This window comes from Musca vetustissima, unplaced genomic scaffold (assembly GCF_032173495.1).
Source record: "Musca vetustissima isolate MV318-11 ecotype Yass unplaced genomic scaffold, APGP_CSIRO_Mvet_v1 utg19679, whole genome shotgun sequence".
In the NCBI taxonomy this organism is placed as follows: Eukaryota; Metazoa; Arthropoda; class Insecta; order Diptera; family Muscidae; genus Musca; species Musca vetustissima.
The window spans coordinates 37,012-109,100 of record NW_026876606.1 but is presented as its reverse complement, the minus strand read 5'-3'; the positions used below and the strand labels follow the sequence as shown (position 1 = coordinate 109,100).

At 34.8% G+C, this 72,089-nt stretch overlaps 1 protein-coding gene and 1 long non-coding RNA gene across 2 annotated transcripts; both read left to right on the top strand.

The window, feature by feature from the left end:
- The first annotated feature begins 7,735 nt into the window (after window positions 1-7,735).
- On the top strand, window positions 7,736-16,818 carry LOC133321162 (uncharacterized). Its single transcript, XR_009754003.1, has 2 exons — window positions 7,736-7,870; window positions 16,780-16,818. It is a non-coding gene; the product is annotated as an uncharacterized LOC133321162 (long non-coding RNA).
- Window positions 16,819-27,297: 10,479 nt separating this feature from the next.
- Window positions 27,298-51,688, top strand: LOC133321153 (uncharacterized). The gene is made up of 7 exons (XM_061530245.1): window positions 27,298-27,904; window positions 46,477-46,589; window positions 47,133-47,281; window positions 47,364-47,818; window positions 47,897-47,996; window positions 48,075-48,267; window positions 50,288-51,688. Exons 1-7 carry the CDS (start codon window positions 27,298-27,300, stop codon window positions 51,686-51,688), a joined length of 3,018 nt encoding a protein of 1,005 aa, XP_061386229.1.
- The last annotated feature ends 20,401 nt before the right edge of the window (window positions 51,689-72,089 follow it).

The window sequence follows — 72,089 nt, the reverse complement described above, 5'->3', positions numbered from 1 at the left end:
ATTTCCATGATTTAGTCTTTGGCCGGGGATTTATGTCCTTCAATTTTCTATAAGAAGGCAAGATTTGAAGCCACTCCATAGAAAAAATTGATTGTAATCCACAATATAAACAACATCAGGAGGAGCTAAGGGCTAATTGTGGGAAACTTAAAATTAATCGCGACCAGGCCTTAAACTTTATTTTTCACTGACCTAAAACCGGCAATAACCCAAGAATACACAAATTCATTAATTAGTCCTCAAAGAATAGTTATTGACAAAAATAAATTAATAATTGTTTTTGTTTATTTTTGTCAAAAACTTATTGTCAGCATGACAATTTAATTTCTATAAAAACAATGTTGTTTTTGTAAAATATTTGTTGTTGTATCTGATGCATACACCTTATTAAATACATCTTGGACCCATCTATACATAATTGGTCTGTTCCCGTACTGCAAGAATCTACTAGATTTTACTATTTTCTTCGATATCATAAAGGATTCGTTATCGTAGTAAAAAGTAGTAGATTCTGGTAGAATGGGTCATTTCGGTAGTAAAAAATATACTTTGAGTAAAACCACATCATTTATTTCCTAACTGACACAATTTCGCGTCATTTACCATACAAAAATAAATGACGATTCCAGCGTGATTATTCAAATTAAAATTTGAGTTAAAATCTTATTTTTTATTTTAAAATTCGGGGTAACAATTTTTTGTTTTTATAAACAAATACGTCCTCTTTTTTAAAGAACAATTATTTGTGTTTTGCAACCAAATTGGCTGTAATTTCGTATTTTGAATTCTTAAACTATCAATATTGACATAGGTTTCGGCTAGGCCCCTCATAAACGGACCCCCATTATTTAAGATGTTGAGCACGTTTTTCAAACATCTGATTTCACATTTACAATTAGTGGTCAAAACTCTACAAAATTCGTTCAAAAATAATTTAATCAAATAAATAAAAAAACTGACAGCCGTATTCGATCCACCCTATTAAATTTTTACGTTTTTCCCTTATTATTATTTCATAAAAACACTGATCTAATTATGACCAAAAAATGGGATCTCTGGCCCATAGTGTGGCCTAACGGATCCATTCCACTTATGCCGTTAGTAATACAATGTTAATTGTCGGTGCACATTTTTTGAGCACCACTGTATTCATATGCATTAATTGATCGTTGATGTGAGCAATAACAATTTGCATGAGAAAAGATCAACAAATGCGATGACATATTCAGTTGATCTCGTCATAAGTTTGGCAAAGCTCTCGCCAATTGAACACTCAAACAGAATGAGCTGAAAGCGATGGCAGATCAATATTTTCGAGATTTCAACTCGTTCCTCGTTTTGTGACCACGCGTTTAATGACTAGTTCTTATTTAGATGTGTTTACATCCGTATGAAAGACGTTAGCCAGTAAATACTAAAAGATCGGATAATTCTGTGTATAACGCTGGCGTAAACAGAACATCTACAACACTTTCAAAAAGTTTAAATTATTGAACTTGCATTTATTTGCAATGTCAGCCAGCGACGTTTATGTCAATTTAGATTGTGATTTACAATAAAAAGCTACCGTCTTTATATTTCTTAATATACAGTTTACAAAATGCCGATAGACCGGTGATTCTTGAACGGACGAGAATACAAAAGGAAAAGAACAATCACATGTTTGAACGCCACCCACTGCTAGTCTTGAGAGGGCACAAAGGAGGTGATAAGAACACTGTTATGAGTTATCTGTTCTGGGAAAATAGGATGAGAGACGTGTTCGTGGGTGATATTCCGTATTAAGAAAACAGAATATAAAACTTACATACACATATCATCAAGGCTGAATTGAAAATTATTCCACGATGGCATCATACAATGAATTGCAGTTCGATTGGAATATTCTGTTTCAACAGCAAGATTTCGACCAATGGTCAAAAACAGGTCAGTATTGAATTTATTTAAAACAACATGACACATTATTTAAAAGTAGACACTTGCATACAAAATATATGTTTATCATTTTAAGAGAGCCATCATCTATTTTACCTATAAAATGTATGTCCTTTTTTGTCAACTATTTCTATAATCTTTCATCTTTAGTCATACATTTTTAAACCATCATAATTTAAAAACCAGTAAGGAAAGCAGTAAAGTCGGACGGGGCCGACTATATGATACCCTTCACCACTTTGAGCATATTCAACAGATGAAATAGAAGCTATATCTAAATCTGAACCGATTTCAACGATTTCAGGAAACTTAACACACATCATTCCAGACCTCATCCATAACGCAGTGCCAAATTTCGTGCAAATCGAAAGATATATAGGGACTTTGGTAGACCATTTACATTAAATCGGACGAAAATATATATAGGAGCTATATCTAAATCTGAACCGATTTTCAGGAAACTTAACACACACCATTCTATAACTAATTCATTACGCTGTGCCAACTTTGGTGCAAATCAAAAGATATATAGGGACATTGGTGCACCATTCAGATTAAATCGGATGAAAATATATATGGGAGCTATATCTAAATCTGGACCGATTTTCAGGAAACTTAACACACACCATTATATTCCTAATTGATTACGATGTGCCAACTTTCGTGCAAATCGAAAGATATATAGGGACTTTGGTGCACCATTTAAATTAAATCGGACGAAAATATATATGGGAGCTATATCTAAATCTGAACCGATTTTCAGGAAACTTAACACACATCATTCTATACCTAATTCAGTACGCTATGCCAAATTTCGTGGAAATCGAAAGATATATAGGTACTTTGGTGCCACGTTTACCTTAAATCGGACGAAAATATATATGGGAGCTATATCTAAATCTGAACCGATTTTCACGAAACTCAGCACACACCATTATGGACCTAATTCAGTACACTATGCCAAATTTCGTGCAAATCGAATGATATATAGGTACTTTGGTGCCTATATCGGGCGAAAATATATATGGGAGCTATATCTAAATCTGACCCGATTTTCACGAAACTCAGCACACATCATTTTGGACCTCATTCAGTACGCTATGCCAAATTTCGTGCAAATCGAATGATATATAGGTACTTTGGTGCCTATATCGGGTGAAAATATATATGGGAGCTATATCTAAATCTGAACCGATTTTTCCCAATTTCAATAGGGTTCGTCCTTGGGCCAAATAAGTGACCTATGCCAAATTTCATCCAAATCGGATCAAAAATGCGACCTGTACTTTGTTCACAAAAATACATGGACGGACAGACGGACGGACGGACGGACAGACGGACGGACAGATGGACATGCGTAAATCGACTCAGAAAGTGATTCTATGCATATTCTCAAAAGGAACCATGTGCCTATCTCGTTTCCTTTTGCCTGTTACAAACATATGCACAAAGACATAATACCCTGTACCACAGTGTGGTGAAGGGTATAAAAAAATAATATTTTTTTTCCTGTCAAATCATATAAAAAAATGTCTGCGTGTGCTTGTATTGTTCAATATCTTAATAAACTCTTAGTATGTTTTAACAAATCAAATAGAATTAATTTTTTTTTATCAGTGGTAAACAAATTTTATTTTTTGAGATAAAAGTCACAAAGTGGCACTTACTCACGTGACTTCAAAGATACTTGACTTTAGACATTGTCCTGTCCTTTTCTTGCTAAGGATTTTTCTGGGTCACTCAAACGACAGTTTTGATTTTACAGCTTTTATTTCTGTAGCAATTATTTCTGTATGGCAATAATAAGAAGCAAAAAATGGCAAATGTTGTATTTCTCTGTACTTTTTGTTGTAACTTCACGAATCTAAGTACAATTAATTAAAAAATTCTTCTACTTTGGTTTACTTTTTCCCGGAAATGCCCATATATGTTATAGGTTATGATTATAGTAATCTATATAAAACTCTTATGGTTACTATAAGTTTATAATACATTTTTATTAGGTATATATAGTTTTGTCAATATGGGTCATTCAAAGCTAGTAACAGCTCATGTCATAATTGTAAAAAACGTGTACAAGATCATAATAGAGTAACTTCGGGTAATGTGGTCTATGCGTCTAATGTGGACCACCCCACATATCTAATAATGTTTGACATGACCAACCAAATCCACTATGTTGTGAAAACAATTGGTTTTTATTTTTTACCGTTATTACGCCACAATATCAAAAAAAGAAAATGGTGGTCCACATTACCCGAAGTTACTCTACATTTCAAATTATAATAAAATATTTGTAATTTTACAAAATGTTTCATGCCGCCTTTAGGAACAAACAAAATCGGCGGTTTTTTATGGTTGTTGTTGTAGCCCTATTGCTTTTACATAATGGGCTGAGGTGACAGACGTTGGCCGAGTAAAACTCGGGTCGTTTCGGATCGTAGACCCCTCTGTCGTAGAAACGGTTTTTTATGGTCGGCATATGTGGTGGAAAAGTCATTTTTCAAAAATTAAAAAAAAAAAATTGTGAAATATGTTTACAAAAGTCAGATTCATTTGTAAATCTATAAAATGTGCGTATTAGACATGCCGAATATTGTATAACTGCTTCCTAAAGTCGGCAGCAAAATATACAATTGTAATATTTTCATAAAAAAATCAATTAATTTCGCTCATATTTTACTACGATTCATTAAACAATAAAAGATCGATCAAATATATAATTTTTCTTCAATAAAAATGGGATATGCCGACGTTTGGTAACTGGTGCCGACTACTGGCAAAAAATCACTATTTTATTAAACGGTTAAATTAAATTAAAATTATTTAACAACTTGTTTGTTGCATCGATAAGCAAACTAGATTTCGAAATAGATGAACCATACTAAAAATGTAATACTACGTTTACATTGTACTAGATTTCGTTCACCCTGTGGTTTTAAATTGCCAATAACTTTGCATAAATGCCAAATAAATCCTCACAAAGTAGGTTAACCCGCTAAAAAGTTCTAATGTATATGTCATTTAAAATGCAAATAAAATTATTTATTATTATTGGAGCTAAATTTCGAACAAACCCACAACAGATTTATTATGGTATTTATGTAGCTATAATTAAAGCTTCCGCCTTATTATTTTATCGAATTCTGCCGTGGACCTTTTTAATGACGACATGAGAGGATACACTATCAAAAAAACAAAATTTGGGCAAGAGTGTCATTCAAAAGGGCTAGTGTGCGCACCACTATTTTTTGCTACGATAACGAATTTTCCTTTATGATATCGAAGAAAATAGTAATATCTAGTAGATTCTTGTAGTACGGGAACAGACCAATGGTTAAGAACTCAATAGGAGATGTAGTTAAAAATATGGGGTTTTTCTGTTCTAATTGGTTGCTCCCCATACAAAATCTAGACAGCAAAGTAATTTCGACGTGGGAGGACAAATTCCTTCCAAAAAGTTACGGCAACATTTTTATGACACGTTAATGTTAAAGAAATTTACTTAACTATGTAAATATGTAAACACCTGCCCTTGCCCCCTTGTTGGGATCATTGAACCCCACATAATTCATTCAAGGCTAACAATATCTCTTTTTTTGATATTTTTGTTAGATTTCAAGTGAATTAAAATTGAACATTCCCCCACATTTGTTGGTTTTGGGCAACATTCATAGTTTGGCAATATCAACAAAAGTGGCACAACTACTTCTTTAACTTTTCTCAAATTTATAGTTGGTTTGGCGAGATCAATGGCTTTTGTCTGGTCGGTCACAGAAAAGCGAGATTTCCAGTGAACTTTCCATTTCTAAAAAACAACAACTTCATGCTTGCCGCAGTCGACAGAAAATGCCAATCAACCATAGGAGGATAGGATTCGAAGCCCGTTTGTACTGTGGTGGTGGTGGTTGAAAACGAAAGGAATTCCTATCCGGTGACCGGTGAATGCAGCTCCTGCTTGTGGAGGTATATCGATAGATCATTTGCATTGTCATTGTGTGTGTTTATGATGGAGGAACATCATACACACGTACCGTCGCTATTGTCGAATGGCCCAGCTGGTTATACTAATTACAACGGAATCGTACGAACCAGACCAGGGGTGCACATATTACTCGCATAGGTATTGGTAAAATGCTTTCCCGCCTATGCTAAACAACGGCAGACCGAAATTAAGAGAGAGTACATGAGGTTTGTTTTCTCGAAAACGTAAAGGGCTGAGCCTCAATGATCCAGACACAAAAAATCAACAATGTTGTCTGTCAAAATACAGCGATCGTGTGGCTCGAAACAATCCATTGCCGTTTTTTTAACGTGACTTGGATGAAGTTGAGTAGTCAGGTGGGGGTGTCACATTGAATTTGATGTGAGATTAGTGGTTGGACATCAGGTTATGTCTGCGGCAAGCTTCGATTGTCGTAATCATCGGTCCTCTCTTCTATTATCCGGTTGTTTTGAAGGTGTCATTTTTGTGTGGGTGGTCTTATGTTGCTCAATGGCCGGTAATGTACTTTTACTTAGTACACCGATTCACATTAGACGACATTGCCCGTCAGACTGTGCCCCTTTTGACGACTAGTGTAATGAATTAAGTCGATTGATGAAAAGTGAATGTCGTTATGGTTGTCGTGGAAAATTCATAATAAAGATCGAAACGTTATGTCACATTTAATAGATTAACCTTTTACAGCTCTTCTTTTACAATGCAATGTAGTTTTTTTTAATTGACAATAAATCGTTGCAGATAATATAACTTTATCAGACCCAAGGACCAACCATTTTTGAAAATTGGTTCAGATTTATATATTTTCTAAATATTTTATTTTTTTTTTTAATTTCGCTTGTATGAGTTTTAAGTCAGTTTTTTCTCCTTCGAGTCAATCTTATGGATCGAAGTTTTGCAATGAAAGAGTTCATAAGGCATATTGAGCTCTGTGGCTTCACAAATTTTCCAAACAAATGGTGCACCCGTGGTACAATAACAGGGGGTAGGTTAGTCCTAATTGTTGATTACAATATTTTGATGTGGTGCCCCTTTTTGTCAAAACAATAACTAAATATGTATATGTGTATAGAATGTCTTGAAAATTCAAAAATACAGTATTCGACATTACAGTATTCGAAAGTAAGATTTTTTTATAATCATTATTGCAACCCAATATTGCGAATTTGAAAATTTATATTTTTATCATAGGAATTTTCACCGCATTTCTCGACTTTTTGTTTTATGGAGCTAATCGATGTACCACTGGGCGGCGTATATTATTCGTCCTACATCATCAGAAAAACAAGCTTTGTCATCATATTAGGCCTATATAACCAGATGTATTATCTAAACACGATATCAGACGTTGAGTAGGGCATCCATCATAAAGTGGGCTCGAAGGACAAAATATTGATATATTGTTCAGAATGATGAGATTATAAGATAATTCAGACCCTTCTAAGTATGACAGTATTTTGTTCTAAATTGGACCACAATTCATCAATACAATTGATGCCAACGAAAACCCAATAGTAATTTTTTACACAGGTATGTAATCCAATTATTCTCTAATTCCCAAATATACTGTTAACAAGCAGCATCCAGTACTGGTGGCTAGGGAGTGAACCGACAGACCTAATGTCATGTAAACAGACAGACTTAGTATACACATTTTAATATTTGTGGTTGGCAACACTATGGTGCAAATGCAAACCTACCCTTATTTTCAAGAGTGGATTGTATGTGGATGTGACCTGCGCACTTTTGGTATTCCTTCTTGGGGCTGCAAAACAAACTGCACGACGAACATTGAAACTAAGGGTGGCAAAGGCCAACGAATATAAACAGGTTTACCGTCTAGTACACATCGCCAATGAGAAACGCACTGAAGAGCTCAAAGTTGCAGTTGGATTTTAAAACTTTAACAAGACTGTCACATCCGCGTACGAAGTGAGTCCTCTAGCTGTTTTATTACTTATTTGTGAAATCCGCAAAAACATGGTGCAGTGTATTTGCTATTCCTTGAAGGAAAACTAAATATAGATAGTGTCAATATTAATGAAAAATGTGTTTCATATATCTATCGGAGAAGATAATTGGCTTACCAAACTAGTTTTTGGAGTATCTACGTGATTAATCAATAATAAATTGATATGTACTTCACCCAGGTGAACTGAATATCGCGTGTCTTTTTGTGTATCGAAAAAAATCCTAATATAAACAATAAGAGCACTAGTGAAGGCATCTAAATCCTTTTTCAACTTACGGATTAATAAAGGAAAAAACTCACCGTCAAATAACGAACCAAAAAAAAACAAATTTTTAGGCATATTTTTCACTTCGCAATTCGTCATATTTTGTGTATTTGTCGCCATATTGAACCCGAACGAAAGCTTCCCCAAACAAAACAAAAACAACCCCTTGGGTGATGTTGTAATCGGTCGCCAAGTACCGGCCAAGATAGTGCAACGCCACATGACTGGTGTGCACTTTTATAGAACCGTTTTCGAAAACCAATAAGATTTTTTCCAATTTCTCATATGTACATACATATATACATACTAACAAAGATGGAGGGGTCCAATAAGATTTTATATTAGGTGACTCTTAACGAATATAAAATTTTGAAATTTTAGGGAACGTTTGGACTGTATATAAAATTTATCGTGATTCAAAACTATTATCTCGATTTGCGCGAAATACTAGTTGTGTCTGGTTACTTTACCAGTAACATTTACCCAGTAAATTCTATTTCAGAGAGTAAGCCGTATTATTCTCTTTTGCAATAATACTGAGAAAAGTAAACAGCCAATATCCAGTATGATTTGGAAAAATATCACGTAATTTCACTTAAAATGCTTGAAATTTACTTTTTTGACTTATTAAGGAATACACTTCATAAAATAAAAATGCTTTTTGACTTGGGTCAACATTTAAATTCAACGGCTGATTGAAATATATTGAATATAGTGCTGGATAAATCTTATTAGAAGCTGTTTATGTATACGTAAACAAAGGCCTCCAGCTCGTCTATAAGAAGACCTCCATCTCCGATTTTTACAATTTTAATACTAGCCTAAAAAGCTAGGTGTTTGCACCATATTCTACACACACATTTCATATCAATATTTGCCAGGTACAAGTAAGTAGATACTCATGAGGAACTATATATGTACATATCGTACATGTGTAAATGTCTAAACCCGTAAAATTGTATTATTTTATAATAATAACAAAACAGTGGCTCAAATCGTTGTCGTTATTTAATACGCACTTTACTTCTAATGTGTAATAGCGACTTGTTTTTTTTTTAACTTTCTTGCTGGAGTTTTGCGAATTGTTTTGGGCTATTGTTCAAGATGATATGCACATAACGACGTATTAAACAATACAGTCATCATTCCCATAGCTCTTATGTGTAGGATAATGTACACCTAAGTCTGTTTTTACACGGTAGATTGGTTCCAGAAGAAGCCGTGTAAAAAAGACATTGATCTTATACATAAATGGAATTCCCCTAAATTAGTGCTACTCACATTTGCTTTGGCCAGTAAAAATTGTTTGTACGCGCTAAAAGGGAATTCACTTAAATCTTTAAGCTAGTGTATGCAAACTATCGATGGTTTCAGACTTTTTTCTTTCATAAATACTTTTTGTGATATGAACATACTTCGCAAAAATTAAATTTGACAAAAAAATTTAAGTACATAAAATTTCAAATCGTGCTAAATGGAATAAAATCGTCTAAAAAAAATTAAAATATTAAAATTTCAAACCGTGTTATATCAAAACCGTGTACAAAAAGACCGTGTAAAAACAGACTTAGGTGTAATTAGAAATGCAATATTTGAAATGTTCATTTTGAATCTTGTATGCCATGAAATACCACGGTTTTGGGCATCATTTCTAATAATGGGACAATTCTGAGAATTTTATGAATATTTTGAACCTTAAATATTCTTTACATAAATAAGAAATACTAAACATTAGTATTACACTTCAAAATTTGCGGCAATTTATATCCGCCAATTTGACTGCCGTACCAAATTTTGAAATTCTTTAAGTGACTTTACGGAGGCACATGTCCGATGATATGTAAATACTAATTATCGAAAAATACATATGTATGCTTGTACATATACAATTAGCGTGTATGTGGCCGATTAGATTACGGCTGTGCTGGGCTTAGCACTTATTTCGGAATGTCTGCAACTGCGATGCACTTCCAAAAGAAATAAGAAGTCTCAACTGTGTTAATGGAAAAATGATACGGGCGAACTGTAAACATGAGGAGGGAGAAGGCAAAGGCATTTGGGCCGGGGTGTCATGCAAGACGGCTGTGGCGATTGTTTGCTTTATGGCAAACATCTTATATGGGTAACAGTGGTGGTGGTTAAACGAGCGTAACATCGCTCGCCCATCGACCCAAAAGCGAGCCCCTCAACATGTCGGTATAGTTGAAACCGCTGTCTGCTGAGCGGATAGAGAGAATCATATGACAAATGCGATAATGAGTATCTATAAAATGCACACTGCTTATAGGGTTGTATGGCTGTGTGTTCACATCCATACATACATACACATGTCGTTCATACACTTGCTAAGCTAATCGTTTCGCCTCATGGAAATATTGTCGCGAGCACTGAGAAATAGAGCAGCAGTTAACAGATTGCAGGAGAGTGAGTGAGGCCCGTAAACATCGGAACGTGAAATTCTAGATGTTGAGATCGTGGTTCCAAAGTTCCCTCTTCGTAATACACTGCTTTAGTTTTTCGCTGTGTATTGTCCGGTTGACAGGCCAAGTGCTGGCTTTATTTGTGCGTGTGTTGTCGACTCGTTTTGATTTGACGTAAAATTGTAAATAATTATTAAAAGCAATTCTTATACAAATATTGCCAAAAATATAATTAGCAATTTCTTATAATGATAATTAGGTTTCCGATCTGTAGTTTTTGTGAAACGTATCTCAACAATCAATTAATTACAAATCGATTGCCAAAGTGAACAAATACAAGACAAACAATGAAACCAATTTTAAATCTAACTGTATTAGAAATAAAACAAAAACAAATTTGAAATCGTGACAAACATTTTTTATGCACATAATTGAAGTAGACGATATTTTCATGTTATTGGAGTTCCATCTCGAAATATCAAGATTGTATCCGAAACAAAATTGACCGAAAATAAGTTTCAGTAACTTGCTATGTAGCTTGAAGTCACCATTTTCCTGCTGACTTGGTCTATATTGAATTACTTTTTTACACAAATACTCTAAATACAATTCAAGGTTGATGATTATCTGCTACTCTACATATTTTCATTTTGTTGGCTTTATTTTCATAACAAATTAATAAACAGTCTATAATTCTACTTCTGCGGTTTCATCTCTTTCTGCGAGTGAGTCATTGTTTTTGGAATAATATTTTCCAAGCTGAGAACTCATATCAACAAATCTTGTTTTACTACTTTAGCAGTCTATGCTATATATATATATACTTCTTTTTTCTTCTTCTGTTTCAGAGCAGATTGTTTGTTCCATATATATTTTATTGTTTAAGAAGAGTTTTGCCACATTCCTAGGAGATATTCAAATACGCAAGCTTTTGAAATAATAAATAATATGATTTGAATTTCCAGTCTAAAAATAAACCAACAAATTAACTAGTTCTCTATCAACACTTGTATGAGAGCGAAAACTAATCCATTGAATTTGTGTGTGCTCTATCACCAACTTTGCTATAATGTTTGTTTTAGCAATAAATAAATGTTAATATTGAGAGTTTGTAGAAGACATTACCACCACCCATTTTGTCATCGTGTCTGGCCAGTTTTCAGAACTGCGGAAACGTTCACACAACAGAAACTGGATTATCTTCACGTTATTGTTAGACCTCAGCAAAACGCCTTCAGTCGTTATTATCAATTATTATCATATATAAATGTCGGATTGTTTTGGAGTTGACACTCTCGATTCCGATAGATCAAGGGACCCATAAAAGTCCATGGCATATATGACCATTTTTATATGTCTGCAGAATGTCTATAATTGGTTGGCACTTGTGGCAAGACTTCGATACGACGAAACTGCAGTTTCACATTCATTCACATTCTTGCCCATGTTACAATTACAGAAGGTAACAGCAAAACCCCGCTCATTTGATTCCAACGTATTACTCGTGTCAATATAAATATGACAAATTATGTTTTTAAAAATTACCCAACAGCAAAATTAAAATAAATAAAATTCTAAATTATTCCTTATTAAATTTATTCACTTTACTCAATCTGCCCGCTGGGAATGCTTGAAGCCGTAGATCTTTCTTCACAGAATAATTCACAATTTCCAGCATTTTAATATGTGTTACACATATAGCGGTCAATGACTCAATTAGAGGAAAGATATGGAAGCGATATAATTTGAAAATTAATAGATTTTCATTCACGTTTTTAAATTTTATTTTGAGGATTCGAAAATAATATATTATTAATTTGTTCATAATTTGATTTTTTTAACACTTTTCAATCAAATGGTTTTGACACTTGTATTACAACAACAAATTTCTATGCGGTTGTATCGTTTTCTGTACATTTGCTGTTACCTTACATTAGTTGTGTCTGTTTTCTCGATATTCGGTAATAATTGTTACCAAATGTTACTGGATGTTGTCTGTTTACTCCAAAATCCAGTAAAACAGAGCGAAAAGAGAGTGCTGAACTGAACTACAACGCTGAGAACTTACTGAATGTTGCTGGGTAAATTTCTTCTAGTAAGATTTATCCAGGACAATTCTGTGCATTTCAATCAACCGTTAATTATTTTTTTTTCATATTTTTTGTATCTTCTATGGATATGGATTATTTTTCGTTTAATTTTTGAGTTAGTGATCTCCAACATTTATGGGGAAATTGAATATACAGTCGAGTACGGTTTCAGCGAACAAATAGGAAATTAGTTCGTTGTGGAGGAAGTGGATTTCGTAAATATAAACGCACTTTTAGCGTAAAAATTATCTTTATTGAGGATTGTTTTAAGCAAACTAAGATATATGAAAACCCAAAGTTGGGACCGAATGAAAGGTATTTTCTAAAGAAGTTCGCTATAGGAGTAAAAATGTGTATGAAAAATATGTCTTAAAACTTCGGGCACATGATATGTGTTCGCTATAAAAAAGCTCGTTATAATCGGTGTTCGTTATACAATTTTTTGTAGTATTTAGCATGGTACAATTTTTGCTGTAGTATTTAGCATGGTACAATAATACAAGGTAGGGCAGCTTGAGCTGAATAACAACAAGTGAAAAAGCGTTAAGTTCGGCCGGGCCGAACTTTGGATACCCTCCACCATAGTTATACTGACAGATACATGCAATGAAAATATAGGGAACATACCAAAAAGTGGGTATATACCTAAAGGGGGGCCAATATTGATTACATAGTGTAGGAAATAGTGAATATTTTAGGGGATATCATTATATATTAGGGGATAGGATTATCATATATTAGGGGATATCATTATATGGGGATATCATTATATTAGGGCTATGCCTAATTAATGACTGGTATATGCCAATACTGAACCCAATATTTTAATTGTTTATCTCAATTCTTTCCTTCAGGAGGTATCACTATATTGAGGAGATGCCTAAATGTCTGCCGATATATTTCATTATCATCATGTTTGAGTTTTTTATCACAATATCTTTAGAAGGCGGAATGCTTACAACAGATGGCTAAATAGTCTTTGTAGGCTAAAAATTGACTATCCCCCCTAACTACTACCCAACCGCAACACACGGAACAAATCAGATAACTATTTTAATATAAAAAATGGGGTTATATGGGGACTACCCCAAAAATGCGGTGAATATTAATAATTTTTGGTGGGGAGATTTGTAACCATATACGACTACAAAATACCAAATTTCAGCGAATTCCGTTGAAAACCGCGCTCAAGAACCCTAAAATACCGAAAATTGGGGGGCACCCTTATATGGGGGCTAAACGAAATAATTGACCTATATTTATAATTTTTTGTGGGGACATTTGGTACCCAATAAGAACCCAATGTACCAAATTTCAGCGAATTCGGTTGAAAAACACGCTCAAGAACTTCAAAGTACCGAAAATTGGGAGGTACCCTTATATGGGAGCTATGCCTAAACGTGGACCGATATAGCCCATCTTCGAACTTGACCTGCCTGCAGACAATGCAAAATTTTGGGGCTCTATCTCAATTCGTTTAGACGCTAGAGTGATTACAACAGACAGATAGACGGACATGCTTAGATCGTCTTAGAATTTTACGCTGATCAAGAATATTTATACTTTATAGGGTCGGAAATGATTATTTCGATGCGTTACAAACGGAAAAACAAAACTAACTAATACTATGGTGGAGGGTATAAAAATGGGGTTATATGGGGACTACCCCAAAAAGGGGGGCGAATATTAAAAATTTTTGGTAGAGAGATTTGTTACCATATACGACTACAAATTACCTAATTGCAGCAAATTCGGTGGAAAAACGCGCTCAAGAACCCCAAAATACCGAAACTTGGGGGGTACCCTTATATGGGGGATATCCGAAAAAATTCACCTATATTTATATTTTTTGTGGAGAGATTTGGTACCTATTAAGAACTCAAAATACCAAATTGCAGCCAATTCGGTGGAACAATACGTTTAAAACCCCCAAAATACTGAAAATTAGGAGGTACCGTTATATGGGGGCTACCAGAAAAAGTCGACCTATATTTATAATTTTTTGTGGGGACATTAAGTACCTAATAAGAACCCAATGTACTAAATTTCAGCGTATTCGGTTGAAAAACGCGCCCTAGAACCTCAAAATACCGAAAATTGGGGGTACTGTTATATGGGAGCTATGTCTAAATGTGGACCGATATATCCCATCTTCGAACTTGACTGCCTGCAGATAAAAGACATCCCTATGCAAAATTTCAGCATCCTATCTCAATTCCTTCAGAAGATAGCGTGATTACAACAGACGGACGGACGGACATGGCTAGATCGTCTTAGAATTTTACCCTGATCAAGAATATATATACTTTATAGGGTCGGAAATGAATATTTCGATGAGTTACAAACGGAATGACAAAATTAATATACCCTCCATACTATGGTGGAGGGTATAAAAAAGCAACTATGTAGCTGGTGGCGTCTTCTGCCAAATATAAAATAAATATACGCAACAAGTGGTTGTGTTTATTTGACATTTTTCAACACATAACTAAAAACGGGAAAAATTAATGAAAGGTTATTATTTCTTTCCAAAATCCAGTAGGGAATACCATGAAATATTTATTATGGATGAACAAAGTAATTACTTCCAATACTAATTGCAATGTACGGCTACAAACAACCAGAAGTTCAATATAACAAATAGTAAATAGGTACAGTAGATATCGGATATAAGAAACTCACAAAAGCCAGAGATTTCTTTCTTATATGCGTTTTTTTTCTTGTATGGAATTATGGGATATAAGAAAGTTGTTTCTTATAAGCGTACATACGCATATAAGGAATCTTATATAAATATATTCTCATTCGTAATTACAGTTTGTTGTTTTATAAAAACAACTATTTATTTGTGGGGAAAGTATGGTATTGTCTACCAAGGGGTAAGGCAGGGAAGACTTAGTTTCGGATCCACATCACTAAATTTGCCAGCAAAGTACCAAGCAATTTTGTAAAAAAATATAATTACAGTTTCAATTAAACCTGAGACATAGAAAGAATATACAAATATAAATTCAATTTTTATGGGGAACATATAACTGCGCCAATCTTTATTAGGCAGGAAAGATATTACAAATTTAAGATTCTTCAAAAAGTTAAGATAGCCGAAGTGTGATTTATTTGTTAAACTATTTATTTTATTTTCCATCGCACTGTGACTTTAAAATAAGTACTCCTTAACCGATGAAAAGTCAATAGAACCATATTACAACAAAGTTCAAACCATCGTACTGGATGCCATGCAAAATACGAACAAATTCCTATCCATGCATGTACATACATACATTGATGCATTTATTTTCTATTTAAAATTCCCTACAAATTTGTTTGCGGTGAATAATTTATGTGACGGTTCTTTGATTCGTTTTACGGCTGGCGATTTAGCATTGCAAGCGCTTTTTATTGAAGTAACTGTCATTGAGTATTGTGCCAAGTTGAGGAATGTTTAACCGAAATTGTGCGTCCAAGAATAATTCAAAGCACAAGGTTTGCGCGCATGTAAATATGTGATAGAATGATGTATGTTTGTATGTACCAACAGTATGGGTGTGCTTGAATAATAGGCTGTATCGAAACACTTGTTCCAATGTGGAACCAAATCGACAGGCGTTTACTGACAGATAGACATGTATGCTTTAAGGTTTCCATAGAGCTGCTGATTGTTGCTTCCCCCACATTAGGGAATTTCATGACATCGTACTTAGCTTTTGTATACGCTAGCTACAAACATTTTTAATTTGTTGTTGGTTGATCAGCGGGGTACTTTCGAAAAGTTGGTAAGCCAAGAAGTCATCCCGAATTGCCTTTGAGGCTTTGCTTGTTCTGGCGTTTTGATTGGATGACGTTTGTGTGCGGGGTTTTTATTTGTTCTCTTCTTTTATCTTTTATTCTTCTACGGAATTCGATTGTTTGTTTGTTGATTTTATTCTTGTTCGGTTATTTTCGCGGCAATCGACTAAATATTTGCATAAATTCCGTTTTGTTTTAAAAATTATCACTCAACCGTTGTCGATACGTTCGAAATGCGAATACGGGTGTGTGCGTGTGTTCGTGTCTATGAGTTATTGTCGCTATTCTTATGTCGTCTATCTCCCAAGGTGCTCAAGGTGACCAACGACAAGTGTTGAAGAAAGAAAACAACTCAAAAAAACAGAAAAAAAGAAGAAAAAACCTTCTGTAAATGCAAAACTAAACTACAAAAAAGAAACACCAACAACAGCAGCGCAATTGACTAACAGACTTGTCGATTGTTGCCCGTCCATTTGACGAAGAACCAGACAACTTTAAAGCGAGGAAAGAAAGACACAATACAATAGAAAGGCACAATACAACACCAAAAAATCAAAAAACCATTTGGCAATATTCAGTAAACCAAAGAAACAATCAAACCAAAGCATTTGCTAACCGTGAAATTCGGGCGATGAAATACGAGCATTGAACGTAATTGAGATACACATTTCCCCCTTGCTATGTCCGGGTGGGGACTAAATTGAAAGAATCACACTGTTCTGACTATTGTGCAGTTTATGGCTGGTGGCATTACGTATTGCATTCGGATTTGCTGCGCCCTCACCAATGATTAAGTGTTGGCGCTCTTGACCACTGTACCGGTAAAGTACGAGCAAACCTATTAATCTCTACCTACAGACACAACAACTATTCAATGACCGAATTGTGCTGGTGATGCACCTCAAAGCTCGTGTTTGAGTGGAAAGTTCAAAAAGGTGTTTGTGCCAAAAGCAGCGGTTAATAACAATAAACACACACGCTTACTACAACAACAACAATCAAGACAACAAACAATTAATTTAACAAGTGTGGAATTGTGGTGACGACTGCCCCGTAAACGTAAACAAGTCCCCATAACGACGGCCGCAAGTGGAAATATTGTAAACATGGAAGTCTTTGCCGAGGAGCCACAACAAAAACCCGAAGAAGATCTTTCGCAGTACATGTTGGACGGTAAGTCCAGTTCAAATTTGTTAAATACGTATTTTTTAAATATTTTAAGTTTAAACCAATTGACTTTGTTTAAACTTTCCTCCCGAATAGTTATATTTTGCAGATCTTTGCAAAGTTACAGGGAATGATTGCAAATTGTTATGAATCGGAAAATGCAACAAACCCCTCTGGTTGACTACTTTTTTTATTTCTTAACAATTGGGATTATTTCATCTAATATATCACCGTAATATAGACGATGTTCCAAGTTAATATTTAACAGTCCACTCATCTCTCACAAGTCTTAAAAATGTTCAGAATTCCTAATAGATCAATCGATGTATTTCAAACACTATAAAATGCAACGAATTGAAATGCAACGAATAAAGGAACAATATTGGTACAATTGTTAAAGATGCGACGTCACAAACATATTCAATTCCGATCCAACAGCGGATCAAAGGAGTTTAGAATATTGACATTACATCCGATTTTTTCGATTTTACATATACAGTAAAATCTCGCTAATCTAACTTTAGTGATTATTTAAATAGTTTTATGCTTTTATTCAAAAATACAATTAATCATTGACAAAATATGAACTTTAAATATAAAAGGACAATTTTCAATAAAATAGGTAAAGTTATGTGTGCCCGTTTTACCAAAAATACTACACTGAGGCAAACAATTCAATTATAGAAAGTGCACTGAGTAGTGAAAGCAGTCCGATTACCGAATAATCCAAATTAGCCAGGGTCGGATTATCGAAATTTTTCTATTTTAATGTATGAATATTACTTTGGCATTACTATTATGTACACAAAATTATCTTGTTCGCCGTTCGAAATATTGAAATCAAAGTCACAAAAAACGAATGTGGTCATAAATGTATCGTTTTGCAAATTCACATTCCATACTGTTTCGAGTTGCAGATATTTTGGAGCACGAACCGAGCATTAAGCATTGATATTGATATTTTGTTGTGGGAACGGGAGGCGTGAGAATAATTGCATTGTGTCACATTGATGCCCACGCATTCAAGCAGTGTATGTTTGAGATTGTTTTTGTTTGTTTCTCTGGCTGTGAACTACTCGGTCCACCTGACAGATTTGTTAGCTGGTTCTATTTGCAAATGAAAAACGATTTTGCGGCTGTTTACCAAACTTGTCTTGAGCTTTTTGCCTCTCGCTTTGTATGTGTATGCGAGTATGTTAGGGTGTTTAGCCCTATATTGGTCGGATATTATTTTTCCGTTCATGCTGTTGTGGTCAGACAACAACACTAAATAAGCTATTTTATCATATTTATATATAGTACCATTTGTAAATACATATTTTATTATTATGTTAGGCACACACTTTGCATACACAATTAACAAATAAAAAAAAATAATTATTAGCTCAAACAAACGAATGTATGTAGTATTATTTGATATTTTGATTTCGCAGAATAAATCAATGCTTGCCACAGGGATGGAAAGTAAAAAATGTGAAAAGGTACTAAAAGAGTACTATTTTTAATAAAATAAAAAACAAAACAAACATTTTATTCAGTTTCTTATAGATATTGTCACCTAGTCAATCTTTCTGATGGTAATAATATGTGAATTCTTGCATCTTCCGATTGCATTGGTACTGAACTGGTCGCGGGAATACTACAGCACTTTTTTGAATGCTATAATACAATAGGTACTGAAAAAATACTATTGTACTGAATTTTCCATTCCCTACATGCCATACATCCCATTTCTTAATATTTGTCCGACTTGCCATGCTCGCGTTTTAATTAGCAGAATTTCATAAAGCTACCTTTGAACATTTCTCTGTATAACGGAGGATTCTTGTATTTCCAATAAAAACATCGTTTACTCTTTCAGTAACACATACTCAATAAGAATTTACTGACAGTAAAAACGATAAATGGAGAAAGAAAGGAGAAAATTGCAAAAAGTAAATGAACAACATCCAGTAAAATGTTGTATCGATACACCTTATTACAACAACAAAAAGGGTGGCACGAATACCAATGCATCATTAGGTGTGTCTGGTTACTTTTCCAGTAACATCTATTCAGTAAGTTCTAGTTCAGAGAGTAAGCCTTTTTTACTCTCTTTTGCGATAAAACTGAGTAAAGTAAACAGACAACATTTAGTAAGGTTTAGCAAATTAACAGCTGATTCAAGAAAATATTTGATTTGCGCCTAAATAAACAAACAAACGATGTACAAACACAATTATTTGTATTGCATTTAATATTAAAAATAAAATGAACAATAAAAGAAAAATTGATTTGGTATGTTCCGCGGGAACATTTAAGCTTCCTGCATCAATACATTGCCCTCTATCTGGAACTTGCCTAAAAATATATAAGGAATTAGTTTCTAATTTAATGAAACTTTGCATTACTTACGAATTTTCTTCCATTTTTTGTAATTTTTATACAACTTCAAATTGAACTTTGCAAATTAAAAAAAAAAATGTTTTGAATAATTTTTATGTTTGGTCATAAAACAGCTGATCTCAAAATGGCTGAGTTTGCAAAATCTTACTGAATAAAATTCTTTCAGTAAACTCCAGTAAGTTTGTTGTTGTTGAACTGTCAAATTTGCTCTCTCATTTGACTCTCTTTTACTGGAGTTTTGGGTAAACAGACAACATTTAGTAACATTTGGTAACAATTGTAAACAGACAGATCTATTTTTATTAGGAAAATGAATAGGAAGAGAAAATCTGTTATTTATATTATTTATTTTTATTTCATCATACGTTTACTTTGTCCATTTAATGTTTAAGGATACAAAATTATAACATCGCTTTGCTAATTTTGGGATAAGAGCTATGCTTACTTTTGATGACAAGGTGTAGGGCAGGCGGTGTATGGGGATAAATAATTGCAATACATTTGCTTATGTAACACTTGAACGGCCCTAATGAACAAATGTCTATGTATTGATACATCACCTTATAATATCATCATGCATCACATTTTCAACTGATCTTCTTGGCTGACCTTATTATTAGGCCTTACACAGACACAAATACAGAACTTCGTGAACACAGAACTATTAAATGTCACAAGTTCATATTTGGGCACGGAGCGAAAATCAATACATTTGTATACATGCAGGCGTCCACAAATGGTGGGCAGGAGCTTTTTCCAGTTATGAACTAATAAACGGTGAAAGGTGGCTGTACTTGCAACAATTTGTTTGCAAACAAACAGATAAATAATAGAAAAGTTGCACGAATTAGATGTTTTTCACAGTTATATATACAGTCACCGGTCACCTAATTAGCACACACCTAAAGGGAAAAGTGTGTTTTTTTTATTTTGTTTGTTTGTTTATTTTTATAAATGTTTGTTAATCTCTAGCTATTCTAGGAATTTCTGGACAAGTCGTTCAACATGGTTCAACAGACTTAATTTGTTAATACGAAACATTCTAAATGAATCGAGGGTTTATCAAAATACTTTTCCCTTCAGGTGTGTGCTAATTAGGTGACCAACACTATATATATATATATATATATACATATATTTGTCTATCATATATAATTGTCTATAAATATAAAACAATTAAATGCAATTACAATTATTCGCATACGACCTAGGAAATAGATAAACCAATTTTTTGCTAGAACTTGATAGTGTCTTTTGTATGGTTTTATTTCCTAAATCAGGATATATTGCACGGAAATGTGTTATCATTACAGTTATAACGGACTTTTTTGTAGTGAACATATTTCCTGGAAGCGAAATTTTATAACAATTGTAGCGTCCTACGGATACATCGTACTTTTTATAACGAACTATAAGTTTCATTTATTTCAATTCGGTTAAAGGGACTTTCTACATCTATACACTTAATACTCAGCCATGACAATCCTCACAAAACTTAATTTTTAAGGGCCAAGCTATCACTGGCAACCTTTACAAACAACTGTCAACGGTAATGTCAGGTTCATTTAAAAAAGGAAGCAGTTTAACAAATTCACGAACGTGAATACTATAGCATCCATTTTTATGCTGAAGCTTAATCATGGGAATGCATTTGCGTCCGTCTATGTGTTAAGTATTGTCAGAAAGGATACAAAACCTACCAATTTATTACTGAACATATTTTGTTTTTATTATTTGAATTTTTGTGATCATTTTGAAAGTGATTTTAAGTGATTATTGTATCCTGTTCTTCAAGCTAAAACTAAATTTTGTACAAAAATATACCCACCATTATATTTGTTTTTAAATAAAATATTTAAATTATAGAATGAAATGTAAGTTTTGGAAAAAAATCTGGCGTTATTGAATAGTTGTTATCATAATAGTTCCACAACTAATCAATAGTTTTATTTTATAAAGAAGTAGGATTAAGTCTGACAATTTTATTCCAGCTTGGTTTTTGGCACTAATATGCGAGTAAAGAAAAAATAAATTCGTACTCCTCGACCAAGACTAACTTGAGCACCTAACTGCACGGGTTGTAATTATTTTCTTACAATAAAAGTATTTGTGAAACAGAATTGAACTGTTAACGATTTACTGGTTTTAATACGGTTTTGGTTTTAATACGCGACACAATGTTTGAATTTTAGGGCTATATTTTCTAGCGGCGGACGTTGACATCTAAAGTCGCACACACCATCAGAATTAGTTTTTTCTATCTATCGCATTTTCGTCAATACAAGCACGTTTGGTCTTATATATGTAATTTCGAACCATATTAAAGGATTATTTTTAAAGACAAACTCAAAAACATTTTATGGAAATAATATTGCACTATCTGTATATGACCGAATGTGCCCCACTTTAAAATGCCGAATGTACTCCGAAGGCAGTTTTTATAGTTTTTTTTTTATTTTTTGTCTATCAATCTTCTAAAAACATTATACTTTTAATTAAGTTTATAATAATGCACATTGTAATCAACTACTGTTTAATAATACTGCCTTAAAAATTTAAATTTTATTTAAATTTATACACGAAATACTTACGAAGTGGAATGGAAATTTTACTAAAACATCTGTAAAAATATAAAAAACCGTCCATCTAAATAAGTTTATTAGCTAGAGATTTCAAACTTTGGGACTGCGATTGCCGAATGTGCCCCAGTCTCCCCTACGTCTAATGCAATTTAGCATATGTCTTACATTCGCCCTTAATTTATCGAAAAGGAGAATTCAAATTATCGTTCAATAATTCTTTTCGTCTTTCAACTGTTTGGGCTGTTTGTCTGATAGATACTCGCATTACATTTGTTCCATTGGATGCCTCGCATTGCATTGTTACCTTGCTTCGTTGGTTCCAAATGGATGGCATATGAATTGTTGTTGTCGTTGTGCTTTTGCAACAACAGCAACGTGATCTTATTATTATAGTCATCATAGGGCCGTATGCAGTGAGCAAAAAGCGACTGTAGTGTTTGTTTTTATGTGAGAACGTCTTCGATGAAAGTTGTCTCATTACATTTGAGTCGGGAGTCTTCCGATGCTGTGTGTAAAAGAGATGAGCGTCATCGTCGCAAACTTGGTTAATGAAAGCGAGCGTTTAAAGCGTACATAAAACTTCCGGTCAATTAAATGTTGAAAAAAAAAGAAAGGGCCAACATGTTCATTTTGCAGAAATGCAAATTTATCAAAGGCATTAGGCGCTCAGACAGAATTGCCGAACACAATTATGGGTTGGGGCGGAGTGTGTTGCCCATGGTCGTTGGTTTAGCTAAGTCATTGAAATTTATAGCTAGTCTCAGATTGGAATGTCGGCCTGCTAGTATCTACCAAGACTGGATTATTCATTTTGCGAGCAGTGAGGGTGCTGTCGGCACCAGATGATTGTGTGGTGTCTTTGTTGTAGTTTTGCATAATACCGTTACAAGTTTAGAAAGGTAGTCACTTGTCAGACACCCGCCAGGTTATCACGCGGACAATAGTACAATAACAAAAAATCCATGACTTTTAGTAGCATTGTTGTGGTGGGGCTATCAAATGTACACATAACATATTACCAGCCACAGTCGTAGGAATCAGGTCTCAGAAATTTTCGATCAAGACAGAAATAAAATATATTTTTCGGAATACCTACAATTTGTTGCATATTGTTGGAAACGTTGTAATTTGAATGAAATTATAATTATTAGGTGTATAATTATTACTAATCCAAAAATATTTCGAGACGTGACAGACGTATTGTCAATGTTAATATGCCCACTACGTTATGGATTAAGATTAAAGAAAAAAACTTTAATTGGTAATTTGCGCAGATATTACACTGTGGTGGTTTTTATACATACGCCAATAAAATTATGGATGTTTTTTTTTTCAAATTTGTACACATTTTTTGGTATTTTGACAGCCTTTTTAATTGTAATTTTATGCTAATTTGTGAATTTTGTTTCAAACGTTAGACTCCTTTTGTTTGGCGTCTTCAAGTTTGTTAACGCCTTGTGATGCAATTGCATTCCCATGCCGTTATAAGCGACTAAACATCATTTTGTGGAATATGTGTTGTGATGAGGTTCAGTGCTTTCTGAATATAAGATTTCAACTGATTGTCGTCAGTGATTGTGTAGAAGAATAAGACGCTATGATTTTCTCTGTAGAATGGGACGCCCCAACGCAACTGTAATAATCTGAGAAAACAAAACAAAAATATATATTAATTACACAGCACAAACAATGTGCTCGAGGTGGCATATGGTATGTGTGTACTTCTAAAACTGAAGTCCGCAACATATTTGCTTACTGTGTGACAAACAAATAGAAATAGGACGAAAATAATTTAAAATAGCTACTCAATTAAGAAATAAATAAACCATATATACAAATTTAAAGGATACATTGGCTTCAAGTTTTCATTTGATGGTAAAAAATTAACTGACATTCGAATAGAATTTTCTATTCAAGAATTGGTCGTTTCAATTTTGTGTTGTATTAATACTTCATTATAGCCGCCATGGGAACATTGTACCTTTAAACATTTAGTTGATATCTAATGGCCAACATTTCTTTTCAAATAATAATAATAATAAGGGCAACGGAAACAACAACTATTGTAAATTCGATTTGAATTATTTTTGCAAAAACTAACTGGATATGCCACCTTAGCTAGGTTTATGTCAAATACAGAATTAACTTCAAAAAACCAAAAAAATTGATGAAAATCCATGGATGTTGGCATGCATTCCTAAATACTGAAACATTTTCCTAACTGCTGAATATTGGCATTTACAAATTGACGATACCACCAACACACAGATACTCTCACAATTGGAGTTTGGAATTCTCTCAGTGCCAGTAAAAGTAGTAAGTTTTGTACATATGTACAAACCCCTCCCCCACAGTCTGCCGTTGGTTGTTGTGGCTACAGTTTGAGAAATACCTTATTTTGGATCAACATTAAAGTTATCGTTACCAAAACAATGCAACCGGAATGCAAATATATGAGCAAACAATGCAGTGCAACCAGTCGAAACCACTCTCCGCTGTTATGCTCGTACAACATTTCTGAAAAGGCGAACCTTTTGTGGATACATACACACGGCCGGGGCATTTCATCTGAACACAGGTGTACACTATATACCGATAACACGAAACTAGATTTAATACAAGAGTAGCAGTGAGATATTCTCCGAGAGAACAAACAACACAAAACAGTTCAAGTATTTCAGCAAATACAATATCATCGGTGCCAGATTTTTCCCTTGATGTCAAAAGTAAATATTTGCAAGCGATAAAAAGTTATTAATCATGTCTATATATGAGTAGTTCATTTTCAAAGTGATTTAAGTACACTTTTCATATTGGAATATTTAATGGTTTGGATTGGATTTGCAATCAAAAATATTGTTAAGTGGAATTAATTATGTTTGTAGCTTTGTGTCCTAATATGTTTTGTTAATTTTTTTTTGGAAAACCAAGATTCGTATCAGAACCTAAAATGGACTTAACCACTTTCAAAATAAAGGACTAATATTTAAATGATGGTTAAATGCTTTTTTATTTTCCCAGAAATATCGCGTAGTAATCCCTACTTAAATATAGACATGGAATGCAAGAAAATTTAGTCAATGATTTAAGAACATACTAACAATTGAAGGGATGTGAAAAATTGAATAACGTTTTGCATTTAAGGGTTATTAAACAACAGCTGAAATGCACTTCTGAAAAATATATACATATATTAGTTTTTTTCTCTATATTTTTATTCATCTGCCTCCGCGCCAGATATTGGCAAAATAGAGGCTAATGACAACTATACAATTCATGATATTCTACTTCTTATTACATATAATTAATATTAAATTAAGTGTACAAAAGATTTTCAATTTTCTGCAACAGATAGGCAATATTTTTTTTAAATGGATATTTTTATAACGTTTTTCAAATCGTTTGATAACTGATTATATTCCATTAGTCCACGAAAAACTTAATTGAACGTGATGTTATATGAATTTGTCATTTTTTTACAATTTTTTTTCAACACACGTTTTTATTATCGTACATTTTGTGCTTCACAGACAGATTTTCGTTCCCCAGACAAAACATAATTTCAATATCACATCTGGCAGCACTGGTCATACTACCAGTTAAGAGTTAACTCTCAGTTACAACGGGTTGTTGGAGTTGTTGCTTGGCTCATTCACTGGCTGAGTAACAAACGTGGCAGTCGTTAGATGCTTTAGCTAGTCGTCGATGGATACCAGAGCTCCCCATTGATCATGCTGACCGTGGGGTACACTCGCCAGTCGTTGTTTGGATGTGCCACTGAACGCAACGTATTTGCTGTTCATTGCCGTGCGAGGGCTTAATTTCGAGCGTATTCGTGTGGTTCTACGTTTCTGTTTTGTTGTTGTTTGCCTAATTGGCGGTTCCCAAAAAAAAAAAAAACAAGTGTGACTCTCAACGCGTGAGATTGTGTGTGCGCGCTAGTGTGTTCTGCATTGAAACATTTAATGGCACACAAAACCGGGAGAGTAGCGATCGCAGTGACTCAGCCCACAACTGCTTTTTTAGCATTCCAAAGCACTTGCGCAGCATCTTGAGATATTTTTGTGTGTTTTACAAGAAAAGCGAAGACCAGTTCTACTTCTGTGTGCGCTTCTTTTGAATTTATACTGCGTAGCAGTGTCAAGCCGGACCAGCGATCGGGAATACCTAAAGCGATTGACGATAATACACATTCATAGAAAACATAATCGGTATCGATGCTGTCTTTCGTCTTTGTCTAGTGGCCGACTCCAAGTGTCTATTGTAAGCCATTGCCGGTCGTAATCGCCGCAGTTCTCTCGTACGTTGTGGTGTTTTTTTCAAGGCAAATCCAGTGCATTGACTCCAAGAAAATTGTTCAATTCAGGTTCTGCAGCTAGTGGTAGAGTTTCTGGCTGCAGCCGCCGTTGCAACCTGGTTGCATTGGGGAACAGGTCGTGTATTCCTCGCGCTTGATTTCGTTCGTGTTTGCAATCATTTTCACACAAAATATAGAAAAACGAACCGGTGCAAAATAGTGCAGAAAATTCTTACCGCAACCCAAAAACACTTTTTTGTTGCTGTATTTATATAAGCAAACACCTTGTCCACAACAACTGGATTTGAAGCAAAGTGGAATTTAGGCTATAATGCCATTTCGACCAGTGTGAATAATTTCCAATTTTCTTCTGTACGTTAATCAGTGGTAAAAGCATGAGCGGTGACTCAAGTAAATATTCGAACGGATCACGCACTGTGAAGCCCAGCAAGTCATTCTGTTCATTGGCGTACTTGGCTAAGAGTACGATTGCCGTCCACGGCACAAATGACATCATTGGACGAGGCACTTTAAATGGACATGCACACAAGAACGCCATCAAAGGAGGCGATAGCCGTCAGATCCAGTCTACTTCCAGCAACAGTGTACCTAATGTGGCTGTTACAGCGAAAGTGAATGATCGTGCTTCACCATCGCTGCCGACTGGCACCAACACTGGCCACCATCAACCTCACAATGCGCGTCCACAGTCCCCAACCTGCACAAACAGTATGTACAAGGATGATCGAGTTGCGGATGTCTTTGGAGTTATTAACGAGGAAGACCGAACGCCAAACGGTGGCGATCAAGTCGATAGTGTGTTACATCGACCTTGGGAACTGTCGAATGGCCCGACCAGTGCGCACCATACGTCATCCATTCAGCCAAGTGTCAGCCACCAGCATTACAATGGCGGTGCTTGTTTGCCGTCACTTTCCAAATTCAACAGTATAGATTGTTGGGATTACACGATCGAGCTGGAATGCCTAAAAGGTCCACAAGGTAATTTCTAATTCCCAAAACGCTTTTTAAAATTCCGGGCATGTCTTATCGGAAACACATTGCTGTTGCCGAAAACTTTCACGTTCACGCTCCAATCTTTTTCTCCAATTCGATTTGTTTACGACTACGATTTGCCATCAATGGATTGGTTGGTCAGCCAGAAAGCAGCGAACACTACTTCCTTCACCAAGAAGTCGTAAACATGTGTCTATTCTTGCCAAAGTCAAACAGACCACAAGCTCTTGCTAATGACTCGCCAAATTTGGAAAACGAAGTATGTGAGATGCTTAAATAGTTAAATTGTTGGTGGTCGATATTAGACGACTGCTTAACTTATAACTTCCTGCACGCGTCGAATAGGTTCTGCTCACTTCGCTTCTTGGGCCACACCGAAATGTCGAATTGTGTGGTGGTTTCGTCTGTGTCATTACTGGCATAATAGCTGCATGTTGGAGTTCATTTACCCAAAGTGCCTGAATTTCTTTGATTTTCGTTAACTTTGTTTGGCTGTACGAACAGCCAATGGTACTCTTTGACCTAGTTACTCCAACATGCCACGACGGATCGCTGCGTGAGTGTCTATTATGACTACTCGAACATTGCAGGTCAGCGTATTTCAATAAAATGATTTTATTTGAGTGAATGCTTGTCTTTGACGTCCCACACGCAGCGTTCATTATTGATGATTGTCAACAGTTTGTTGTTTTGTTGTCTGGAGTACTGTTATCATTGCTTCCAATCAAGTGTAACGAATAGGAAAACAAAAATACACATTAGAGATGAGTTACAACAAACGTTCCTAATGAACCGAAATGGTTTCATCGACTTTGGCAGACTTTGTTGCATCAACGAAAATAAAAAAAAATCACTTGCATTCGGCAAAGAAGTCTTTGAGGTTTTATTCCGATCAATTGTTACGCGAACAAAACGAATTAACAACTTGAATAGATATTTTTCTATATTTTAAATTATATAAAGAAAAAGTTTGTGAAATTTTTATTAAGACGAAAATAGGAAAAAATTTTCATAGTTTAAATCAATTTTTGAATCGGACTGAAATTGATTTGCGTCAATATTTATTTTATTTTGGGCAAATTTGCAAAAACCTGATTTAGGTTGAATCGGCGACTTTGTCATTGACAAATATAGGCAAATTTATTAATTAGTGGTTGTTAAGTGCTTCGAACAAAGTACGTCGATGTCATATTTAATAAATAGAAACTTGTACCTCGGTACCCGAGCCTGTTTGAGTTAAGCTGTTCATTATTGCCGGCAGTGAAGACAATAAACGAATTTATTTATTTGCCCGCTTCATTGGTAAAGAAATCGGTTGGAATGCCACGCCTTTACAGTTGGGACCATTATAAAATGTATAAATCAAACCCAGAGTTCGTTGTTACTTCGGCTTTTGTGCCATGCTCTTCCGAACTCGGCTATCGGTGCGATGTGTCATTGTTAACAAGCAACAAATCGCTTGCCTTCTTCTCTGTGGCAGTGGGGCTTAATATTTTATTCTCAACGCGTTTGGCCAAACAATATTTTAATTCCGCATTTTGTGAGTCATAATTCTGAATTGGTGTCATGCCAACGGAATAATTCACTAGAATGGAAACGTCCAACCGTAGTATCGTCATTTTCTGTGGATTTGAATGTGGCCAAAGAAATATTGAGAATATCACTGTGAAGTTATGAATTAATGTCTATTCGAATGGGCTGTTATTTCAGTTTTCAAATCTATAGAAAGGCGCGATGATGATAAGACATTTTGCTACCATTATTATTTTAAATTAGGAATGAAGGTCGCAATCGTTATATGACCGTTAGAAACACTTTCTCTGATTTCGTGTTTGAACTATTCCCATAAAGATAACCGTTGGCTCTATATTTGCCTTAAGTCCGCTGCCCGATGATTGATGAACTTGTGCGATAAGTTGTTATTAAAATGTTCTATCGGCGTGAATTTGCCATTTAGTAGCCCCCAGTAGACCAATAATAAAAACGAAATGAATTTTGATTAGATTTAAGTGGGTCCTAACATATCGGAGTTCTTTAAATAGCACCCATTCGATTGTTTTGTTGCCGTCTTCTATGCAAGTAGTATTTATGAATTGCTTTGACAAAAATAAAAATATATTCGAAGACAAGATTTCTTAGATATGAATTCGACGGAATCAGTCTTGGTCAACTATTTTGAATAAAAAGGATTTAAAGTCGACAAGTCTAAGATAGAGGTTATGCTACGGGAAATGATAAACTTAGTGTCTCTCCATACGATTCGAAAATAACTTGTACATGTTTAAGTTCAATTTGAGACTGCAAAACAATGTAAATGATATGTTAATATGCTCAATTTAGGAATGGATTTTGTTTGTGGCTTATGAAAACTATGTATCGGAAGTGTTTTTGGATAGAATATAGGGGCGTTGCAATGCAGATGTAAGAGTTAATAAATTACCTGAAACATTTATATCGAAAATAAATATTTTTTTTTTGCGAAAATAGAATAATACTTTATGTTTTTATGTCGATACAAATATGCCGTTGCATATTTAGCTTGACTAATATCGAACATTTTGTGAACTCGACGGACAATATTATTGCAAGATTTATAGAAAAATGATCAGACATCCAGTAAAATTATAAAGTGGCTGAAAGTGTCGACACAATGTTTTGCATCTTGAATTCGATTGCAAGATAAGACTTTTATTGTTATTATTAAGCCATTATAGTTCGAACATCGATTCCATTGTCTGATTTATTTTTATTTTGATTTGTTTCCGTTGATCGACTGACTTAATAAACGCTGGTATGGACGTTAACGAAAGCTCTTATCGCTTAGCAGTGACCTTGAATTTCAGTGCTTCGCTTTGCCAACACAAACTGAAGCAGATGAGCAACACTAGTTTCTTGGCCATGCACACTTTGCATCGCGGTGGCTGCTTCGATTAAACCGAGACACATAAACAAACATTAATTCAAGTCATCTATCTAAGCTCGCTTGCACCTTAGCTCTACTTGGCACAATCGACGCTAATGTCTTATTTTTGTTTTTGTTCGCAGCAACTGAGGAATAAAATCGTCCATTCAGCAAATCAGGCAAACGGTCATGTTATAGCCCACGGCAATACATTTTGCGATCAGCGAATGAGTGGCTGAATGAGCGAATGAGGTAGCCGGTAAGCGTTTGATAATGATGATGAGATGTTGGCGCTTCTGCCGGCGATCAATTATGTCCAATGCTTTGTTTTATTGTATGACAAACAAGCCAACCGATTTGATATGGCCCTCGTTTTGTCTGTCAGAACGATTTGGTATTTTTCAACGAATAATAGCTACTATTGATTCGGTATTAGTTTGTAATTTAGAGGGAGAAGGGCGCAATACCATAACAACATGACATTGGGAATGAACCTCATCCACACGGAAAATATACGAAGACTCACGAAGTTTATTACGCTACGTCGTTTGGAGTGAATGTTGCCTAGTGTGTGATCGTTAAATGTATTTCTGTTTGGTTTCACATAGAACGTCGTTTGCCTTTTTCTTTTCTTCGATGGAATAAAGTGTTCAGAGAAAAACTTGAACCATCGTTGAGTCTTGTTTTTCTCAACTCAAGTGTGTGTATGTGTGTGCGTTTGTTGCTGTGATTGTTGTTCCATGTCCGGCGATGTTAATGGAGTCCGTGGGAGGTCATCGACCGATCGCTCATTTGTACCGCTTGTTGTGTGATAACTTCGCATTTTCCCAATGTGTAATTTAAACTCGCTTAGATAATGAACGCACACACACACACACATACAATTATTATTTTATTCTTACTCCATGTTAATAATTGTCGATGATCAACGCCGTGGAGTTATGATGCATGAATGTATATACATGTGCATGCGTGCACGAGTATGTACAGTGATCATCTGTGAAGGTCTTGCTGCCAAAGGCAAAAATACCAACGCGGTAGTTAATCGTGGTATTCATAAAGGCAAACCCTTTATTATGTCCGTCTCTCTTGGAAAGCGAAATCTTACTTTTACATGGGTTGCAATTTTGTATATAAACTATGCTACGAAATAGGAGAAGTGCCTAGTTCTAAACCTTGCTTCAATTTATTTTGGATAGTTAACTTTAATTATGATATTGTTATTCAACTACAGTCGAAATCGATTATAACGACAAAATCCAAAAGTCCCTAATTTCTACCCTTTATTGCCCACACAAAGGAATATCGTTTGTAACGACATCGCTTATAAGGTCATATCGGTTGTAAAGACCTGGTTTTGTAAAATGTTCAAATTTTCTCATAAATTTTAACGACATAACCTATGATCAACTATATTTCTCACATAATACCGAAAACACAGCATGTGTCGTATACGACACGTAAAGATACAAATATTTAACTTATTTCATTATTTATATATCAAAACAACAAAATATATGTCTAAAAATTACTGCATACTTTGTATATATCACCTACATTTTATTAACATCGCTTATTATGACCAAATTCACCGGTCGTTGAGTGGCGTTATAAGCGATTTCGACTGTATACCGAAATGACGTTACTCTATTATATAGAGGAACAGGAACTAGATTTCGTTCTGACAAGGTTTCAGTTCCGATAAAACAGTACTGGGTAGCTACCGTCATGGTGTGATTCTGTATTTTTTTAATTAATTATCATCTGACATTCATTGCTTAGTTTCCCATTCCGAACGAACTTCATTCGTCTAATCAAGTAATAACTAATATCAGAACTGAGATTTTCTCATTTAACTGAGATTCTCATTTAACTGAGATTTTCTCATCATCTTAATGTTTTATGAATGAACAAATAAATAAATACGTTTCCTTATAGTCAGTCTGTCCCACAGATTTGGTATTAATTCATAGATACTGTCAGACAGTTGCACAAACCTTAAATGTATGCAATTAAGTGGGTATTCAAGTCATTGCATGCCGTGTCATCTAAACCTTCCAAGCAACTTGAAATAATAACAATAATAGGAATATTTAAACAATACGTCTGAAATGTATAAATATTACACAACACTGGAACACTGAAGATGAGCTGCAGCCTTGCCGCTGGCTAGCTGAATCTCTGCACGGCATTCGGTGCAAGAAGCTAATGACTCATTAAAAATCATGTATTCACACACTGCACCGAAATTGTGTGAAGTTTTAATGTCAGACTTCCCCCGCCAAATTCACAAAAGGCAAAGGTAAATTTGCAGATCGGAAATCATCATCCGAAAGATTGTGTCGTGTCCCAAAGCACATGTGTATGTATCTGCATTTACATATTTATAAGTCTATTGGGTAGATGAAGATAGCATTGCATGAGACAAAAAAGAAAAATAATAATAATAGTAATAATAATAATTATAAAATTTAAGGTTGGATGTTTGACGGAACTATATATATATATATATACACTTGTGCTCATACAATTAAGGCACTTCAAAATGCCATCTCAAAAGATGCAACAAAATTATAACGGTTTATTTTTACATATTTTCTTTTAGTTGGTAGTTTTGTTGTAGTGAGTTCTAATATTCCTGATTATTGCTTACAAAAATATTGAGTGTTTTGCTGCAAAGTTAAATTTTTTGTTGTACATCCTCAAATTTCTGTGCTCATATAATTAAGTCATTGTTTTTGTAAGTCGTTGCTTTTGTAGAAATACATATTTTTATAACGGGTTTCAATCGCTGAGTCTTTTTAATCACCATTTCGTGAAAAAAAAAAACATTTTTAAGTTCAGTTTCATCAAGCTACTTAGTGAAATGGGTAAGAAACAAAGCTCAACTCCTTGCGAAAGGAAAATAATATGGGAATGCTTCGAAAAACACGGAAATATCGCTAAGGTCACCCGAATTTTGAACTTTTCCCGTGGAAAAGTAAATAATGCATTTAATTATTTCAAAAAAAACATGGAACTTTTGAGGATTTGCCTCGTAAAAAGCCGAAAAAAAACAACTCCAGCTGATGATAGGCGATGTGTTAATTTGTGTAAAGCCGATCCATTTCTCACATTTACAGAAATTAGAGCACAAATGGAAGAGTATTATGGAGTAAATATCTCGGCGCAAACAGTCCGTCAGAAAATTCGTTGAATGGAAGAATTGGACGACGTAAACCCAATGTGTCAAAAAGAAATATTGCAAAAAGATTGGCCTTTGCTAAGCAACACCTCCATAAGCGACCCGAATTCTGGAATTTAATTGTTTGGAGCGATGAATATAAGTTCAATGTGTTCGGAAATGATGGTAGACCTTATGTGAGACGTTCTCCTTTACAGGAATTAAATCCACGTTACAGAAAGAAAACAGTTAAACACGGGGGTTCTTCTGTGATGGTATGGGGATGCTTCACGGCATCAGGCGTGGGTCTAATTGTCCAAATAGAGGGACAGGTGACAGGTGTTATGTTCAGAGATATCTTAGAAGAACACATTTTAAATGATTATGCTGATGATTTACCGTTGGCCTGGATATTTCAGCAGGACAACGACCCCAAACACTGCTCAAAAGTAGTGAAGGACTGGATTGCGGCCAATCATATTAAAATGCTAGAGTGGTCAGCCCAAAGCCCGGACCTAAACCCCATTGAAAACCTTTGGGGTATCATAAAAAGAGCTGTCTCAGTTAAAAAGCCAGCAAACAAAGCATCCTTGTGGGAAATTATAAAGGACGAATGGTATAAAATAACCCCAGAGCAATGTTCCAAACTCGTCAGCTCTATGAGCAAGGGATGTGCAGAAGTCATCCTACAAAAAAGATTTCCAACTAAATATTAAATTAATTTTAGTTCATAATGTGAAAATTTTAAAAATATTAACAATTAACCTATTTACGTCCTAGCGACTTATATGACTTATATGAGCAGCTTAAAATGAAGTTAATGCTGTTTTTTTTTGTAGAATTATGTTTATTTTATGTTATAAAACGATGAAATTGAGTTATTTTAGTTAATTTGTGTCCTTTTTATATTTTCGTACTAAAGATACTTTTATTTCATCCATAATCTATAAAATTGTCATTTGTACTCATTGTTTTGTTTGAATGACTTAATTGTATGAGCACAAGTGTATATATATATATATATATATATATATGACACCAAATAACCGCGTAAGAATATAACTAGTACATCATATTTTTCAATTCTTCGTAGATTAAAACAATCTGTTCGGTTACTCGATAAGTTTCATATTTGTTGTTTTACGGTAGATCCTCAGCCATTTCACAAACAACAAGTCTAGTTTCAGTTTTGAGAAGCTTTGCATTTCAATCTTAAATACAGCGATTCAAAATCCATTCCGCCACGTTCGGAACATCATTTCTACTAAGCTCCAAAAACAGTATAGAATACATTTGTATTTCTAAAATGTCTCTTTAAAATACCAAATTATTTCATTTGACATTTGTTTTGAGATTATTGCGTTAGTAATTAGTTATAGTATTACATTTTAATCACGGTATAATTATTACAAGGGCATAGCTACCAACAGATTGAATTTTTTCTCAGTTGCCTTGTTCTATTGAATACCATGTTAAAAATTCAAATTAAATTGAAATACAGCAGACCACGCATATAAGAACATCTTATGTAAGAAAAACACGGACATTAGAAAAAGTTTCACCTATACAAGAAAACAGTTAATTATATAAAAATAATTCATGTAAGAAAAACCCGCTTAGAAGAACAAATTTCTCGATTTTTTGGATGTTCTTATATCCGTGGTCTACTATCCGTGGTATATTCAAATAAAAGTGATATTTGAATGCGTTCGTCTGGAAGTAATTACTTATTATGGATGAAACAAACATTTCATGGTATTCCCTACTGGATTTTGGAAAGAAAACATAACATTTCGTTCACTTTTGGCATTTTTAGTTATATGTAGACCTCGGATTTTTGCATATTTTTTATGCTTTATCCGATTGGACTCAAATTTTGTATTTAGGCGTTTCATGCTTTAATTGATCGATATTTGGGGTCATGTCAAAAATATGCAAAAAATATGCAAAAAAATATGCAAAATATATGCAAAAAATATGCAAAATATATGCAAAAAATATGCAAAATATGCAAAAAATATGCAAAATATGCAAAAAATATGCAAAATATGCAAAAAATATGCAAAATATGCAAAAAATATGCAAAATATGCAAAAAATATGCAAAATATGCAAAATATGCAAAAAATATGCACGGTATGCTAGGTCGATATGCGATAAATATATGCAAAAAATATACAAAATATGCATTGTCGATATGCAAAATATGCAAAAATATGCAAAATATGCAAAATATGCAAAAATATGCAAAATATGCAAAAATATGCAAAAATATGCAAAAATATGCAAAATATATGCAAAATATGCAAAATATGCAAAAATATGCAAAATATGCAAAATATGCAAAATATATGCAAAATATGCAAAAATATGCAAAAAAATGCAAAATATGCAAAATATGCAAATATATGCAAATATATGCAATATATGCAAAATATGCAAAATATGCAAAAAATGCAAAAATATTCAAAATATATGCAAAATATGCAAACATATGCAAAAATATGCAAAATATGCAATCATATGCAAAATATGCAAACATATGCAAAATATGCAAAAATATGCAAAATATGCAAAAATATGCAAAATATGCAAAAATATGCAAAATATGCAAAATATATGCAAAATATATGCAAAATATGCAAAAATATGCAAAATATGCAAAAAATATGAAAAATATGCAAACATATGCAAAATATATGCACGGTATGCTAGATCGCAATATTAAAGATAGAACTTTGAAATTTTGCACATATATTATTATTACTCCTAGGATGTTTGGTATTGGAAATGGGATATATCGGTCCACGTTTTAGTATATCGCCATATAACGGTTATATATGTTTGCATGTTTTATACATATATTTAGCAAATTTTTCATAATGCCCCAAAAATCTAACAGTTAACCATGAAACGCATACATACACAATTAGATTTCTATAGGTTAAAAATAAAGAAAGCACACAAATTCGAAAACTACCATGATTTTTTTTTTTTTTTTGTTGATTAAAATGATTGCATATGTGAAATATGTTGCTCATATTTGCACATATTTTGCATATATTTTTCATATTTTTTGCATATTTCTCGCATATCGACCTAGCATACCGTGCATATTTTTTGCATATTTTGCATATATTTTGCATATTTTGCATATTTTTGCATATTTTTGAATATTTTGCATATTTTGCATATGTTTACATATTTTGCATATATTTTGCATATTTTTGCATATGTTTGCATATATTTTGCATATTTTTGCATATTTTTGCATATTTTGCATATTTTTGCATATTTTGCATATTTTTGCATATTTTGCATATGTTTGCATATGTTTGCATATTTTGCATATATTTTGCATATATTTTGCATATATTTTGCATATTTTTGCATATTTTGCATATGTTTGCATATTTTGCATATATTTTGCATATTTTTGCATATTTTGCATATGTTTGCATATTTTGCATATTTTGCATATTTTGCATATGTTTGCATATGTTTGCATATGTTTGCATATTTTGCATATATTTTGCATATATTTTGCATATTTTTGCATATTTTGCATATGTTTGCATATTTTGCATATATTTTGCATATTTTTGCATATTTTGCATATGTTTGCATATTTTGCATATATTTTGCATATTTTTGCATATTTTGCATATGTTTGCATATTTTGCATAAATTTTGCATATTTTGCATATATTTTGCATATTTTGCATATTTTTGCATATTTTGCATATGTTTGCATATTTTGCATATATTTTGCATATTTTTGCATATTTTGCATATGTTTGCATATTTTGCATATATTTTGCATATTTTTGCATATTTTGCATATATTTTGCATATTTTGCATATTTTTGCATATTTTGCATATGTTTGCATATTTTGCATATATTTTGCATATTTTTCCATATTTTGCATAGTTTTGCATATTCTGCATATTTTGCATATTTTTGCATATTTATCGCATATCGACCTAGCATACCGTGCATATTTTTTGCATATTTTAGCATATATTTTGCATATTTTATGCATATATTTTGCATATTTATTGCATATCGACCTAGCATATTTTGCATATTTTTTGCATATATTTTGCATATTTTGCATATTTTTTGCATATTTTGCATATATTTTGCATATTTTGCATATTTTTTGCATATTTTGCATATTTTTTGCATATTTTGCATATTTTTTGCATATCTCGTGCATATGCAAAATATGCAAATATGCAAAAAATTAAAAAATATGAACCCTTCAAATAATTCTAAATCCTTTGAAACGAATTTGTGTCCAATCAGAATTTCGATATCTTCATTATTAAAAAATATGCAAATATGCAAAATCCGAGGTCTAGTTATATGTTGGAAAAATGTCAAATAAAAACCATTACCTAGTGCCTTTTATAGTGGCTTTTTTGTTATTCACCTCAAGTTGTCCTACCTTGCATTATTGCATCATGATTGAAATTCAAGAAATTGTAAATAATATCGAAATAAAACATTGTGAGTTTGGAAGGAAATTCTCAATATGTTGAACACACTATTCAGCTGTACTGAATCCAGAATAGATTGGCTTAGTTTACTTCCCTTGAATATATGTACTAGTGACCGGATAATAAGAGCTTTTAAATAATCTACTACTTGACCGTTCTATACATTTGTTGGACCCCAACTGCTACTTTACCGCTGGCGTTGTACACATACCGGATCAATATTCAATATTTTCATATTCATCAAAACGACTAAGACCACTGTGCGACAGTGTTTAACACTTACATGTGTTGTCGGTGTTGTTATTTCTGAATGGATCTATTGAATTGAGTGAATAGTGAATTGTATAATGGCTGTAATTGAAATGCTGACGTATTTTTTATTTCTATAAAATGTTTTTGCATTTGTGTGCTGGACCACAGATAGTGTTGTTTTCCCATACTAAACATGGTTAAGTATCGCTGCCTGTGTGTGCGTGTGTGATAGTTATGTTCAATGTTTGTCTTCCCCAAATATGATTGTTGTGGGGGTTTAGCTAGATGATGGGAATTTGATCGGCAAAGATCTCACAACAAATCATAATGGAATATTTGCCATGCACGCGCTTAATGCCATTCACTAACATAAATATTTTTAATTGCGATTGTTTTCACTTTTCGACAACACAATTCAGCATTCCTCCCCAACCTTATCGTCGTCCATACGACGTAAGTGCACATATACATATACACACATGTAGATATGTGCAATTACGTTCACATCGTACCCAGCAAATCATCTGTGATGTGTCAAGGTCCCCGTTTAGACTCCTTTCACAGCGGGAGATGTGGGCTCAGAGCAACACCTGACACAAGTGGATGCTGCTATGACGAAGAGGATGCGACATGACAAATGATAATGGGTCTGGCTTTCTTTTACCGTTGGACAAATGGCATGCAATTAATACAGAGAAGTATACGAATGCAAATTGGAAATTGAAATGTTACCTTTCCCTCGTCGGCGACAGGTATTATTACCGGCATATGGTTGGGCTAGATGCTCGATTCGTATTAGTGGCAGATAGCAACTAACGCCTACTGCCTATTTGCCTTTTGCACAATTGTACTAGTCGCATTGTCAAAATCACCATCTATCCATCCATCTATCTATTCGTACAGACATCCAGTCAAGTCCAAGCCAGCAACAGATGGGTGCTTTCAAATGAAAGCGACATCGTTACCGCAGTCGCTACAAGACAAGCGGGGAAATGGGAATATGGAGTAATGCACGGGGAAAAGGGGTTTGCGATTTTTATGAAATGTTGGCCGCTGCAAATATTGTTTTGTTGATTGCTGCTGTAAAGGTAAAATCAGCATTAGTTCCAACAATAACAACAACAGCAGCAGCAACAACTATACCAGATGAATAATGCAAAACGTTCATACATATCTTGTCGCCATGTACCTTGTAGTGGGTTGTTTTCTTGTTGCCGTTGTTGTGATTTGCTCATGGTCTGTTGCAGCTGCATGCTACTGCCCACGAAAGATGAGCGAAAAAGACATGAGTAGCAACGCGATGCAATTTTATCGAATGACTTAAGCCCAAAGTAGCGCCACTGCTACTGCCAATGCCACATCTACCACCGCCAACAACATATCCAGCAATCAAAAACAGACCAGCAGGTAAAAGTGAAAAGCAATCGCCAACAACAAAAATCATCTGAAATATTTTCCTGCAACAATAGCAATGACAATCAATGGTTGGACAATCGGTCGTGTTGTCGCGATTTCAGCGACAGAAAGTAGACGGACGATAGGAGGACTGCCGCCGCAACCATTTATTTGGCAGTGAGATTTGGCCAAGTCCAACTCCCACGAAATGAGAGATGCGGAACTTAATTTAAGTGCCTGTCATTTGATGGATCATGAAAAGGTCTTCCTTGGAAACAAAAATTATTTCGTGGTTTTGTTTTCGATCTCACGGAGTTTGCATCATTCATTGGCGTTATTGATTATAATAACACAATTGAATCGGATGCAACGACAAAGATGTTCCTTTTAAATAATTGAATTTAAATTTTGACACTTGCTGTGTGCCTTGGAAACGTTACTCGTACCTAGACTACCTAGTAAATCGATGATCATATGTTGCAATTGCTTTCGTTTGGTCAAAAATACTTAAAAACGCGTTGCATAGAACAACTGTGGTTTGTATGTATTGTTAATTTCACTGCCACAAACAACCAAACAAACTCACAGAAATTCTGCAAGTTCCTCAACTCAAACAAGTTCACGGGGAGATTTTAAAGATTTGCCAAAACAGATGACGAGAAAGTTTTGAGGTTCCTCGGTTAACAAAGATCAAGCTTCCACCATGCTACTATAGCATACTTGTACACTTGTCTGCTATTGGTATTCATATTTATGCGACGTTTGTTCGGTATGTCCGAACATGGGTATGGCTTAGGGAACAACACCTGCTTTTTGGAATTCTGTCATGTATTTGTTTTTTTTTGTACTAGTCGGCCACTGCAGCCGTTGGGGCTGCATTAACTGCAATATGTACTGAGGTATCAGAAGTAACAACAACAGTCACAGCAGCAGCGGCAGCAGAAAGAAGCGATCTCAGACATGGCTGAGTGAATGATAGACGACGTCAACAGGTTTCTTTTCACAGGCGTACGAATTTCTTGGCCATGCAACATCGTTATTTTGTGATTCTGCTAAGAAATGTAATAAATTTGTCTTTTTGCTGCTGCTCGCTCGTTCGTTCGTTTGATTGAGGTCTGAGAGAAAGTTAATTAAACACGGACATATTCACAGGTACAAACACATCTCCAAATAACAATACGATTTATTAAGTCGTAGCAACCATGCCAACGATATGTAAAATTAATGGCAATAAATACGAATGAATAGATAAATAAATAAACAAATGAGGTAAAGGTGCGGCCCAGTGTCATCGACTGGTTCTACCAGAAGAACCACGATGACGTCTTCTTCTTCTGCTGCTGTTTCTTTGTTAGCTTGTACATATCCTTTAGGAAGCTCTCCACGGTCGATTCCTTCTTCTTGTGACTTTTGACGCGGGTCTTGCGTTGGATTTTTCTCGTTCCACGACGTATTTGACGCATCAAACGATTTATGTATTTATTCCAAGATGATTTTCTAGCCTCTCCAGAGGACATGTCACCATCGATGCTACGCTCGGCTGGGATAATTTGTAAGCGGGCATAAGCCAATGAATTGCTGCCCTTAGCGACATTGTTTTCCTCTTCATCCGGCGTAAAAGCCACTATGAAGTAGCCCCGACCCTGGCGGGAGGTGCGTGGCTCCACTTCATCCGGAAGAGCTGAAGCGGCTTTCAGATCACTGTCACTGTCTTCTGTAATTGCATCTTCATTCGGAAACGATATGGATTTAATAATTTCTGTAATTTCATCATCCGTCAATGCTTCGGCGGCTTTTCTTAGCCTTGCGTCTTTAAAGGATTTGCCTTCGCGATCAGTGGGCTCCAAGGCCGGTGGCATGCTATCAATTTGCTCGTCGAATTCCTTTATCTGATCCAATTCGTCTTCGTTCAAATCCAATTCGGTTACAACTATTCTATTCTCCGGATCATCTGAGTGAGTGGCTGTACTTGCACCGTACTCAGCAGTCACCAACATCGAAAACGAAAGAAAGTATGCGAACGTCAGAAATCGCAGTATTTGGATGGCCATTTTGCAGGCGTTACGTTACAAATTTGACTAAACTCGTAAGCGGTTATTCGAAGCGTTTTATACAAACAAGCCAGCAGTTGAATTTGCAGATGACCGACACAGCAAAACTTTGTTGTTAAATAACAATGTCGATAGATTTGCTGCGGCTTATCCCAAACGGCGAGCGGTATGTGCCAGGGAGAGGTGCATGTGCGTATACAGACCACCGCCATGATATAATTAATGGTCCCTTTCATGCGCGCACACACAAACATACAATAGGTTGAGAAATCAATAATCCATTCGCCGGTGTCGTTTCGATGCCGCTGTCCACAGTCGATGAAAGTTGGACGATCATCGTAATATCAGTGATTTCACTTTTGTTGTTGTTGTTCTCCCTTCAAATAAAATCCAACTTGAAATGTTAATTCATATTCATTCATCGCAACAGACATGAGCATACAGCGATCGGCCCAGTTGCTGATTCATCATCTCCACTGACCGTTCATCATGAAACGATCGCGGCACTTATAATTGCTATGGGTGATCGTAATTTGTACTTGTATCGAAAACAGCAGGTTCTCGGTAGAAACTTGTCCGCGGAGGCAACTTCTATGCACACATACAACCGGTGAAGATGGTAGCATCCGAAAGCAGTGTTGTCGGTCTTACAAAGAAATCTAAATGGTAGATAGCCGTTGCAGAGGAAGTGCTAATGGTGATGTTTTGGGAGTTCTAATTGATTTACTTTAGCTTTATTTGGGTTTTAGTCAATTTCTGAAACAACTTGAAATTAAAAGGTGTGACACAGTAATTCGGATTTATAAAATTCCAAGCTTATGTGCAATGAAAAAGGTCATAAGGTAATCAGTTATATACACAAAATACTAGATGACTGGCGTAAGCGTATTGGCCACTTCCTTATTTTCAAAATATTGACAAGCAGACAGCCAACACTTTCGAATTGCCTACATTATTATTCGGCGAATGCATGGGTACTTGCGTTCAATCGGTGTATAGGAGATTAAAAATCCTTTCATTTGCTTTTTATGGCGTTGTTGGCTTTTCAGCCATTATGACTATTAGCCTTCGCAGTAGTAGTTATCGCTTTTATGCGTTTCCTTGATTTATCGGCACGGTGGAAGGTTCCCACTTCGCCATAAATGATTTCCTTCCTTGCCATATGATGATCGCAGCTCTTTTTCTCTCTCCCAGTTAGATCGGGACTTTCACTTTCAAAAAACAAAAAAAAAAAAAAAAAAATAAAATAAAAATAAAATGGACGAAAATAAAAAATAACGCAACAATCGAAAGACATTGCCTGTATTTATGCGTTTAAATGTGTCTCTGCGTGTGTATTGGAATATTGGTATTTTATTGTCATTGCAAAACGATCGAGTCGAGTTTGAATGTTTGTGCGGCAGCATCATCTTTGCAACAACGCTTGGCATGTAACAAAATTTGGAAAATCGTGTAAATCTCTTTTGGTTGTCAAATGCTAAGCTTGTTTCGCTTTCAATATTCGAAAATAGCAACATTGGTCCACAAACAACCCAACTAGATATTAGTTAACTCACATGGTCATTTATTCCTAAAGATGCAAGAAATGCCATACCATTCACGCACATCCATCCAGCCAACGAGTTAGGCAGTCGTCTCCAAATTTGTCTGCCGGTCTGCTCGACAAACAGTGGAGCCGTCATTGACGAAGTACGTTAAAGCTATTGATTGTTCACACATTGTTTCTCGCTAAATTCCTCTACAAAGTCAGCAAATCACACTCACTGGTACACCACACATCTTCTCTTAAGTAAAAGGTATTTTTGTTTTTTATTCGGAACATTGTGTTTACTCTTTTTTCTACAGGAGATAGTTAGCTGAAGCTATTTCCCATATGACCGACAATATTAAACACTGAGAAAACGGAATATGAAAATTCGGTCCCAGTCGAGATTCATTTAGCGAAGTTCAATTTTATAAACGAATGTTAGCTATAAATTAATTATTTGAAGGCGAATTCAATTCTCAATTAAGTCCATTTGGTAATTCTGTAGTTATGTTTCTATCATTCGATGCAATTAGGTTGTTGTAGTCCAATCACCAATAAATTGCGTACATTCTGAGCTTGTCGCTACTTCTGTGACAAGTTCAGTACATACTTCCATTACACTTTGTGGCGTATTCGCAAATATTCGAATTATTGTCGGCTTACATGTTCGAATGTACGTACATGAGCACATAATGCTTTACTCTGGTATGGCTGTTGTTTTTTATGTTAGCTAATAGTCTTAAACAAACAATTTCACAAAATGCCAAACACACACACAGACTTTGTGTTCGAAGCTCATGCAGAGTAAACGCTTGTTAATGGTTTCCAATTAAAGCCGGCACACTGGTCTATGCATTGCTGGAGGATGATGGGGGATGTCGTTGGAACAACCTGCAAAGTGATGATAATGATGATGTTGGCTAGTAATGGGGCCCAGTAAAAGTATAGGAATATACAAGGATCTATCAATTATACTGAAATTTTGGAACATAGACCCGTTGTCGAGTGATATGCTGATATAAAAAAGGAATTTATTTACGTGTACATAGGAGAGTTATATCTAAAGAGAAAACATAATATCTAAAATAAAAACATAATATCTAAAATAAATATCATGTACATGTACATCTCTAAACTTACTGAACAAAGATACTGTTTTCTATTTTCTTCTCATGCAATATGTATGTATATACACATATAATTATTATTTTAGCATTGCTTCCAAATCTCGTCACAGAATTGTGGAATCGTTGTGTAAATTGTCGTCATGTATTTGTAATTATTAAATAAAGTAATTAAGAAGGTAATAGCCCGTATAAACAAATTGTTATTGATGGAAGTTCAAAGTACGCGGACAAATGTTCCATGTGTTAAGATTTTTCCGCTAAATAAGTTAATATTGATAAAGTCAATTTTGTGACACCAAACTGACTGACGTGTGGATTGTTTTTTTTTTTTTTTAGTTTAACATGCTCCACAGTTTTTACTCGACGAGTATTCCCACAACTCAGGTGGACTATAATGCCAGAAAAAAGATTTAACATGTTACCAAACAACGCTAAAAATCAACATCAGGGGTTCTTTTCGAAATCGAGTTGGAAATATGATTTCGATATTGATTCATTCACAAATCATAAATCTCTTCTTAGCAACTTCGTAAAATTCATCTTTAAACAAATGGATTTTAGAATATGTTTTCATATTTTCCTTAAACATCACATACTTAGTCACACATTTTGTATACGAATCTGTCATAACTAGCCCCAATATGAAACAATTGTAAGTTATAGGTTGGTATAGCCTACCTTGAATAGCCTATAAGAGCGAATGAGTAAAAAAATGTCTAGAACTGTTCAAGAGAGAAATGTGCTGTACTATCCAGTCAACGCTGTCATTATTATTTTTGTTAAGTTCATTTTTATTTTATTTGTTAAAAATGTGAAGTAGCTGTTAAGTTCTTAATAAATTTTCAACTTAAAAGAACTTTGCGATATAACGAATTGTTCAATTTAACGAATGGGCCTGACAAATATACCATTCTTGGCTATATTCTATAACCAAAATAATTAATTAAGATGTTAATACGAAATGTTTTAGTTTTAAAAATATTTGTTCAAATCATATTTGAAATGTGAGATGTTTTTGCTTTAAATACAACCGAAGTCGCTTATATAGCAAAATAAATGTTGCAATTCGAACGTAAAATCTCTGACGTTGCCTGTGTTAAGATGTACAGTACTTTTTAGAAATAGAATAACCCCATACTAAACAGATTAAGAAAAACCATATGTGGAAGATTTAATCCATTTGTGATTTATAGTTCTGTCGAATTTTTTGCAACCGGTGCATTTTGTAGAACAGGTAATACATGAAATTAACGGTGGGATTAGTTTACCTGAAAAATCAAGTCGTCCTTTTCCACGAAAATATACATGTGTATTTGTGTCCTTCGCAGGTAGCTTTTTAGCCGCCATACCCCTCGTATAAATAGACCTATTAGACAGGCGTTAAGGACACAGTCTAGTTTTACGCTTCGTTACGATCGTATCACTGAACACTTATAGCAGTTTAACTGTAACCCATTTGTCTAACAAATTAAAACCCCTTTCATTACAATCATGGTCAACTTAAATCTTAATTTCGACAAACTAGAAAAAGATATTGAGAAGTTCACGTCCGTTGACGAACGTGAGTGTGGTCACTTGACATTGTAAATTAATTATGAAACAAAAGTTAACGTATTACTGTCTTTTTTACTTTCAGATCTGCAATTAGCAGCAGAATTGGGCAAAACACTCTTAGAGCGCAATAAAGAACTGGAAACACTTCTGAAGGAACACAAGCATACCATAGAGGAACAAGAGCAGGAAATTGTGGTAAGTGGAAAAACTGAAAGCCATGTTCAGTTAAGAATTGTCATTGTGCTATGTGTGTCAGTCCGTGTGTTTCCGCTGCACTATTTAATGCTTCATTGACTCTCCCTTTCAAACCGTCCTAACTAATGTTCCACCATATACGCGCCGTCAAGATCAATCGATATTCGATAGAGTCCAATGCATAAGTAGACCGACCAAATTCATGCAGAAATGCATACATTTGGGTGCAACATAACAACTTTGGGAAATTCAAATTTGAATATCAATCAAGCGAAACGCCAACCGCGGCATTCCAAAGCGAAATTATTGTGTGGCATTTCGTCTCTAGGGGGAAACTCTGCCGAACACACACACAATAGAATCTAAATTTATCGCTTGGCATTTGATTGGTAGATATGCTTTGACCCGATTGTTTTGAAAATAGAACGCATTAATTGCATTTGGCATTTCCGTATCTTGCGATCGACCGACGATGACTAACTATAGCGTCGACACTATGAAACATTAATTCACCTTTGCTCGTGTTCTTCTCTCGCCCCACAGTATTTGAAGAAACATACGACAGCGTTGCGTGAAGTCAATGATTCTCGCCTCAAGGTCTACGAACAATTGGAGGTTGGTATTCAGGATTTGGAGCGTGCCAATCATCGTTTGCTCGTTGAGAACACCGCCGATAAGAAGCATATCAAAACGTAAGTACTTGTTGTTTATGTTGTTGTTGCTGTTGCTTTGTATAGTTCTATCATAATAATCGACCAACTGATTTGCTTGTAGGCTTTCACATACTATTGAGACTCTCGAGGCACGCACCGAAGAACTGACGAAACAATTGGACGACGTCCGCCAAGCACTGACCGCTGAGAAACGCAAAAATGAACGCCTTCTGGCAGAGATGAGTAAAGGCGGTGGCGACGCCAATGCTGTAAAGTTGAAGCCAACCCAGAATAAGGATGCTGCTGACAACGACACAAAATCTCCTCAGCCAGGCTATGATGCCAATACCACAGCGCCAGAAAATTGTAGTTTTACATTCCAGTCGCCTGCAGCCCGCAATTCGACGGGCATCAGTGGCGCTGATAATGACAGCTCCTTGGATCTGAGCATGGTTGGTGGTCAGGAAGGCAATGATGAGATTATCAAGTTGGTTAGTGACTTCGAGGCGACCAAAAAGGCGTACATGGCAGAGCAGCAACGTTGCGGTGAATTGGAAGAACAATTGGTGGCCATAAGTAAGTACCAGCGACTTTAAGATCTCGACGAAGAATTTTGCCTGATCGAAATGTCTTTCCGAAACTATTTTTTTGCAGTTCAAGAAAATCAAAATCTTCAAACTCGTATTGCTCAAACCAGTGCCACTGAGGAGATGAAGTCAATGCACGACGAACTTTCGATCTTGGATGAAGTGCGGTAAGTATTGGCGAGTCGTCCTCGTTCCTTCGAATGTTCTGAGAACTAAACTGACATAAGTGTATTTTTTCGTAACAGGCAAGGACAAATGTGCAGCCGTTGTCTTCGTTCGATGGACGACCGTGCCGTTGACGAGCAGTCATCGCTGGCCCCTACAGAGGAGTGCGAGGAAGACGAAGAGAACAGCCTCTTGGACCTGGAAGGCAGCCGTGCTGGTGACAATGCCAGCGAACACTCGCAAGCGGCCTATCGTTCCAGCATGTCGATCAAGGTGAGAAATTGTTTCTACTTTAAAACACTTTTCTATGGCTTACTGCGAGGTTGACAATGTGATCAAACTAATAAAAAAATCACGGTGTGTTTCGCACTCATTCGTTTCCACAAATCGCCCTCATTTTCGCAAACTCTCCATGTGATCATAACCGTGCACGCTCATAAATTGTAAATACGTGTTGGTGTTACTGATCTCACTCAATGCTCTCTCGTCGTTCATTTAACATTTTTGTTATTGTTACTGTTTTGTGGAAGTGGGGAGAGTAAACTTTCCATGGCATCCATAACGTTCTATGTTGTCTGTACTAAAAACAAAATAACGAATGTCGTGTCGTCTAACTCTACTATTTACTTTTAGTACACTTGTGTTCTGTTTGTCTCTAGTAAATGTCGTATCCACACATACACACACACACTCACTCGCTCTCTTTTATACGCATCCGTATCCGCATCCGTATCTGTTACTGTTCCCGTTCCCGTTCCCTCTCCCACCAACTGTGATAATTTTAGTTTAAACTAATCCTGTTTCAGCAAAACACCATGATTTTTTCTATTTCTTTTTGATTTTTCTTCTTTTTTGGTTTATTAGGCTAAAAAGCAAGTTGGCCCGACCACTTGCCCGATTTGTTCAAACATCAACACTAAGTACCTGCATGAGCAAATGCCAATTTCACTAGACACGGTCTTGTTAGAACTTTGGCAGAAAGCCGTCAAGCGTTTCAGTCTCATGAGTTGGCTGGCGAAAATGCTGCAATGGCCGGCACTAGTTTTAAGCCGTATGATCACCTCCATACCTGATGACGATGACTTTTCATTGCTCTTCTGACGACGGACGCCGCGCCACAGATTTGTTGGACAGTTTTGGACAATTTCCATTGTAAAACTAATCGTACTTAACGACTGACATACCTGTCGTCTTTTATAACACAAACTAATCGGGAAACATTCCGCTCTAACCGAGTCACAAATACCGACCGACCGACCGTACACCACACAGCGTTCCAAACGCTGTTGACATTTAAAATGTGCCAAGACTTTACATTTTTTCCAACGATTTTCCATTTTAGACTAATCCCTAGTTAGTAGGCTGAACCGTAACGGTGTGTTTTTGTGTGGATAATTTATTATTATTTTTTGTAAAGTATTTTTTAGTCTTGTAAAGTAACACAGACGTACATACGTATTTTTTTATTTTAAAACTACTACATACATACTCATATTTTTCTAGTGATGTAAGTGTAAAGGGCAAAAACGTTAAGACAGACTGCGGGACTGACACCCTCCCTTCCACATCCACCCCTCCCCAATTTCGCAATCCCACCGAAATCTTGCCATTTTCAATACATTGTCATAACCATACCCATGCCCCGACGTCCCAGATCCCATCACCTGCGCCCTTCTTCAGTAAAGTGTCCAGTGTTTTTCTCAACGTTTTTCGCTCCCTTTCTATTCTAATTTATTTTTGATTACAATCAAATGTAGAATACGTTGTTTTTTTTGTTTTTGTACTTGAGTTTTTGGTTAACCATGAAAAGGACAATTTTTTATGTGATATTTAAGTTTGAGAACGTCTAATAAAAAAATGTTACAATGTTATTGTTGGTGTTGATGTTGTTGGTAATTTCAGCAGTGCATGACTTCAAGTTTGTATCTACTTACACACTCACACACATACATATATACACATATAACAGAATTACATTATTTTTATTTAATGAATATTTACCGTATTTCCCAGCCCATCCCGTTTTTCTATCGACTCATGATTTCCTAAGTCCATTCCAAACCGCCCGTTCTCTCGCACACACCCTATTCTGCTCTATCTCCCTCTTTCTATCTCTCTACATATAGTCTTTATTTAATATCGCTTTCATAATGTGAAAAATTTATATATTAAACTCTTCCGAACGAGACCATCCGAACATTGTTAATTTCGTTACAACCTATAGAAAGAAACCTTTGTTAGTGTGGCAAACGAGTCTTAATAACCGTCTAAACATCCCATCCCCATTACGCAGGTTATGCCTCATCATCCCGACTCTTTGGATTTACATATTCCCGGTAGTCCAAATCCTTACCGCGACCTGGTGGAAAAGTACGAAGCGCTGCTGGAGGTACAACGATCGTCGATTGCTCGAAAGAACACCAATGGCGGCATGTCGTTGGCCGAGGAGTTCCAGTCGTCCGGCGAATTTAATCAAACGCAGAAGTTGATGTTGCAGGCAGCTCAAACTGTGGCGTCGGACCACTGCAACACGTCGAACAATGGTGATGCGGCCAGTAGCTGCAATGGAAGTATGACAAACGATAGCAAAACTAATACCAAAGCTGATAAGAATCGTGGCCGAACCCCAACCGAATTCTCAGAGGCCGAGACCTCCTCTTCGGGTTATTCGGATGAGACCAGCAATAAAGCCACACAAACAGATGAAAGGCCTGGCTATTTCCTGTGTTCCATTGGTGATGGCGAAGACTGCAAATTCAGCATCTACGACGATGCCAGTCCCATTGATTCTCGATTCCGCAATCGGCCAGAGTACCGTGAACTGTTCAAGGAAATATTTGCTGTACTGAAGAAGGCTGCCGAGAATAAGGAGGAAGGTGAAAAACTGCCATTGTTGGATGATACCCATCCCGTGGGTGTAAATACTGCTCAAAAGGTCCCACCCGTGACACCTGCCAACGAAGAACTTCCAGTGGACTTCGGTGATGACAGTCAGAGCATTATTTCATCGGCCGTGTCGGAGCAATCGTTTGCCATGTCGGAATGCATCACCAAACTTGAACGTAAAACAGCCAAAAAGCACATAATCGAGAAGAATCAGGAGAACAAGCCCCCGTTGGCTGCCTCCATTTCCCAATTGACTTCGCCAAATGCCAAACAAATTATCGAAAATGGTCGCATACTGACGCCACTTAAGCGGGAGCCGTTGGACTATTTGGCTGTGGGTGTTGGCATTAAGCGGAAGAATCGCAGAAAGAACCGTAACTTCTCCAGCGATCGTTCCGAATCACCACTGGCCCTTCCCACGCCGCCACGCATCTTTGTTGCCAGTGGCAAGAAACGCAAAGACGTCCGTCCCTATGTAGAATCTCCCATGGCCTCGAACACGAATCTCAATCAGACTACACCTAGCAGCTCAAGGGGATCGCGCAGCGCTCCCAAGTATGAATGGAATGGCAACTCGATGATCATATACAACCGTAGTCTCAGTGGCAGAGGAAGTCGCGATGCCGATGTGACCAGCATTCCGTACCGACCCAGCACCGTTTCGCAAGATTTGCACAAGTTAAAGAAACTCGATTTGTCGTACGCGGAAGTTTTGAGACGTGCCGACGCCTGCAAGTCTCACAACCAACAGCAGGCGCATTACCATCACCAACAACAGTCACAACGACGACGAAATCATCGTCACTAAAGAATCCCCAGCAACCGCTCATAAAGAATCTCCCTTGCGTCAACAATTCTCCCTACCCAGTGTTATCTACTGAAATGATTAAGTATTAAGTAGGTGTTCCGTTATCTCTAGCTCCGGCCATAAGTGATTACAATCGGAGACTCCATCATCTGCCATTTATTGTGAACCTAAATCCTAAATTAGGCTTACAAGGATCAACTCATTTGATTTAAATTTAGTTTTAATCTGCTCCCGAAGCAAGAATGTCCTTTGTGTTTTTTAAAAACCCCCACCCCTTTTTTAGCATTCCCCCGACCACTCCGTTTGTTTTATCCTCTTTTTATTTAAATTAAGTATAGATTATTGCTTTTAAGTCGTACATGCGCATGTTCTTCTCCTATCCCTTTATCCTTCTTCAACTTATGAAATAATCAGCCAAACTAAGCAGGCGATGCGTGAAGAGGCATTGAATATTTGTGGGCTCAGCGCACAACCCCAAATCTGCATTATTACGTTTAAACACTTTTTCTATTTTAAATTATATTTTATTTGTATTTTGTAAATAATAATAACAACAACATGAGTTCGAAACCAACCAACCAATCAACCAAACAACAAACTAACCAACCAACACTGAATCGACGAGCAAACCTAAAATTTAGCCCTCTATTCTGGATCCGCAATGCAGCTACTGGCGCCACCATCCATTCCATTTGATTCATCCAATTTAGCCATAGATAATGAAAATAGTCGACAAATAAATTGAAATTAAAACATAAGAAAAGCGAACTTGATTTCCTACGAATCTACTGAACTGATGTTCATTTATTTTGTTTCTGGATGAGACCCACATTAAGCGGCGGACTACTTACTCTCCCCAACTTGTGGATGGGGGGAGAAGCTCTTACGAAATTGCGCATAATGAATATTATGGACAGTATGTATTCCAAATAAAAATATGAATTAATTAGATAATATTAAAGAAAATAATAAAAAAAACAAAACTGTTAAGTGTTTTATTGTTCTTTACGGTGTGTAAGTTGCGAATGACAACGGAGGAACGGAAATGTTTTATTAAGTGTAAGTATTACAATTATTATTAGTATTATTACTATAGTCGAGTACGAACATCGGTTATAACGAATTCTCTTTATAGCGAACACATTTCCTGGTCCCGGCATTTAAAGACATATTTTTCATAGAAACTTTTCATACGAACTAATAATTCGGTCCCAACTTTTAGTTTTCATTTATTTGAATTCTGTCATAACGAACTTGCTACAAATACACGAAAATTTGTGCCCTGATATATGTATTGAATCTGGCATTACACATTAGCTTAGAAACTTTATGTTGCCCTTCGGCAACATTGGACCTTAAAAATGTTTTGAAAAATAGCAAGTGGTAGTACACTTGTAGTACATATATATCGAGTATCTTCTGGAAATGTGATATAGTCAGGTAATGTAGTAGACAAGGCCTATATAAGGTCGGACAGTAAGCACAGCTGACTATTAAGTTTGCTGCCAAGTCATATTTTGAAACCTACACATCCATACAAAATTATGTTAGACGTCCATACCAAAAACATTAATATTTTGTCAACATCCAATTCAATTTTAATTTATGTCGTCTTTGTGAAACACATTTGGACTATTTCAAGATTTTAAGGGACATTTTATCTTACTTAAATTATCTTACAGAGTTATAAATTGTGTTGTGTTTTTTATTTAAAGGCGAAATAATTAGTTTTCGCCGCGGCTTACTGGCCGACCTTATATAGGCCTTGTCTACTACATTACCTAATTATATCACATTTCCAGAAGATACTCGATATATATGGGTAATTAAGTATACCCTACACAATTATGTTGTCAGGGTATTATAGCTTTGTGCAGCCCCAAAAGTTTGTAACGCCTAGACCCACCTTTAAGTATACCGATCATCATATCTCGATTAGCTGAGTCGATCTAGACATGTGTGTCCGTCCGTCCGTCTATCCATTATAATTTGTAAACACGATACAGGTCACAGTTATGGACCAATCTTCACAAAATTTTGCATGTAGAATGAGTTCTGGCCAATGAAGACCCCTATTGTTTTTGGAAAAGATCGGTTAATATTTAAGGGGATGAAATGGACCAAAAACTTTATTTTTGCCGCAATTATGGACCAAACACCGCAAAGTTTTGCATGGAGAAGGGGATCGGGCCAAAGAATAAGCATGCCTTTTTTGATAAAGATCGGTCAATATTTAGCGGGTCAAATGGACCCTAACTTTTGTATGAAAATTACAAAATTTGTATTCTATAGCGTATATATTTACCACTGAAGGACATAGACCCGAGAAGTTGATAGTATATCCAAGAGGAGTGGTTGATGTTTAAATTGATACCAATTATATTGTCGTAGGTACTCGGATGCGGGAGTTACACTTAAATATTTGCAGGTGCTTACGTATTCATATATTATTTAGTAACCTATTACCACACTGGAGGGCGGAAATATAGCGCTGATCATTTTGAAATGTTCCACGAGGTTCCAGTTATGGTCAAGGACAACGCCTAAAATGTTAGGTAATGATCAGATAATATTTTTCGGATGAAGTGGACCGAAAACTTAATTACTTGTACTTTTCGAGTCGAAAGCCGAACATCACAACACAACCCACCCAGGAAGTTAGATTTTCATGGAAGCTGTGTAGGGTATCGTATGGTCGGCCCCGTCCGACTATACTGCTCCGCTCACTGGTTTTTATATTGCTTAGCAGTGGAAGAAAAGTTGCACAAAGATTTAAAAGTTCCACATAGAGTCAGAGGGCATCAAAAAGGTTGCAAATCGCGACTTTAGTCGCACAACGGTAACCCTGTTGCTTAGTACTGTTCCATTGCATGCTTTTTGGAGTTGGGAATATTCGGTGGGTTGTGGCCATGGCTTCAATCGCCAATCATGTATACAAGTTTTATTAGCAATTATGTTATCGGTAGATGGCGTTATCTGGCATGTCATGATCATTTCGGTTATTCAAGTAACAAAAGTCAACATTTTAATACACTACAGCACACTGTTGCTAAGACATAAAAGTAAAGATACGATAATTGATACGTCGACAGATTCCAAAAGTCCTCATATTAAATCTTTTAAGCGCTTAAAAAATTAAACCGTATATTTTGAGTGTAGATCTCTGATTTTATTTACATTTTAGAAATTTTTGATAAAAGGCCTGCGAAAATAAATATCGCGGTGTTAGAAAAATGCCATTTAGAAGTAGCAAACATCAAAACGTCAAAAGCGAATTAAATTGGGAATGATCATCAGATCTAAGAGGTAAAAAGTACTAAATTGTATTACAATAGAACCGGAAGATATAGATAAATAAAGATATGTAGATAAGTCTAATAAAAAATAGAATAATGTGCAAAACTTGTTTTGAAAAATAGTACTAAAAGGTACTAAAAACTGTATTACGACGGAATGGTTGAAAGTAGAACTCGGAAATTTCCTATTCAGCTTTGTCAACGATATGCGAAATTAGTGCCTAATAGTACTAAATATTATATTACAATGGAACAGGTAGGGATAGTAGATATATAAAACTTGATATGTAGATTAAGTTATTAAAAATATATAAACTAAGTATGTAGATTCATTTATAGCAATGGAATGCTGTGCATAAATATTGTTTATGGTTTTTTGTATTGGTACTAAAATATACTAAATACTATTTTAAAATGGAACAGTAGTACCCAAATTTAACTATTACAAATACTATTCTATGTACTAATATATATTTAAAATTAGTTGGTAGCTTAGCTATTGCAAACAGAATGATGATATGCAAAAATATTTTTGGAAATTAGTACTAAATATTGTACCACTGTGAATGGTAAGAATGTGGTCCACTGTAAAAATGAGAGACCGTTTCATAGGGGCTAGTTCGAAACATGATCTCATATTTGAGGAGGTATTCTACCTTCTGACTTCAAAACTTCAAAATACTGCAAATGGGAAGGTGCCCTTAATGGGGGCTATTCCAAAACTAAGTCCCATATATTGTAGCATTCAGTTAAATCAATTTCAAATAAAATGAAAAATAAATTCAAAAAAATGTTATGCATGTCGATTGAAATATTTTCAACAAATTAATTTTCTAATGTTTCAAATTATATTTTCTAATTTAGCGATTTTGCCACTGAACACATCCTGGCATATTGGCATTTGGTGGTTTTTCTTTTTATGGTGTTCGATCTATTTACGGGATTTATGAAATAATGGAATTGTTTATACGAATGTGTTGAAAAAGGCAATGGTTCTCTTTGCCGAAGAAAATATACTGCTTTCAACATGACAATAACCTCAAAAATACAAGGAAAAGAAAAAATAATTGCATACTGTCGATTACTTATTTACATGGTATAATAAAATATGGTAACAACAAGTGTTGTGGTGATACAACAACCATGGAAATTTGTTGTTGTAAGTAATACTACTGTCAATGAACCGAATTTTCCTGTTGGGTAATTAAAAAAAATCATATTCATACTGACACGAGTATAACGTTGGAATCAAATCAGCTGGGATTATAATTGTACCATGACATATTTATAAGAACAAATTAAACAGATGTTATAATTTTTGATCAGGCAAATATTGGGTCGGGTTTAGGTTTCCATAGAATAATTTTTATTTCTAAATAAATTTTGTTTTTTAAAAGTGAATAAATTAACATTTTTTCTGAGAAAACTTTTACTATATCTTTATTTATAGAAAAGGTACTGGTCATGCAACATGCTGTGTGTTCGATATCTTGTGAGAAATGTTTTTATTCGTAGGTTTCGTCGTTAAAATGTATATATTTTTCAACAAATGTGAAAATTATTTTCAGTTTCTGTGCACACGTACAATTATGTAACATCTAACAGTAAATTAATATGGGATACGACCAATTGTAATTGCATATTTCCTATTGGTGTGCCGCTGTCCTTTTGTTCAGCAGCCGATTTATAGTAAACAAACCAATAATACGACGATAAAATACACAATACATAGACATTTATGAATGGTATGTATCCCATGTCTGTGAATGTAAGTGGACCCGAGTGACAGCAATTTATATGTTGTTCTTTGCGATAAGCTTAAATTGGCTACACGGAACATAGCATGGCATAACATGCATATACACGCAGAGACTACCATATGCGCTGACATTGATAATATTAGCAATAGGGATGGCCATCTTGAATTCTTCTGTCTTCGGTACTGCTAGTGCTAAATATACGGAATTGTTTAACCTTTGAGATCCGATGTTTTCTTGCACTTACAATTATAATAAATAGTTTATAAGATTATAATCATCATTTTCTGAAAGATGGGCTAAAAAAGAAGACACGTGTATCGGCGTTTCGAAAGTTTACATCGGGAGATAACCTAAAAAAGGGGCCCCTTTTCCAGACGTTATTGAAAAATCTGAAAACTCATTTAAAACGGGGTTAATGTGATCTGTGAACTGATCACAATATTCCACAGAAATGTGTGCAATAATGTTTTACTATAAGTCTCAGAATAGACTAAAACTCAAAACCAGCCTAAACGTCAAAAATCTCAAAAAAAAAAAAAAAAATTAAATAAAAACTAATTTTAGGGTTAAAATCGTACCACTAGTTTTAGTAGTTTTTACCCACAAGATGTCGTTTTAGAAGGATGTTATAAGGAACAAATATTCTTCTTCAATTTGTGGCATTAGTCACTGAACAAGAGAAGTCTGCATATATAATATATATACCAAGTATATAGTCATAGATTTTGAACAAAAAATTCAAAATGTTTTCGTATTTTTTTTAAAGGCATCAAAGTAACATAAAACTTAATTTTAGCTAAATTATGTCAAAGAATAAAATATTATACGTCAAATTCCTCTGCAAGTCCCAGACCAAATATATAATTATATTCAATAGAAGTCAGCAACAAAATTGTTGTTATTATAGATAAATTCAACGACATTCGAAAGAGTAAATGTCTGGCTCTGGTATAAACTAGGATTATTAACTTCGCCCAAGAATTAACAAAATGACTAAAGTTTTATTTTTTTTTGGAAAATCCCCTAGCCTGTTAGAAAATAAGGAAGATCTTGACCGATTACATGTATGCTAGTCCATACTTTTATGTAGTCAAATATTCATTGCATATTGGAATTTATTTATTGGAATTGCTGAGTTAGGCTTCCACTCGACATCCCTACCTAGCATTGCCCTTCATGTGATGTATGCTGCGGTTACAGTTACAACCAAAATTGATGCATTTATTATAATATCGGAGTAAATTCTATGAAATGGAAATTCCAGTAGTCTGGAAAGTCGATTTAATAAACAAGATGCAATTAACGGGAATTTTAAAAAAATTTTGGCATTAGGAATATATTTAACATTCTAGACCCACAATTTGATGAAATCAGCTATATAAAATAGATTAGACGCAATCAACTTAGTCGTGGTTGTACATTTACATTGTTCATGATTTAGTTAATCAGGTGGATTAAAATTTTCGATTCCACAGCATAAATGTCAAATAACTACTCAGTTCTAATTTTGTTTTCTTTCATATTTTGTTTCTCACTGTCATTGAATGCTGAGCTTTGATGATTTTATTTACGAGGTCACAGTGTTTGGCCCATGTGGAATATTAATAAATGTCCTTTTTATGTATGTGTGTGCTTCTCTTTGTCCGAGGCCGAGAGTTGGCACACCCTCCACATTATCAGACACACGCACACACACATGCGGAGTCATAAATACATTTACATTTCCATCTGCATGTAAACAACGTTAGAAACGAGAAAATAAAGCCAGTGATTTGTGTAGTCATGTTTATAGCTGACCGCACATTAGCATTTCAAATTTTGCTGGATTTTTTGCGTGAGGTTGGCCCTTTACGCCCATACACGGAGTGCTGTTCCGAGTATTAGAGGAGCTATTATTCGCATGTGTATCGGTGCACATGGACTTGTTAGGGGCGAAACTTTCGCAACAAAACTCTGTCAGTAAGACGCTGCCTGTTCGATGTCATGTTAGGCATTCTTTATAAACTGGATAATTAACAGTGATTCAATGAGTCTGTACTTTTAGAACAAATCGGTAAATATGGCTCACTAAATTCTATTGAAATATTTTGCTTTCTTAAGTAATCGCAATTGAAAATGTTGGAGAGGACCCGGAAATAAATATTTTTAAATATTTAATATTTATATTAAATATAAAGTAAGGAAAATAGGTGAATTTTTGTATGCAGTATAATTCTGCTTTTTTGTTACAATCAGTGTTACCGTTTGAAAAATATTTCCGCCCAATTTCCCCTAAAAAGTGCAGTGCAAAAATATTGTTGAATGGTATTAATTTTGTTGGTGACTTTGTGCACTTAAACATGATAAAGGGTATAACGTAATATGCTTTGTAAACTTTTTTAGAAAACCAAGATTTGTTTTAAAATAAACTATACAAACGACTCATATAAAGCGAATGACAAATACTGCGTGCTCTAAACATGGAAGACCGCAATACTTAGACTTAATATAGCATTTTCAATAAAGGCTTTCGAAATTGAATAGTTCATTTTTTGAGGTTATATTAAACGGCATATACATTAGAACTTTTTACCGTATATGCAAAGGAATTGACAATTGAAACCCATTGGGTTAACGATATCCGGTTAAATGTAAACGTACTATTACAAATGTTTATTTATTTTAAGGATTATTTATTGTTTTCAACAAATTCTAGCAATTTATGTTACATTCGGACCTTTATTTTCGATAACAACGGTGATTTTCCGAATGTTAGGTGTACTGTATAAATTGTTGCCAATTTTTTTGTTTTTTTTTTTAATACTTCCAAAGAATCGAGGGCTGATCAAAAATTATTTTCAGTGTCAATGTTTTAATTAATTCTAATAGAGTTTATACGCATTGCGTATAAAAAATATAAATTTTTGTGTTTCTAAACATTTTTCGATCAATAAAAAATGTTTTCATCCATTTTCGCCGTTTTCAATTGGCATAGATGCAAATAAAGTCCTTGTGTATTTGGGTAGTGCGGACGTCTAACATATCCTGCAAAGGTGAGAAGGTAAGTATTTTTGTACGGAGCGCAATAAATTAGGTGTGATCCTCAGACTTAATTTGCAGACGAGGGCGTTAATTTGAATTAAATTTTTACCCTAATAGACAACAGGCTCTCCGTTTAGAACCATGGTATTATAATAGAAGGTAACAGCAAGTGTTGTTGTACAACAAACTATACAACAACCACATGGAAATTTGTTGTTGTAAGTTATACTAGTGTCAACGTCATTTGAGAGAAAAATGTAAACAAACAAACAAATTATCAAATTATCAACAAATTATATTTATTTCGAAAATGAAACATTTTCGAATCCTCAAAATAAAATAAAACATGAATGAAAATCTATCAAATTTATATTTCTATCACTTGCACAGCTTTCCTATAATAGAGCCATTGCCACTTACATCAAAATTAATTATGATTCTTGTAAAAAAGAAAATAGAGAATAATTCGATATTGGAATTTTATATTCCAGAAAGAAAGTACTGTATCTCGTGAATGCAAGGATGTAGCGACGTCAAATTTTATCCATCCCTCTTTAGGACAGTTGTATTAAATCTGTACACATAAAATCGTTCCATGATCACAGAAAAAATTCGTGGCTCAAAGGGTTAAAGAGAACTCGATTCTATATTCACTTAAATCTGACATAAGGATTTTTTCACAGTCACATGGTTCTGGAACAGTGCACATTATTCATTTTGTGCATATACATTGCAAGACGTATTATATAATGAAAATGTGCCTCAATATTTTGTAACCCAAGTGTATTTGGAACATATCAAAAAAAAACCGTGTGAAAAATTTGTAGGGTTTCAGCTGTCCGAATGGAGTGCACGTCGAAAATGTAGGAAAATCCATATAAAAATTAAAACTTTGTTGATGATAAAATTTTGAAATTTAATATGGATTTGAGTAAAGTAATGTATGCAATGTAATTTCCATATTGACTAAGGGAAGTAATTCTTTGGCATTTCTCACGTCATTTACGTCACTGTTTCTGACGGACCATCTGTGGTAACTGTCAACAAAAATACAGCCATAATAAGATAATGACCTGAAGTTTTGTATTTGTACATATTTACAAATAGGTACAACACAAACATCAATGTGCTTAGAGAATAATTTTTTTAAAATATATAATTCTTGGATGTGCGGGAATACAACCAATATACAGACAATAAAATTAGACACATAAGTACTCCTTGTCAAAAAAATTGTTGTTGACATTTTTCAATGGGCGCTGCTATTCAGAAACTTGGTTATTATCAAATCTGCAGTGAAAAGAAAATCGATAGTATTTCCGAACAGCCTGTTTTAAACTCGGACGAACTTCAAATTGTGTAAGTAGTTTTGTTCCAATGTCATACATACATATCCATATTATGACATGTACATACATTTTCCATAGAGATGCTATGTTTTCGGACTGCACTCGAGTCTACGACATTACCAGAAAGATGTTACATTCCATAACTGATTGCCCCCGAGAGCACGCATATGAAAACATCAACAAATGTCTTCGAATGCAGTCCAAATCATTGTTGCGGTGCTTCAACGAAACGAACGAATGTCAGTATGCAATTATGGATTTGGTGACTGAACGTTCAAATGGCTGTGCAGCCAAACCCAATATTGCCGCCCATCATGTCCCTCGTCCTAACTATGAAAATGGGGACATTTACATAAGTTCAAATGATTCGTGTAGCTGTAATGTGACTGTACAGCAGCATCATCACAACGACGACCTACACAGCCACAAAATTGACCATTTCGAAGTGGATAAGGATGTTCACATTGGTGTTGATTTTATGTAATAATGGACTCGATAGATTCATTTGCTCACAACAACTTAATTCGTATTCGAACGAGCGAGAGATGTTCTCAGATACCATAAAATAAATCATAACGATTTTTTATGCTAATGAAATGTCTATTCCGACCTCTTCTCCTTCATTATTACTTAATGGCTATCGAGCAGGCAAACATAGCAGTGACCGCAAGGGGGCCAGTTTTGTATGTATTTGCAAGTCAAATCTGTTCGCAGAAACACACCAATACACAACACGACACCACGCCCTTCCACTCAACACTGCGTCTGGTTTTGTGTCTGATGATTCACTGTGGTTCGGCTAAGCGCCAGCCCACCACATAACAAGTGACTGAAGTGAAAAAGGACACTTTTTGTCTTCCCCATTATTATCTTTATTATTTTGTTTTGTTTTTTTTTGAGAGCGTTAGGAAAAGCAACTTTGTATAATATAAATGTAATTGTGAACGTGGAGACTATTCCTGGGCATAAAGTGTCGATATTCGCAATGCGACTACTTAAGTTACTACATAGATCCATAACTTGATCGGGCCACTGTCAGTCGTCCTGAGTTACATTTAACGGAAACAATACTTGTAATATGATATTTTATGGTGTCCTCCGATCACTGACCGCTATGTCACTCTATTGTAATACCTCCGAATAACATATTCATGAACATACCATTTTTTTGCTTGTGTCTCCATGGATATCTACGATGACAGGTCAACGAACTTTGAATGACTAGATTTAGCGTTGAACATATTTATTTCGAGTCGTTTGCAAGAAAATTAACGATAGTCCATGTCGGAACATGTTCCGCTTATACGCAAATTTAATATATTCACATACAAGTGTGATGTTTCTTATTGACATGGAACTCTTTATTAAATAAGTTTCATAACGAATTTTGACGCTAATGGAAGCATTCGGCATGTCAGGCAAAGTTAATTCTTTCACGAAGAATGATCTGCCCGAAGTCAGAGAGGTTATTTCCTCGTACCAGAACAAATAAAACATGTCTGCAAAAGTAATATGTTACGCAAATAATACATTATTTGTTGTTATAAGGCTTTCTTGAAACATTTCGTGCGGAGACAAAGCCAAGAACATTACAAAAATAACTCGCTCTCACACAGACAGAATTCCTATTATGGCTGGAACAATAGAATGACGAACTTTCGGTTGCATTCTGGCTCGTAAGCGCCAAATGTTACCTCAGATGTTGTTATCGTTGTACACATTTTGTGAACTTTCGTTGCGCATTAATTTTCATTACTTGTTCTTTTGTGCATTTGTGTGCACAGCTTGTAGCGAAATGTTCCGCTAGAACATCCGCTACATAGCTCAAACATGCTCACATCCGGTGGCGAATTAACTTCCGGTGCATATGTGCGACTGTAGGAGAGTAGTTGGAAGTTTGTAATTACAGCAAGCCCAGTCGCCCTGCACTGTGTGGTAAAACTAGTTTCCTGCGAGTGGAAAGAGGTCTGCATGCATTGAACCAAATGAAATGGAAGAAGAAAAACTTATTTTTATGAAGCGGCTAAGAAAAACACAAACTCGTTTTTATGTAGTTCTAACGTCGCCTTCACAAGTCGTACAACTGTGTAAGTCTTCCTCCTCTGCCACACAGAAAGCATTCAGTGTGGAGCGTTTCCGTGGTGCCATTTCCTTCACATCAAATGATAAATGATTGTGGCAGACTCCTCTCTATTCTTTTTGGGATTCATGAAAACTGGGTCACAACACGGATGATGGCTGATGTAGCAACAAACCACTAAACTTTTGCTTTTAGTACACTATTATTATAACACACTCGCATATATTCACAGTCGTTTATGTGTGTATCAGATATTTGTATGTATAGCATCGGAATATGTTACAGTGGTTAAAAGTGGCATGGAGGTTATTCTGCGAGATGGTCGGGGTCATTAACAATTCGTGTTCGTGAATTGGCCTATATAGGTATGTTCAAAGATTGAATGGATTGGATATTTCATTTTCTCGATTTGATTGTTTGACCCCTCCATATTTCATCTAGGTTCGGTAAAAATATTACGATGTATTATTGTACTGTGATTGTAGTTAAAAAATATGAATGAACACACAAACTACGTGGAAATTCAGTTACTAAATTGGATTTGCATAAAAGTGTGTGCACTTTGTTGAAATTAAATCAAATTAAAATTTGCTAAATAGACATTTAATGTGACCAATGAATTTAGACTCTCTGATTTATTTTGCAATGATAATATAATCTCCCGTTTTATTACTTTTCGTATGTTCAGTTCAAATTTCACATACCATTCCATAGTGCCTACAAGATATTATATATTATCCTTAGCCTACCGTAAATGGGGCGGGTCGTGTATACGGGGATTTTTCCTTATACTGAAAGTGTACCCAAAACAACAATAGCTGGCATTTAAATGGTCGGGTTTGTCTGCCAGGAGATTTTAAAAACCACCCATGAAAATGCCTAAATTCTGATTTTTATGGAAAAGTTATTAATATAAAATCTATAAAAAGGGGTTTGTGCCGAACTTTTGTATTAGCCACTAAATTATTCAATAGTTAATCAATGAACAATTTATAATACATACTTAAATTTTTTTGCAAAATTCCTTGTGTGAAGATATGGTTCTGTTTTTTGTTGCTGTAATATATTTGAAATTCAATTTCAATTTCTTAAATTATTTTCATGAATGGGAACCTAGCCACAAGGCCAAGATCGGTTCCAGGAACCACTCTACATCTACAACTGGTTCCACAAAAGAAGTATGGCAACACTTGTTAAAACGTTGTTTTGTAAATTGAGAATTGACTAAAATTTCCAAAACTTTAAAATAAAATTGCAATATTAAGATCTTAACTCATTTGGGGACATCGTCCTTTAAATTATTTGATTATATTGTTGTATCTATACTCTCCTAGTTCATGCTACAACTTCACTTTACTTCAAAATTGTCAGATATTAATTAAATATTAAAGTTTAAAAATAACATTTAAGATGTGGAAGTACAAAATCTCTGGCGTTATCTGGGTTAAAAAATCAATATTTGATTTATTTATAAACTTTTTTGCCCATAATTTACTACGACAGGAATAAACGAGTATTTGACAATTAATGACTAAAATTTATTTTATAAATTATTATAAATGTGGATTTAGCGCGACCAATCCACTTTGAAATTATATTCTTGAAAAAAAAACAATTTCTATGACTTATTAAATTATTTTATATTTTCTATAGGCAGTTAGATAATTACTAAATTTAAATATACAACAATTATATGTATTGCTCAAATATTTTATATCATTTCTGAAAATATGTATATATTTTGATTTTTGTGTCATTGTTGAATTTTGCAAATCTAGTGGAACATTTTGCGGTTGCATTCGTATGAAAAACGTCTACCAAATACGTTGAATCTTAGATAACGCTCCAAAACGTGTACATCAAATAAAATACATTTTTGAATCAAATCATGAACTTTACACTTCCTAACAATGGACACATTCCGAGAAAATGTAATATTCGAAACGTTTGTGTTTGTAATTTTTATATCCACTGTATGTAGCAATAGTTTAAGGCCATGTAACAAATGTGGTCAATCATTGATTTACGACACAATTTATATGTACGTAGTATACATACACACACACACACACACACACACACAAAGATATAACTTTGTAGAACAATAAACCACTTTATGACCAAAGTGTAATATTTAATGTATGTCCTGCAGCAGACGACGCTACAAAAGACTATTTAGGGAACTATTTAAGGACCATAGGCAATATAAATCTCTCTTCAGACTTAATTCACTTCCAAACTAGGGAGGCAATATTGTGTAAAGGTCCTTTTTCAAATGGCGAGAGTAAGCATAGACGAAATATTGTCAAAAATGCCAATTCATTGATAAAAAGATTGTTCGATAAGAAAGTACATTTTTGCGAAACTATTTATTGAATATATATTACTTAATAAAATTATGCAAAAGTTTTAACAAAATAACCCTAGCACCAATAACACCAGAAAACATTGAAATAAAAGAAATGCAAAAGTTAGTTTTTTAAACTTTTTTATTAGTTCTTTTATAAGTTTCACATTAATAAAATTACGTTTACCAAAAGCATTGCACAATGTTTGAACAAAAACCAACTAGATAGCTAATAATATAATGAATGAAGATCAATTCAACGACATCGGTTATAGCAGCAGTAAAAAAGAAGCATTATTCAAATTCAAATGCGCAATGTGAAGCACCGTTGACGAATGGTCATGGTATGGGTTGGCTTTAACTCTTTAACTTTAATAATGGAAGACGTCTATAGAGAGATTTGAACACATATCCTGTAAACAAAGTCCCGACCTCAATCCGAATGAATATGAATAATTTGAAAAAAAAAAAACACAAATACCGATCTCAATCCGATGATAATATGTGGTCAATCGTGAAAAAACGCTTGGAACAGTACCTATCAGCCTCTACCAATTTAGAAATTTGGCAGCATACTGAGGTAAATGGAAGAATATTCAAAATGAAATTGTACTGAAATTGGTTAATAGCGCCAAACTGTACAAATGGCACCTACAAAAACACAAAACTTCGTTGTAAGCATGGTACAATAATACAAGGTAGGGCAGCTTGAGGTGAATAACAAAAAAGCAACTATGCACGTGTGGCCTCTTCTGCCAAAAATAAAATAAATATACGCAACAAGTGTTTCTGTTTATTTGACATTTTTTCAACACAAAACTAAAAACGCGAAAAATGAATGAAAGGTTATAATTTCTTCCCAAAATCCAGTAGGGGATACCATAAAATGTTTGTTTCATCCATAACAATGTAATCACTTACAGACGAACGTGTTAAAATTTTATTTTCATTTCAATTAAACTTGAATATATTTCAATATATTTTGAATTTATTTCACATTGTATTCAAAACAATACACACACATACACAAAATATGTATTTTGATTTGATGGAACAAGCCACCTTGGGAAAAAATTGTAATCAGTTGGTAGCTGTGCCCTACCTTGTAATAATTATACCATGTTTATAAGTACTAAACATATTCGAATTCTGCATTTTTTTTTTCAAACATGCAAAAGTGACTGCATTGGAGTTGGTATTGTTTTCTTTATTTTCCTCTTAGACATTGAAGAACCACTTCAGGAGTATGCGTGTATTCATTCAACCAACCAAAATTATGTGTTGCAAACACTAATAGATTGTTGCTCCATTGGCTCCACTGGAATTTCCGCAATACCAACCTTACCACACATATGGAAACCAATGCACACCATATGCGAAAAAAAAATATTAGCCGCTTCGTCAGCCCTTAAATATAAACCATTCATATAACAATTGCTCAAATCTGCTAAGTAGATGGATTTACCATTACTCGCATTTTTACACTCCCATCCGAAATGATGTTCTAATATTGGCAGTCAGTTCCTCTTCACACTGTTGTTTGTCACATACGGAAATGTCGTCAATTGTTGACATATCCTACATTCCATGGATGTAACGCCACATCGTTTAGCTTTGATTTATTGCGGTTAAACAAATTAAACTCTCAAATGCGGACAGACGGAATGACCGACCATTCACGCATCATGTTGGCAATAAGGAATTTGATATGGATGGCAGACATCATTTTTCCAATTGTGCAGTTTTTCTTGGCAAAATATTTGAATGAAACTGTAGACACATGTGTGAATATGTACGCATGCACTTGTTTACAGAAATAGTGTTTTTATTCTGAATCAACAAAATAAATTGTTATAAAATCATAACATGAATAAATTCAATCAAATTCAATCAGATACAGTAGACCACGGGTATAAGAACATCCAAAAATCGAGAAATTTGTTCTTATAAGCGGATTTTTCTTATATGAATTATTTTTATATAATAAACTGTTTTCTTATATAGGTGAAACATTTTCCAATGTCCGTGTTTTTCTTACATAAGATGTCCTTATATGCGTGGTCTGCTGTATTAGATACAGAATGGCCGTGCCTGATTGTCATCTGCTAAAAAAGGATGCTTTCTCAATGTTTCGTACATCGTAATTAATGTATTTTAATTGTATCGCATTCATAAAAGAACTATAAAAGTGTTTCTAACGCAATTATGTAACCTTCGATGACAACTTTACAGTCGCTTCTGTTGTTGGCATGACTTGTCCTGCACTCTTTCTTTTTTGTGTGAAACAGAGTGCTGCAATGTTGAGAGTGGTTACAGTGAAACGCCGTCTGTTCGGGTCAGACTTACTACATAAGACCCATTAATCGCATCTTATTTCAGATATTGGGGAACGATACGAAGGGTTGACGAAATGGGTTACAACCAGGGATGGTCCGTGTAACGAATATTTAGGTTTTCGACTGTCAAAAAGGTGTAAACGTCGTAGTAAACGTCATTCATTTGAATATTATTACCGTCTACAGTTATTTTCACTTTTATTTTAAAAGGACGTTGGTGTTAAATGTGTTAAGACCATGGATGACCTGTGCGACGATTTTTTTGGGTTTCGTACGTAAAAAGGGTGAAAACGTCGAAAACGTCATATAGCTGTATAAAATGTCATTTATTTCAATACTATCACCATCTACAGTTATTTTCACGAATTTATATTAATAAAAGAGCAAAGTGATTGACTGAACCTAGAATCTTGAAATTTTGGGGAGGATCAGTCGTAGCCTATTTGAGGTTGAGTTTTTGGAAATTCGTACTAGAACGGCACGAATTGTACTAAAAAAGTAATAAATATGGTAACATTTGTATTGGCGAACTAGTGCAGTTATAACTCTTAAAGCAGGGAAGGGGTTTCTTTTTTTTGAAATTTGAACTATAAGTATACAAAAAGTGCTAAGATGTACATAATTTTGTGTTAGGGTTTACTTATACGAATAGTTCTAAGCTGTAAAAATTTTGCTACAATTTTGGAGCTGAAATTTGAAATTAACATTACCGTCAGTATGTAGTTTTGGAAATCTGTACTTATATGTACGAAAAGTACTATATGGTACATTTTCATTTTGGGTGAACCGATAGATCTGAAACATTGAAAAAAGATTTCGTAGATTTTGTAGAATTAAGGTGTGTGGGTAGTTTTGGAAATTCGTACTGATGTATACTAAATGGTACTAAATTCGGTACAATTCGAATTTTTGATGAACAGAGAGAGCTAGAATCCTGAAATTTGGAGTTAAAATCACTTTTTATTGTAGGATTGGCATATGGATGCTATTTTGGAAAAACGTACTGAACTAATTGATACTAAATTTGTTACAATTTGGATTTAGGTGAACCGATAGAGTTGGAATATTAGAATTGAGTTCAGATTACTGTTGGAGTGTAGAATTGACGTATGCAGGTAGTTTTGGAAACTTGTACTTATGTGTACTAAGTGGTACTAAATTTGGTTCATTTTGGATTTAGATTAAACTGATAGAGCTGGGATCCTGAAGTTGGGAGATACGATTTTTTAGGATCTTATGTTGTAGGTAGTAATGGAAATGATACTAAATCTGATACATTTAGAATTTACGTGAATCGATGGAGCTGGAATCTTGAAATTAGGAAGATCACTGTTTATACCAATGTGTACTAAATATAGTACAATTTAAATTTTGGGTGAACCGATAGGACTGTAATCCTGAAATTGGGAAATAATATTTCTATTAGTTGATATGGTAGTAATTGAAATTCATTAATGTGCACTAAATTTGCATTTAGGTGAATCGCTATGGCTGGAATCCTAAAATTTGGAAATATCTTTACTGTACTTATGCAAATTTATATAAATGTATACTAATTCGTACTACATTTGGTAAAATTTGGGTATGGTTGTACCAATATCGCTAAAATTATGAATCAGTTTACGAATGATACTAGGTTGGGGAAAAAGATTATTTTATTATTTTTTCGGTAGAAATCGCCCTGGAGGTAAAAATGGACTATGAAACTGTTTTAAACCACACCAAATAAGAGAAAAAAGGAAAGGAAGGATGACCGAATTTCCATCTGCGAAGCCTTGGCCAAAGGGAATGAGATAGACCCATTTCTTAAACGGATGGTGACTGGAGATGAGAAATGGATCACATACGATAACACTGTGTGAAAACGATCGCGGTCAACAAGCGGTGAAGCACCTCAAACGGTGGCCAAACCAGGAGCCATATGCTAGGTATAATATTTTTACATATTTCTGATTAATCCTTACAAGTCCTGATAAAAATTATAAATATTTTGAAAAGAACATTTTGAAATTTGAATTTCACAATTGTCGAATCCTTTCGTTTTACATAGGTTTCGTCGAAATTGTAAGTCATCTGGTTAAGACTGTTGTTTAAATACCACTGATAGCAAATATACATCATGTATACAAAGATGATTTTGGATTACATCTTTGACATATCTCCAAAGAAAAGCAAAAAGATCGCCTGTGAGAGAGATGGTGCTATACTGAAATGCAGTGCCAATAAGCCAGGGCATACCAATAAATAGTTCCAAGTGTGCACATCGTTAGTTTTTGATTTCGCCTGTCAATATTTTACATTAGAACACAACACTGTGCTTTAGGTATTAGCTGTATCTGGTTACTTTTCCAGTAACATTTACTCAGGAAGTTTTATTACAGAGAGTAAACCGTTTTTATTTTCTCATTTATAATACTGCAAAAGTCAACAGACAACATCCAGTAAGATTTTGCAAAATATTTCGTAATGTCATTTAAAATGCTTCAAATGTTTTTTTAAGTCTCATTAACACAAGATTTACGGAGTGATACAATTTGGCTCATTTCAAATTTGATCACTGTATATTTATTTTTGAAATTATAGCTTGGTTTTTAGTTAAATGATCTAATATATGAAAACGTTCCAACGCAGAACCCTTCATTTCGAAAATTCGAATGTGGTATTCCTACTTTTACGGCTGTGAGCCAATTTGGCTCATTTTTACCAGTTATTGGTTATATAATTTCGGTTTAAATCGATTTTGTATCATATAACAGAATCAGAATTAGCTGATGGGTCACGAAATGTTGTATACAGTACTGAATTATATTTTTAAAGTTTGTGAAATTTTGGATATAGATTCCGTGTGTAACTGAAACTTTTGCGATGATCGACCTTTATTTTCAATCAAGGATATTGTCTATGCAAACTTAGGCTGAAATAGCTTTCCCTCAATTTGTTATAGTATTTTTTTTGTTGATGACATACATTTTAAGCAGTACAACGAATTCCAGTTTTAGATCTCTACTGTATGTTCGTGTGGGGTACATCCCTAACATCTCACCAAATCGAAAAAAACAACGAATGAATAAAACCTCGAAAAAATGAACAGGAAATTGGATCTGCTGCCGTGTGACAAAGAACTCTAAAGTGGGTGGCACTACATCACCAACTCGTTTTACGCAATTACATTGTCACGCTTGGTTAGATGTCTGAAAAGACGAGAGCAAAAAAAAATAAAAAAAATAATAAAAAACAAAAAAGCCTGCCAATGACTATTTTTTGTCTATAGCCTAGACTAGTAGCTTTCCTATTTGGTTTGTAATGGCTTAAGAAGTTTGTATACAAATTATATCAGTTTGTTCGAGAGCTGTGAGTTGAGAGGTCTTCTAAGAAGAAGAAGAAGAAGAAAAAAGAATAGGAAAAAGAACAACACTTGTAGGATTTAGTGGAGGTATTTTTCTAAAGTAATTGCTTTTTTGCCATTTCGGTCTTGAAGTGAGATTTCAGTTTAGGGTTGATTAAGTGCACACTGCGGAGCAAGAAATGGGAAACGAGCAAAGCAGGCACTTGCCTATCCACTTAACTATTCAAGTGATTTGCTGTTTTGTTGTTTACGGCTTACCTTTCATTTCCGTTTCGAGAGCATCGAACGGAACAAGGATTGGTGTGAATTGAAAGAATTGATGTTTTAAGGTGAACACGTTAGAATTTAATCTGCAATGACATTTCTGTTGAAGTCCTTTTACGAGGGGAATACATATATAATTGTGTTTTGTAAAATGTACGGCTAATGTAAGTTGTGTGTATGTCTATGTTCAACATGTTCCATTTGTAGAGGTATTAAGTGTACATGAATTGTCAATCGAATTGGGAATCGTAAAAACTACAGACATATTGATTCGGTGTAATTCTTGTAGAAAAGAAAAGTTGAGAATGGTAGGAATATAATGGAATTGGCATATGGGCGGTGATATGCAATTTAACCCTTTATTAATAAATTTGTAATAATTTGAAAATCAATTACAATTCATTTGACCACCTAAACAGAACGCCGTTAAATTTAATGCACAATATAAATTGCTTAAAAAAGAAGAAACACAGATTTATTCTGTACAAAAATATTTCAAATTTTAATAGGTAATATGTAAGGTGTAAGTAGCAATCAATGGTTACACATAAATTTCGACGTTTCATTAGTACTTCGATTTAAAATATTGTCTTTTAGATAAA

Excerpts from the sequence above, each read along its gene's own strand:
- LOC133321153 (XM_061530245.1), top strand. The coding sequence starts at position 27,298 with ATGAGCGGTGACTCAAGTAAATATTCGAACGGATCACGCACTGTGAAG. Across the intron at positions 47,819-47,896 it reads AGAACAATTGGTGGCCATAA|TTCAAGAAAATCAAAATCTT; the intron begins GTAAGTACCAGC and ends ATTTTTTTGCAG. Across the intron at positions 48,268-50,287 it reads GTTCCAGCATGTCGATCAAG|GTTATGCCTCATCATCCCGA; the intron begins GTGAGAAATTGT and ends CCCATTACGCAG.